Source organism: Mobula birostris, chromosome 9 (assembly GCF_030028105.1).
Source record: "Mobula birostris isolate sMobBir1 chromosome 9, sMobBir1.hap1, whole genome shotgun sequence".
Classification (NCBI taxonomy): Eukaryota; Metazoa; Chordata; class Chondrichthyes; order Myliobatiformes; family Myliobatidae; genus Mobula; species Mobula birostris.
Window position 1 is genome coordinate 121,802,612 of NC_092378.1, and position 72,089 is coordinate 121,874,700.

At 40.4% G+C, this 72,089-nt stretch overlaps 1 protein-coding gene across 1 annotated transcript; it reads right to left on the reverse strand.

Annotated features, from left to right (window-relative positions):
• Positions 1-9,009: 9,009 nt before the first annotated feature.
• Positions 9,010-32,829, reverse strand: LOC140203034 (somatostatin receptor type 5-like). Its single transcript, XM_072268732.1, has 2 exons — positions 32,481-32,829; positions 9,010-17,570 (listed from the first exon to the last, which is right to left on the reverse strand). Exons 1-2 carry the CDS (start codon positions 32,508-32,510, stop codon positions 16,407-16,409), a joined length of 1,194 nt encoding a protein of 397 aa, XP_072124833.1. The 5' UTR covers positions 32,511-32,829; the 3' UTR covers positions 9,010-16,406.
• Positions 32,830-72,089: the final 39,260 nt, after the last annotated feature.

Genomic DNA, 72,089 nt, shown 5'->3' on the forward strand with positions numbered 1-72,089 from the left:
CTTGTTATATCATGCACTTGTTATTTATTACTATTTATTTATATTTGCATTTACACAGTTGTTGTTTTTTATGTTGAGTTATCATTATTCCTGTTGTAGTCACTATCCTATAGATTTGCTGAGTATGCCCGCAGGAAAGAAATCTCAAGGTTGTATCTGGCGATGTATATTTACTCTGATAATAAGATTTACTTTGAACTTTGAACTTTTAATCCACAGTGTTCCTTCCACAGTTTGTACTTTTGCTCTCTTCACTCCGCAAAACTGAAATGCTCCATTGCTGGAAACATAACTCTAAGGCCTCGGTAGTTCCAAGTTGCTCAGGCTGTGATAACTAACTGACATTTCAGTGACCTTTTTCTACAATTATCTGCTATTTCTGGACAATTAAAGACTGCAGCAATAATTTGCATTTCAGGGTTACACAGCAGTTGTCATGGTAACATCAGAGATTAGCGAAAATAACGTGACAGGTAGAAGCCATATCTCTCAGCCATCAGCAGCCTGAAGTTGTGGGTCAATGTGGAGGATCTATGCATCTGTTAGACTATTGGATATGGAGAGCACAATTTGTATTACTTTCCAGAGGATTCTTTCATTTCCATTGGAAAGTCATCTCGCATGGAATAATTATGTGCGGAATTTCCTGTAATTTTGTTATGCTGTTTCTAAAATGAGATTGCAGTGCTGCTAAAAGGTAGGTTATTACTACTACTACTACGTCGACTCAGGCCTAGGGGGCCGACATCGGGCACGATAACGGACTCTCCACTTCTCCCCCTCCCTCATCAGTGTGTTCAGTTCATCTACATTAGCTGTGCCGCTGTCTTCTAAAGGTAGGTTACTTGAAAGACAAAAAAAGGTAGGTTACTTGAAAGACAAACAAAAGCAACTGGAGTATACAGTGCGTGAGGTAGCACTCCAACTGTAAAGGTGTAACTGATGAACATTTTATTGTGTTCTTTCCTTACCATGATAAACATAGAGGCCGGATACTAAGTTCCTTTAATAGGCAAAGAGCTTCAGAGGTTTTGTAATGGAAAGATAAAAAGCAGAGCCATTCTCAATGACATTGATAATCCACTGGAAGGCCTGTTCCATTTCTAAAGTAATAGAATTATCCCACCAGTTAGAAATGTCTGAAAACCAGGTGTTCTCAGGAATTTGAGGTTGCATTTGATTTTTTGAAAGTATTTTGGAAGTAAATTGTGTCAAAGTGAACACACTATTTGAAAATAATGTACATAGATCATAGTGAGGAGTAGAATAGAAAAAATAACTCTTCTTTTCACAGAATCTATATCATTGGAGGAAGACCCCAGACGAAGGAGCTGCTATCATCTTTAAATGGAATGGATCTAACCAGACTTGAAATTTATAAGAGACACAAAAAATGCTGGTGAACGCAGCAGACCAGGCAGCATCTATAGGAAGAGGTACAGTCGACGTTTCGGACCGGGACCCTTTGTCAGGACGAACTGAAAGAAGAGATAGTAAGAGATTTGGAAGTGGGAGGGGGAGGGGGAGATACGAAATGATAGGAGAAGACAGGAGGGGAGGGGTGGATCTAAGAGCTGGAAAGTTGATTGGCAAAAGGGATACCAGGCTGGAAAAGGTCATGGGATGGGAAGCAGGCAAGGAGTAATAGTGAGAGGGACAGTGGGAGAAAAAAGAGAGAAAAAAAAGGGGGAAAAATAATAAAAACATATTTTAAAAAATTAAATAAACAAATAAATGATGGGGTGTGAAGGGGCATTAATGGAAATTAGAGAAGTCAATATTCATGCCATTAGGTTGGAGGCTACCCAGACAGAATATAAGGTGTTGTTCCTCCAACCTGAATGTGGCTTCATTTTGACAGTAGAGGAGGCTGTGGATAGACATATCAGAATGGGAATGGGACGTGGAATTAAAATGCGTGGCCACTGGGAGATCCTGCTTTCTCTGGTGGACAGAGCGTAGATGTTCAGCAAAGCGGTCTCCCAGTGGGGTGGTAGGAGGATGGGGTGAGAGCAGATGTGTGTGAAATGGGGGAGATGCGTTTGAGAGCAGAGTTGATGGTAGAGGAAGGGAAGCCCCTTTCTTTAATAAAGGAGGACATCTCCCTCGTCCTGGAATGAAAAGCCTTATCCTGAGAGCAGATGCAGCGGAGATGGAGGAATTGTGAGAAGAGGATGTCATTTTTGCAAGAGACGGGGTGGGAAGAGGAATAGTCCAGGTAGCTGTGAGAGTCTGTAGGCTTATAGTAGATATCAGTAGATAATCTGTCTCCAGAGATAGAGACAGAAAGATCAAGAAAGGTGAGGGAGGTGTCAGAAGTGGAGCAGGTAAACTTGAGGGCAGGGTGAAAGTTGGAGGCAAAGTTAATGTAGTCAACGATCTCAGCCCGCATGCTGGAAGCAGTGCCAATGCATTCGTCTATGTAGCGAAGGAAAAGAGGGGGACAGATACCAGTTTAGGCTTGGAACATGGATTGTTCCACAAAGCCAACAAAAAGTCAGGCAACACACATCAAAGTTGCTGGTGAACGCAGTAGGCCAGCCAGCATCTCTAGGAAGAGGCACAGTCGACGTTTCAGGCCCAGACCCTTTGTCAGGACTAACTGAAGGAAGAGTTAGTAAGAAAAAGTCAGGCATAGCTGGGACCCATACGGGTGCCCATGGTTACACCTTTAGTTTGCAGGAAGTGCAAGGAACCAAAGGAGAAATTGTTAGGAGTAAGGACTAATTCTGCTAGATGGAAGACATCAACCGTCTCGACTTCACCTCACCTTGTTCCCATTCCAACCTCACTCCTTCCGAACGCTTTGCTTTCCACTCCCTCCGCACTAATCCTAACCTTACAATAAAACCCGCCGATAAGGGGGGGCTATTATAGTCTGGCGTACTGACCTCTACCTTGCCAAGGCACAGGATCAACTCATGGACACCTCCTCTTATTTACCCCTCAATCATGACCCCTATAAGGAGCACCAGGCTATTGTCTCCAACACCATCACCAACTTTATCTCTCCCATCCACTGCTACCAACCTTATAGTTCCCACTCCCTGCACTTCCCATTTCTACCTCCAACCCAAGATCCACAAAGCTGCCTGCCCAGGTAGACCCATTGTCTCAGCTTGCTCCTGCCCCACCAAACTTATTTCTGCATACCTCGACACTGTTTTATCCCCCCTTGTTCAATCCCTTCCCACTTATGCTCGTGACACTTCTCACCGTCTGAATCTTTTCAATGATTTTAAGTTCCCAGGCCCCCAACGCTTTATTTTCACCATGGATATTTAGTCCCTATACACCTCCATCCCCCACCAGGAAGGTCTCAAAGCTCTCCACTTCTTTTTGGATTCCAGACCTAATCAGTTCCCCTCTACCACCACTTTGCTCCATCTAGCGGAATTAGTCCTTACTCTTAATAATTTCTCCTTTGGCTCCTCCCACTTCCTGCAAACTATAGGTGTAGCCATGGGCACCCGTATGGGTCCCAGCTATGCCTGACTGTTTCTTACTAACTTACTAACACAGGATGCAAGGTGCTGGATAAATCAGTGACAGGCTCCAGAGGTGGAAGATGGATATAGAGGAAGGCCAGGCATCTACCTGGTCCATGCATCTGGAAATCCAAAATTTCACACCAGGTAGATTTTCTCTGAGCCTCTTCCCATCCAGCCTCCAAACCATGCTCATACAGTCAGAGAGGCATATAATACTACATCACAGAAACAAGCCCTGTAGCCTATCCAGTCTGTGCTAAACCAATTAAGCTGCGTAGTCCCATCAACCTACATCCAGACTGTAGCACTCCATAACTCTGACATCCATGTACCTATCCAAACTTCTTTTAAACTTTGAAATTGAACTCGCATATTCCACTTTGCTGGCAGCTTGTTCCACACTCTCACAATCCTGTGAGTGAAGAAGTTTCTCCTCATGTTTCCCTTAAACGCTTCACCTTTCACTTTTATCCCATGACCTTTCATTGTTCCACCCAAACTCAGTGAAAAAAAAACTGGCTTACATTTATTCTAAGTATACTCCTCAAAATTTTGTATACCTTTATCAAATCATCCCTCAATTTTCTATGTTACAAGGAATAAAGTCCTAGCTTGTTCAATCTTTCCTTATAACTGGTCCTCCTGTCCCAGCCACATCCTTGTAAATTTTCTCTGCATTATTTCAATATTATTTACATCTTTACTGTAGGTAGATGACCAAAACTGCACACAATACGCCAAATTAGGCCTCACTAACATTTCATAGAACTTTAACATAACAACCCATCTCCTGTACTTAATACTTAGATTTATGAAGGCCAATGTGTCAAGAACTTACTTTATGACCCTGCTTAACTGTGATACCACTTTCAATGGATTGTGCACCTGTGTTCCCTGATCCTTAATACCCTACCATTCACTGTGTAAGACATACTCTGGTTGGTCCTACCAAAATACAACATCTCTCACTTATCTGCATTAATTCCCATCTGCTGCTTTTCAGCCCATTTTTCTAGCTAGCCCAGATCCTGCTGCAAGCCATGATAGCCTTCCTGGCTGTCCATTACAGCCCCAGTCTTGGTGTCATCCTCAAATTTGCTGATCCAGTCAAACATATTATCACTCAGATCATTGATATAGATGACAAACAGCAATGCACCCAACACCAATCCTTGCGGCACTCCACTAGTCACAGGTCTCCAGTCTCTAGTCAGCGAGACAAACATCTACTACCACTCTCTAGCTACTCCCACAAAGCCAATTTATTACCTCATCTTTAATGCCAAGTGGCTGGGCATCCTTGACCACATCCCATAGGAGACCTTGTCAAATGTCTTGCTAAGTTCCATGTAGACAATATTCAATTCCTTGCCTTCATAAATTTTCTTTGAAAAATTAGGTAAGATTGGTTAGACACAACCTACCATGTACAAATCTGCGTTGACTACTCCTAATCAGTCCCTGCTTATCCAAATGCTTATTATCTGGTCTCTTACAGAATACCTTTCAATAATTTACCCACTATGAATGTTAGTCTCACTGGCCTATAATTTCCCAGCTTATTCCTAGAGCCTTTATTAAACAACAGACCTACGTTAGCTATCCTCCAACCCGCTGGCTCCTCACTCAAGACTAAGGACATTTTAAATATCTTTACTAGGGCCCCTGCAACTTCTACACCAGCCTCCCACAGGGTCGGAGGAAACATCTTGTCAGGCCCTGGGGATTTATTCACCCTAATTTGCCCCAAGACAGCAAACACCTTCTCCACTGTAATCTGTATGGGAACAATGACCTCACTTCTATAGACTCCAGCCTCCTGAGTGAATAGAATTGCAAAAAAATTCATTTAAGATCTTTCCCATCTCTTGACTCCATGCATAGATTACCATTCTGATCATCTAGAGGTCCAATTTTGTCCCTGCAATCCTTTTGCTCTTAATATATTTATGGAATCCCTTAGGATTCTTCTTCATCTTGTCTGCTAGGGCAATCTCATGCCTTCTTGTAGCCTTCCTGATTTCTTTCATAAGTGTTCTCCTGCATTTCTTATACTCTGTAAATACCTCATTTGATCCTACCTGCTATCCACCTCCATTTTTTTTTTAACTAGGGCATCAATATCTCTTGAAAACCAATTATCTAAACCTATTATCTTTACCTTTTATTCTGACAGGCATATTCAAGCTTTACACTCTGAAAAATTTCACTTTTGAAGGCCTCCAACTTACCGAGTACACCTTTGTCAGAAAACAGCCTGTCCCAATCCACACTTGCCAGATCCTTTTTGATACCAGCAAAGTTAGCCTTTCTCCAATGTAGAATCTCAATCTGCAGACTAGACCTATCGCTTTCCATATTTACCTTGAATCTGATAGCATATGATTACGAGATGCAAAGTGTTCTCCTACACAAATTCTGTCACCCGTCCTATCTCATTCTCTAATAGGAGATCAAATATTGCATACTCTCTCATTAGGTGGTCTATAATATAGTCCTATTAATGTGGTCATACATTTCTTATTCCTCAGTTCCACCCATAAAGCCTCACTAGATGAGTTCTCCAGTTCATTCTGACTGTGCACTGCCACAACATTTTTCTTCACTAGTAACATCACTCCTCCCCCTTTAATTCCTTCTTCTTTTGCATCTAAAATGAAGGAGCCTTGGAATACTGACCTGCCAGTCCTGGCCCTCCCGCAACCAAGTCTCACTAATGGCTACAATATCATAATTCCATGTGTTGATCCATGCTCTGATCTCATCTGTCTTTTCAACAACACTTCTCACATTGAAATATATGCAGCTCAGAACACTGGTTGCACCATGCTCAACATTTTGATTTCTGTCTCTCTGCCTTCCCACATCCCACAAGAGTAGCATTCAACTATCCTTCCTGGCATCCCTATCATTTTAACTGTGTAAATATGAAGAAGGAAACAATAAATAAAATGGGGGAAACAAATATCTACCTACAGCTTTTCGCCTTCTCTCATTCAGGCCTCTCCTCATTGAAGCCTCGAACAGCTGAAGTCTCAGTTAACCACTCTAACAGTGTCCAATCCAACAATGGCCACTCCGCTTGCCTCTGCTCTATTTTTATTTGTTTTTGCCAGTCACTTGTGATTACCGATTGGCTGCTGCTCAAAACACCAAACTGCTGAAAATTGATGCTTTATGCACTCAAGTGGTGAACCTGAGTGAGCTCCCTTTTCGCATGCCTTTTAATTGCTAATTGGCCGCCGCGCAGAACACCATACTGCTGTGAATCGATGCCTTATGTATTCAATTGGCAAACCTGAGCGAGGTACATCTTTTCACAATTATGATTGTTGACCGGCCGCTGCTCCACTACTTTAACCACATTTGCTTCAGTCTTTTATCTAAAATCACTAATCAAAAATAAACTAATTCTTTGTATTAACATTATTTGGTTTTGAGTGTTCAGGATGTTTGCTGAACCTTTTCTCTTCAGTGCTTTAGCCACGTATAACTTATCAGCCTCTGCTACATTGCTGGTTCATTGAAAGAGATGAGGAAATACAAATATTAAAATAGTTCCTGCCAGAAATCTGATTCCATGCACCTAAATGGTACCCCTATCCTTACAAATTGAGAAATAATGTCCCAAGAATTAGGAGGGAGCCTGGACTGTTTCCTGCTTATGGTGTTATTTTCCTATTAGAATTAGAAGTGGAGAATATTCAGAATATTCCCGGACTGATAATCAACATAGGTGCATCTTAAGGACGAGTGCTTAGTTCACTAATCTACTTTCTCTATGTTCGTTGCTGTGTGGCCAGGCACAGCTCAAACACCAAATGTAAATTTGTTGATGACATCACTGTAGTTGCAGAACCTTGGATAGTGACAAGAAGGCATACATGAGTGAGATAGATCAGTTGCATGAGAGGTGTCACGACAACAATCTCACATTCAAGCCAGTAAGATCAAAGAATTGATCGTGGACTTCAGGAATGAAATAAGAGAACGCACAGCATTCGACACTGAGGATTCAGAGGTGGCAAGGAGGAGCAGCTTCAACTTCCTGGGTATCAATATCTCAGCGGATTTTCATGGGCTCAACACATTGCTGCAAGCATGAAGAAGGCATGCCAGTGGCTCTCCTTCATTAGACTTTTTAGTCACCAAGGACTCTTGCGAATTTCTACAGATGTAGAGCAGAGAGCATTCTTACTAGTTGCATCACTACCTGTTACGGAAGCTCTCATGCACAAGGTCAGAGGAGGATTTTAGATACTGCCAGCTCTATCATGTGCACTAGGCCCCTCTCCATGGAGGAGATCTTCAAGAGGTGGTGTCTCAGGAAGTTGGTATCCTTAACTAAAGACCCTCACCATCTGGGCTATGCCTTTTTTAGTTACTAACAAGAACTTGAAGACCTACACTCAAGGTTTAAGGAACAACCTTTTCCCCTCTGTTATCAGATTTCTGAACGGTCCTTGAACCCATGAACATTATCTCATTATTCATCTATTGCACTATTTACTTTGTACCTCATTATAATTGTTATTTCTTATACTGTATTGCTGCTGCGAAACAATAAATTCTGTGGCATCTGTCATTGATAGTAATCCTGATTCTAATCTTGCTTAACTTGTAAGATAACAAAGTTAATGTTTAATTAATCCTGTAGTTACTTCTCTAGGAGACTATAATACACTTTCTCTAGGAGATCATAATACACTTTTTCCAGTTCTACTCCTTACATTATAGTGTCTATTTGAATGCAGGACTAATGAACGCATTCTATGGTGTTAATTATAATAATTGATTACTGCATAATAATTCTTCAAAGTCCATTATTGTGTGCTTCACCTAAGATATAAAACAACAGTTTCAACTTAACTACAATATTTGTGCATCTAATTTTCCCAGGATAGAAATGTCAAATACTGGAGGGCATGTTTTTAATACTAGAAGGAGGAAGCTTTAGGGTGATGTGAGGGGAAAGTTTCTTATTCAGAGAGTGGCGTTCAGTGGATTGCCGGGGGTAATGGTAGAAGCAAGCAGTTTGGTGCATTTTAAGTGTGTTTTGAATAGATACAAGAATGTGAAAGTAATGGAGGGATATGGATAATACCCAGGAAGAGAATATTTAGTGGAAACTGATTTCAAAATCAGCACAACATCTTGAGCCAAATGATCTGCCCAATGCTATGTTCTATGTTCTATGAACTAAATCTAGCCCAAGTTTACTGCTCCTAGCTCTTGGCTCAAGCCTGCTATCCATTCATTCTCTGCTTTCCACAACTCCTAGTGGTCAGGTTCACATTAAACTCTTGTGAGGATACTTTGAACGGAGGAAAAGCTGGAGAAGGTGTGATTTTTTTAAAAAAAACTTTTAAACGTTACCATGTGATTTTATGAAAAACCCTTGGTTGTTCTCAAGGAGAACTATTCAGGAGCACCAGCATTAGTATTTTTAAAACAAGGTGAGAAGAAAAATAATTCACATCAGCCAGGTAAGGGAAATAAATTTATTTTAATCCCTTAGAGTTTGATTCCATACATAAATAACAACAACATTACTGTTAACTCAATTTCTTCTTTTATCTTCAATCCTGAAATAACCTTTATTAATCTTCCCATGACACAGTTAACATATCATCTTAATAACAGGAAAATAGTGAAAGCGATTTCATTTGGCATTTTCTGACGACATTTAAATACTTTTCACAGTTATTATTACACATTCCAGCTTTGTTTTGGACACAGTATTGATAATAGTTTGAATGAACTTGAGTAATGTTAGATATTATGTATTATTTTTATAAGATTATACTTTGAGTGATCCACCTAGACAAATATAATTCTTTTCATGGGGATTAAATTTTAATTTAATATTTATAATAAACTATATTTTAGTGCAGTTGCAGTGTTCCTTCATGGGAAGTCAAACTGCTTTTAATTTGTATTTCTCTGCATAATTTCTTTGTCTAAAAATACAGCAACTTGAATTTAATATTTGAAAAATAATAATCATTCTTATTGAAAATATTAAATTGAGATTAAAGTGCCACATAATAGCGAGATAATCATTCAAATCTCTATTGAGTTGCTTCGATACCTCTTTATATTTTTCATTGCACCAGACCACACTTAAAGAGAATTCTGGCTATTAGAGTGTGTGATGGGATGTAGTTTGACAATTCCTATCTTTAAACAGGGCGCCTTTGACAGTATACATTTTAAATTGCTAATCTAAACTGATGTTGCAGTATTGGATTCCTGTGGTATTTCTCATGCTGTTTGGGAACATTGGGTGGACAGGAAAACAGATGGTCGCTATTTTGGTGCCTGTTTGGTGCTAACATCCTAGGTGAATTGCTATCCCAACCTAAGTAAAGCACATTTTGAACCTTACATCCCATCACTTATCACATACCCTCACAAATAGGTGCAATTCATATTCAAAGCTTTTGTCTTACATTCTTTAAAAATAAGTTTCTTCTCTTTTTGTACACCAATCTTTGCATTGGAGCCAAAGATTTAATGAGTGCATATTTCTATATATCAAAGGCAAAAATATTAAACTATTTTCATTCTATTTCATAACTGCAAGATTCTTCAGCAAAATGATTTAAAATTTCTATATACATTAATGTTTGGGGTTCAAAACTGCCGACTTGATGTAACAGCAAGGTAAATCAAATCAGCCTTCATTTTTTTTTCTTTCTGTGACATGGATCCACATTGACCTGGATTTGAGACTGGATTAACTCTGCTGACTTTCTTCACAAAAAGGCTATTTTGCTGAGAGAACAGGAGTAAAACAGGAAAGTACTGGAATCTTGAAGTATAATGGGTGTAGGGAAAATTTGCATATATGTCTGTTACTTTCAGTTTGTTATAGGAACAGCTTGGCTTTAATTTCTATGGGATTGAATTAGCATATATAAGGGAACTAACTCAAATATGTTAGTTATATTCCAAGTTGACGATTTCTCTCATTTTCACTTTCCTTATATATTAGAGTCAGGTCACTCGTCTGAGTGCTACTGGTACCATGTAACCCAGTAGTACCTGTTACATGGTCGGGTGGTCGGCGACTAAACCAGCTCCCCCACCAGGCTTGCCTGGTGAGGAAGGTGGCTAGACACCCTGCAGAACGAAAAATAAGACCTGTCAAAGGGCGGATGAACCCTCTCGTAGGGTCAATGGCCATCTAGCAAACATGTGCCATGAAGCACGGAAAGGGCATCCCTTGCAGTAAAGCTTGGTCTGGCCATTCACTGCAACAGAACTTCCCCCAGCCGTCTTGGACCCCACCATGCCGCTGGATCCGGGAGGGGATGTTGAAAGGGTGGGTCTGGACATGTGCAACCCCCTACTCACCTAAAATCCATTCATGCACACGCTGTTCCTTTCTGAGGAGTGGGTATCCAAACCCCACTTATTGACTGCAAGGAACCATCATCATCCTATGGGATGGATAGCCAGAGAGCGAGTGAGAGAGATATTATAGTAGAATAAAATTGTTATCTCTAGCAGTTAACATCCACCACAATACTGAATTTATATTTTGGAGATTGATTGCCTATTAAGCTCCCATGAATTAATCTAAATCGGCATGAAGATGAGCAGACAGATCTGTAAACATAAAAACAGAAAGGGTTAGAAATATTCAACAGGTCTAGCAGCACCGATGGAAAGAGTACACATTTTTTGCCCAAAGGCCTAAACCTGCTGGAAGGTTTTTGGTATTTTCTGTTTTATTTGCAGATTTCCAGCATCTGGAATTCCTCTGGATTTTCAGATTGTGACGATGTGACTAATCTTCCATTCAGCTGGGGTTTGATGACAAGATGATGGATGTCGTAGGATCCAGTATGTCAAGGAGTTTACTGATGTATTTCTGATGGACATTTCTATTTCTTTCCTTGGCCTGATAAAAACTGAACAGAGAGCAGTAACTCTCCGAATTAGCTTTTTACTGCTGCCATTTGGAAAGAGGCGCAAATTTGCTCATTGCCAGCAGAAATTGTAGAAAAGAGTTTACTAACTGCACTAACTGTCAGTACACAAAAATAAGAATTGTTTGGGAATCAATGGCTAATTGAATCAAATCTTAATTTTTAAAAATTTTCTTCAGCATTACTTCTTACCATTTTCGAATGCACCAGTGATGTGCAACAAATTGCTGTTTGACTTAGTTTTAAGGATCGCCCAATCAGTTAAAGAATGTTCATTTTGCTTTCCAATCAGACTAAGGAGGTTGTGCTATCTGAGGTGTACACATGTTGTGGTGGGGGCAGGGCTGGGGTTGTAGTAAGTGATAGATGCTTGGAGCTAAGCCAGTCAGACAACAGGTCATAGAACAGAATCTACAAGGACACATTCAACCAGAATTGGCAAGTTAGCCTGTTTAGTGATGATCCTCCTCTTTTTGAAGAAGATATCTGATCCACTAAACCTGGCTAACCTGTCTGAAATCTCACTCCTTCCTGAAAAAAAATCCAGCAGTGACATAGCCCGAAAGTATCATTGTTTATGGTACAATGTCTAATGATTCCTTGATCATAAAAGATCATGTTTCAATTCATTAGAATACTGTTATATAATGGTAGGCTGCAGGTCTGTATCTGAGATTTTCCAGATATAATTTCAAACGAGTCTAATGGTGCATAGAGAAAAGAAAAAGCTTGCATTTATGTGGGCCATGCATGACCTCAGAATTTCACAACTACTATACAATCAATAAAGTACTTTGGAAGTGTTGTCACAATGCCATATAGAAAACACTTCAATCAATTTGTACATATTAAGATCCCACAAGCAAGAACTTGATATTGACAAGATCCTATTTTTGATGGGCTTGTTGAGTGATTAGTAGTGGCTGAGATACTGGGGAAAAGTTCCACTGTTGTTTTGTGTCCTTTTGAGAGTAAATAGGACCTGAATGTAATATTTCATCAGAAAGGTAATATTGTTGGCTGTACAGCACTCTTTCCAGTCCTGAAATGGAGCATCCACCCGAAGTGCTCAAGTCTTAAAGCAGGTTTTAATTCAAAAGATAACAACGTCTCCAGCTGACCCTTGATTGCAACTGGTTAAGTGTTCTCAAAAAGCTGAAGGAAAGAAAGTCAAAGAAACCTGCTGATTTCTTGCACAACTTCCCAGAAGATAGTTTTAGAACTAGTTAGGTGTATGTGAGGGCACACAAATTACGCATGTGGATACAGGATATGGATGCAACAGTAAAGGGGACCTGCATTTATTATCTGTCCAAATGAAACCAGAAGTAAACATAAACTCATTTATACTGTATATAGTTTATGCCAGGGTGTCCCAAATAAGATTACAGCAGCCAAATCCCCGAACTATAAACACCCAGTTATTTAGTTGGCTACCAAAGAAAAAGAGTGGGAAATAAGGGGTAGAGATAGAGCACTCATAAAGGATTTCAGAAATGAAATAAGATCCAGAATCATTTTAAATTGGATACAGAAGCTTCTCAAAGGGCTGCTCAATCTGTCAGAGGTGGAGGGACAGGTATTAACCCATACCACCAAACTCACTCAATTTTTTGTGCTTACTAATCTTTAATAACCCTATTAATAATGATTGGATCCTATTTTCCCATACAATGTAGACATACTGTATTTAACAGGAAGAGGTTGCTCATAATGTAGGAGTAGGCCACATGGCTTTGCAAATCTGCTCTGGCATTCATGATATCATGACTAATCCAACTTTAACCTCAGCTTCATTTTCTTGCTTATGACTTATAACTCTTGCCTCCCTTCTGGACTAAGTGCCTATGCTTGATTTCAACAAATGTTTAACCTCCATAGGTCTCACATGAGGAGCAGAATTTGCTGGCCCTGATTTTTATGAGTGGATCAGCCATCCAAGTTCATTATCAACATCACTGATTCATATCATGTTATCTTCTCTGGATTTGGAGGGCTGCTCCAGACGGCTAAGATGGTGAAGCTGATGACTAAGCCGCGAGAGGATCTTGTGCAATGTGACAGAAAGGGCTCAGAGCAAGTCCCACCAACAAAATTTCTCCAGAACATTTTGGTAGACAGACAAAGCCCTGTCTTGGATCTTCAGAGTCATTAAAAAAAACATTCAAAATAAAATAATTAAAAACCTGAAAAATTATTACCTTTTTCAGTTAAAGGAATAATTCAGGCCAAAGCATTTGAAATCTGCTCCTTAATGAAAATCATTAAACCATGCCCAAATAATAAGACACAAGTTATTTACTCCTTAACCATTCTTTGTTTGCAGCCACTCAACCTTCATTGAAATGGATATGTTCAAGAGTCATTTGCATCTCCAACTTGGTACTGGATTCAGGAGCCAAATCCCAATGTAAATATTGGAGAATCCCTGTGAGCTCTACCCCATTGCTGTGGATTGCAATATGGAAGTAAGCAGCAGAGTTTTTCCAGGAAGTTCTGGACTTCTATATGGTATAGAAATGACTAAATCTATTGGCAATTAGTACTGAGAGGCACCAGTCATTCCATGTGGACTGTCTAGAAAATCTCAGCAAATTGATTAACTGTAGGAATATAGGCTTGGGAAATGATGGATGCAACATCTTGCTTTAAAACTTATTGGAATATATGCAACTACACTTGACAACCCATCTTTGGACCCCACTAGCATAATTGGAATCACAAGCAGCACATTTACCCGCAAGCCCATTGGAGGGAACTAGATACAAAAACAGTTAACATGCTCTCTTTGTCAAAGACACTTTAAATGTGATTGTCCCTTGATATTATGCTTCAAGACTAAGAAAAATCGAGCATACTTTGACAGTAAGAAATGTAAACAGACTATTTTACAGACATTTCACCAAAGGATCCACGCTAATCACAGAGGAGTATAAAAAAGGGTAACATTTAGTACAATATTGGCTAAAATGAGTGGTGGCATATTTTACACTATTGTTATGGACTATGAGATGAAAAGCAATTATTAGACTTTTAGCATAATCTTTCACAGGACTGATATTTTTGCTCAGTATGAAGTTAAAGCATGTGGTTTTTCTTCTGAAAATGGGCTGGAATAGGACTAATGAATGTTGCATTTTCTCTTCTGCAGATACATTATCATCGGTCTGCCATGCGCGCATAATGACTCTGAAGACAAGAAACTACTGGAGTATAACATATTGCACAATGTGTTCATGCTCGGTCATTTGCAATATTTCTATTCTGCTACTGGTATTCATCAATGCTTTGTGTGATCACCTCATATCTCCCACTGCACAGGAGGATACCAGTAATTTACAATTCTGTCATATGTCTCCGTTCGGTCTGTATCATGGTTTATTTATGAAGTTTTTACCCTTATTTGCTCATGCTCACTTTTAAAAATATTTTACAAAGCCTTTTGTAATGAAAAGATGCTTTTGGTGGAGGCTCACCAGAAGTCAGTTTAGACACACCTTCATCAAAATCATTCAACTTCCTTTTTTGATCTCCAGAACACCACAGGAAATTTTACAAACGAGAAATTCCAATTAAAGCTAGTTAAACTGGGACAGCCAGGGCATGTAGTGTAATTGACTCCAAATTTCCAGTGTTAAACTGTACCCTTTGCCCCATCATTTCACTCTGCTGCTTGTAGGCTGTTGAAAGTGCAACAACCAAGAGGAACACATGTTAGGATCAGACGGGAAGGGGATGTTATTTCTTTTGGATTGAATAGCAAAATTACCTTGAGAGTTCCCATTACTGACCCCCATTTTGTTCCAATTTTATTTTAACTCCTAGAAAATGGACCGAATATCGGAATTCACTCTTTGTAAAGGTGTGTGTATTCTGAGGAGAGATTTTCTGTGGTGAGATGCTTATCCAATTTTCAAAATTGGTAACCTCGAATTTAGCTGTAACACAAGATGAATGAAGGAATAAAGCTTCCTCTTTTCTATCACTGAGATACACTTTGTCTTTCCTTCATGCAAGTTCCATTAATGTAATCAGTGAGAATTTTACACTTAATTTCCTGTGCAGAGATTTCCCAAGATAAAAGTCAACATTACCAGATTGATAAAACATGAGGTACTCAAGGAATCACCCACTTACCTAGGATGGATTTGTACTCATAAATCAAGGGGAAGGCCAACATTATTCATTGCCTTTCTTTTGCCTCTGTGTTAGTGATTAATCTCGATTTAGCTGCTTGCTAAAGATATGCATTATTCAGCTTAAGTGTGGTCATTATCATAGAGTTATACATGGCAGAAACAGGCCCATCAGTCTTCTGAATCCATGCCATCTACCCACACACGTCCACACAACTTCGTTCTCCATAAATTTGCATCAACCCCTTCCAGATTCACCCCACATCTGCACATTAGGGGAAATTTCCTGTGACCAATTAACTTACCAACCTAAAGTCTTTGGAATATGAAGGGAAACCTGAGCACCCAATCGAAAACTAATAAATTACAAGGAGAACATGCAAACTGCACCTCAGATTAGGATTGAATCGATTTGCTGTGCCAGTGGTGTGAGCTTACTTTAGGATCTCGGGAACTCAGTGTAGAACTCTCACTGTAAAGGATAATGATTTCCTAAAATAAAATGCATCAATCAAATGAGAAGGCAGTTCAGCAAACAAAATAGAACAATTTACATTACATGGGAAATACAACTCTTACCATAGGTACATTTTAAATGATTTCCACAGACTCTCAAAGCTCATGCCTTCCTAAGAATAACTGCACATACATACACACATATCTTAAATAAATGTCAAAAGACCACCACCGTTTGCAATAAATGCTCGTATTTTGTGCAGAGAGGGCTCTGTATCTTTAGACCATTTCAGAGGACTCTCAGCAAGCATTTGCTTAAAAACCAAGTATTGATGAGAGCCTTGTCGGAACCCGGGAGCAGCATCATTTATGACCGGGACACCTTCTTAAAGCTGACTGGTTTGCATGCAGCCATTGGGTTCAGCCAATCTCTGTGTTGTGCATGTATCAGGAAATCGACTCTTTTCTTGTTTCTGTTCAGTTGCATCCTCAATTCCATTGGACTTGCATGAACACAGAACCTTTTGGAAACTTTTCTTGAAGTTGTCTGACAAGAACCCATAGAGTATGGGGTTGGCACAGCTATTGGCATAGGAAAGGACCACCAAGGAGGAATATATTCCCACAATGACAGGTTCCTCAGGCAAGGTGGAAATTAAGTTAATGATATTTAGGATGTAAAACGGAAGCCAGCAAATAACAAACACAACGACAATGATGATCACCATTCTAGTAACTTTTTTCTCACACTTTCTTCGCTTGGTTGATCCAACACGTACACTAGATGACTTGACTTTGATTATAATCAGAAGATAACAGAGACATATTATTAACAGTGGGCCAAAGAAGCCCAGCACTGTTGTGTATATGATAAAGGCGGCAGACCAGATGGCCTTGGGCTCTGGCCAGTTGATGTTGCAAGTATTTATTTCCTTTTGCACACCAGAGTATATGATGAGTGGGAGGACAACCACAATAGACAACACCCACACTGAGGCATTGATCATCTTTGCTATCTGGGGTCTGCGCCATTTGGTAGATCGAATGGGGTGTACCACTGCAAGGTATCGATCAATACTCAATACAGTCAAACAGAAGATGCTGGTGAATTGATTGATGCCATCGACAGTGAGAATCAGTCTGCACATAAATGATCCAAATGGCCAGTAGCTCAGGGCATTTTGGCTGGCAATAAATGGCAGTCCAAGCATAAAGAGCTCATCTGCCACAGCGAGGTTGAGGATATAAATATTGGTCACTGTCTTCATCTTGGCATAGCGTGCAATAACATAGATGACTAGAGTGTTCCCACTGAGTCCTATTATACAGACAATGAAATAAACTACAGGAAGCACAATGGTGCTCACACTGGACATAAATGGGTCTTTATTAGTCCAATTACCATATTCATTATTGAAAGATGTGACATTGACTTGCTCTGTGCTTTGCTCCCAGAGAGGGTCAGTAGATATCTTTGCAGTCTCCATTCCTTGCAATGTAGTCCTCAAGGTCTTGCTCTCAACAAGACTGTTTTCATGCCCAATGAGCCCCTAGGGGGAAAGAAAATTGAGAAGTTGTTGAAGTCATGGCATCAAAAGAAGTGGTTTCCTTTGGTGTATGATGTCCAGAAAAATGAAGCATTTTGTCAACATTAGAACTTTAGAGCTAACATCAGGACCATGTTAGGAAAACAAAAAGCCATTGAAGCTGGAGTCTATTCAAAATTTCAAAATCATTTTTGTTTAAAAAGATAAGAAACACAGAAGGCAGGTGGAGGGTTATTTTACAAATCAGATGTGATCTAATTGAATGGTGGTACACGTTTGTCAAGCCTAAAGGTCTATGTAATGATTTTCAATTTGTTAATTGTTAACCTGATGTTTGCATAATTCAATCCATACAGGATGTTAGTTCAGATTACAAGGCAGGACGGGCTAAACTCTGCAGATCTATGTCAAATCTCCCTGGTGTTCAAAACATGTAATGCTTTTGTTTTAATGGATCGATAATGTAAGAAATGAATGGTGTCCTGTGACTTAAAGTCAAAAAGATAATGGTTGCTTGAAAATGGTGCTGATTTAGAAATAATTATAAGATTTATAGCGAATGATGTATTAGAGATTGCACTTTAAAAAAAAAGACTTGCAAATACAAGATAACAGTGCAAAGAGTATGGTGCCTTGCATCTTTTCATTTTTTCAGGTAAATATTTATCTGTATCTAAACACACATTGTGTTCTTTTAATTCTCAAATCTTGTAAAGCTCTTCTGTGAAATCCTAATACTCAATTTGTTCGAGTGGACAGAAATGGATGAAGTGACCAGGCTTGTCAGCTGTGGGTTCGCTGAACTGCACTCATCACTGCTGAGTCAGAATGTTGTGGGGTCATGTTATTCCAGAGACTATATTCTTTCAGGTTGGTCCAGTCAGCTGTTGAGAGCACTGCAGTTTCAGATAAATGGTCTTTCCGTTGAGGGCATAAACGGGGCCCCTCCTGTTGATGCAAGCTGCATATTTTTAAAGGCAATCTGAACCTGTAGTCAACCTGACACCAGAGTGCATTTAATTGAAACTCTCCGAAAGAGTGGGAATCACTTCACTCAATTTTTCTATCTTGTTTGCACTGCATGGATTTAGCATGAGTGAGCAGCCAAACCCTCAGCTACATTTACAACTTCTGCTGACAATGGTTTATTTTTCAGTTGGTGGATATTACCAAGAACCCCTGAAGCTAGCAATAGAAAATTTGGCCTTCAGTTTGTTTGCTACTCGAAGCAGTTTCGAGATGGAAATACCTTTATGAATAATTCAATAAATGTAGAAAAATCTGTACAATAATAGATGAGCCTCTCTAGGACAATGGGTCACTGCTTAGCACCAAATGAACTGAGATTTAATGTCTTAGAACTACTTTAAAAAGAATTTAAACCAAAGAAGGCTGAGAACACAAACTTTGTCAATAATATTTACCTTATGACTCCTGACTCAGTCTTAACCTGGTCAAAGATCTGAGGAAATAAAAAATTGCTGCATATTCTTTCATATATCAAACACAACAGGATCATATATAACTCCAGCAACTGGAGATGATGACACAAAGACACACCACGATAAATACTTAGGATGAAGGATCAATTACATTCAGAACTGGATAAGCAGAGGTTTTTTATCCCCTCAGAATGTAAAAGGTGAAAGAAATATTATTACCATTACCAACCAGTAATGAGATCAGATATTTAACTTATTTGGCAAAAGAACTGGGGGAAATAATACTTTTTCCGCATTATATATATTGCCTGGAAGGATATTTGAAACAGACTTAATTATGCATTTGAAAATGAACTGAGTTCACCTGAAGGAAAACATTTGGAAGAGTACAGTGGAGTGGAGCTAATGGCATAGCTCATTCAAAAACCGGACACACTCCCAAGTGGCCAAAGGGTCTTCTTCTGCCCTGCGTTACTTTATTTCTAATTGTCAACATTTGGTTTCTAGAGAGTAAGGTAATAAGCATAAATATTTTTTTCACATGTCTGTCTGGTTAAATATCATACAAAGATATTCTGTTATATTTCAGAAAATATATAAGGGCATGAGAAAAGAGGTTTGTTGCATTGATTTGATGTTTGAGTGAAATTATTTATGTGGATAAACTGGAAAAGCTGGGGTTGTTCTTGTTGAAAATCAGAAGTTGTGAGGGGGTTTGACAAAATATTTAAAATCATGATGGTGTCAGACAGGGTAGATGTTCCTTTTGATGAAAGGATAAAGCAGCTGGGAACATAGCATGAAGTTAGATAGCAAAGAAACCAGAATGATATGCGGACTGTATTGTTTCGTACACAAAAATACACGGCCAGCATAACATCAGAGACAGATGTTAAGATTCAAGGGGAACAGAATAAGTTTCTGAATACAATGATTTTGTAGGGCTATTGGGAAGTGGACAGGAGTTGAACTAGCTGGATTCCTCTTAATAGAGCTTATATGAATTTAATGGGCCTAACGCCTCCATCTGTTCTGTAACCATTCTACAAAATTTATTTTTCCTAGATTTGTCCCTAAAGTGTCTCAGCTCTCTTGACTAAAAGCTGCAATTATCTGTCAGAGAATCAAAGAAAACTGCAGATTTGCCAAACTTGGCTGGAATCTTCTGTCTTTAAGCTAGGCATTATATTGGAGACCTACTCAATGAAAAAATCTTGGCGTTAATGTGATCACTTTCACAACCTCAAACTGTCTTAAAGCTTTTTATTTTAACCATTCTGGATATTTAGCCATCAATTTGCACATATTGCAATGGGAAAATGACAATTTTCCTTGCTTTTAGGAGCTCTACTTGAGAGATAAAGATTGAACTGAGAGCAAAAGACTCCACCGGTTATCTTTGAATAATAACGTGTAAAATTCCACATCTAATTCAATGGGGGAACAATAATCTATAAGCAAAAGAGATTCTGCAAACCTTAGAAATCTTGAGCAAAATGCTGGAGGAACTCAGCAAGTTAGGCAGCATCTACGGAGGGGAATGAATAATCACTATTCCAAATGTTCCAAGGCATTTTGCAGGCACACTACCAAACAAATTTGACATGAGGAAATATTTTCAGAAGATTGACATACTTGAAACGAGAGAAGAGAGAATGAGGAAGCAGAAATGCAATGGATTCCACAATTTAGAGTTTTGGCAACTAACAATTAAATGAGTACATTTGGGACTGATCTAGAAATCCAAACACAGGAAAACCGTAAGACTGGGGTAACACAAAGGTAGGAAGGCGCAAGACCGCGAAAACAATGGTGAGAAATTTATAGCTAAGGGTTTGCTTGAGTTGGAGCGAATAGGATGTAGATCAGACTGGCAATAGTGGTTGGCAAATAGGACCAAATATGAACTTAGGACACAGACAATGGAGTAATAGATTACCTCAAATTTATGAAAGCAGCCAATGCAGAGGCAGCCAATTAAGAGTGCACTGAAACTCTTAATTCAGGGAGCAACAAAGGCACAGATGAAATTTTCAGCAGGAGGATAATGTCATGAAATAAACAAAAACTATTAGGGTACAAAATAGAAGACATATGACTTAACTGGAGGTAAGCTATGATAAGCAAAGTTAAAAACAATTGGATTCAGTTTTATACAGATAAAATGGAGGGTGCTAAATTCAATAGCTGGGTAAAAAAGGTTGTGACAGAGACCAATAGCAGTTTTCTCTTTTCAATACAATATTTCTTGTCCTAAAAATTTGACAAGCAAATCATTTATGGAAGAGTGAAAGGATTAATTCAGTGGTGCTGAGACAAAATTGAATGTTATCCACATAAATGTGGAAGCTGACATTATGTTTCAGATTATATCAATGAGAAGCAGAATATAAATAAGAAATAAAGGGGGGGGAATGATAAATTAGCAGTAATACATGGAAACAAGTCAAGATATTTCAGATAGTTCTCAAGTTATAACCAATAGATAAAAATGGAATCTGTTGAGTATAGTTGGACAATAATGGAAAGGAGCTGGAAGAAGATGTTGTGGCCAACAATCTTTAAAAGACAAGACTATAATTTAAAAGACAAGACTTCTCTAACTTCCGCTAAGGCCCACCTCCCCCTCGTACCCCATCTGTTACTTATTTTTATGCACACATTCTTTCTCTCACTCTCCTTTTTCTCCCTCTGTCCCTCTGAATATACCTCTTGCCCATCCTCTGGGTCCCCCCCCCCTTGTCTTTCTTCCCGGACCTCCTGTCCCATGATCCTCTCGTATCCCCTTTTGCCTATCACCTGTCCAGCTCTTGGCTCTATCCCTCCCCCTCCTGTCTTCTCTTATCATTTTGGATCTCCCCCTCCCCCTCCAACTTTCAAATCCCTTACTCACTCTTCCTTCAGTTAGTCCCGACGAAGGGTCTTGGCCTGAAACGTCGACTGCACCCCTTCCTACAGATGCTGCCTGGCCTGCTGCGTTCACCAGCAACTTTGATGTGTGTTGCTTGAAATTTCCAGCATTTGCAGAATTCCTGTTGTTTACTATAATTCCTTGTCCATTTCCAAGTGCTCTTGAGAAGGTGATGCTGAGCTGTATTTTTGAACTTGTGCAGGTCTCCTTGTGAAAAGATCCCCACAGTACCATTGTACTGGGAATTCCAAGATTTAGATGGTACATGTTTCCAAGTTAGTGTGATGTACAACTTTCAGAGGAACTTGTAGGCTGTGCTGTTCTCATGTGCCAACTGTTCTTGTCCTTCTTGGTGGTGGAGATGAGGGTACAGGCTTGAGAAACTACAGTTTGTTTTATAGATGGCAGCCAGGCAGCAAAGAACATTCATGGTGAGGGAAGGGGATGGTGCACCAGTTAAGTTTGCCCTGAATATGTTCATACAATCATAAGATATAGAAGCAGAATTGGGCCATTCTGCCCATCGATATGCTCCACCTTTCGATCATGGTTTATTATCCTCCTCAATTGCTTTCACCTGCTTTCTCCCCATAAACTTTGATGCTTTTACTAATCAATAACCTATAATCCTTCACAGAGGCATGTGGAAAAGCTCTGGGGAGTGTGAGATGTCAGGAAGAAAGCTTTTCACCACAGGCTGACCAACTCTTACAACTATGATATTCATGCGCATACTTCAGGTGAGATTCTCATCATTGTTGACCCCCAGGATGTGGAAGGTCTGGCTTTCAACAATAATAATGGTGCAATGGTGAAAGGTAGCTGATTAGACTTGTGCTGGAGATGCTCATCATTTAGTCATAGTCACAGTCATAGTCATAGTCATAGTCATACTTTATTGATCCCGGGGGAAATTGGTTTTTGTTACAGTTGCACCATAAATAATTAAATAGTAATATGTAAATTTGCCAGGAAATAAGTCCAGGACCAGCCTATTGGCTCAGGGTGTCTGACCCTCCAAGGGAGGAGTTGTAAAGTTTGATGGCCACAGGCAGGAATGACTTCCTATGACGCTCTGTGTTGCATCTCGGTGGAATGAGTCTCTGGCTGGATGTACTCCTGTGCCCAACCAGTACATTATGTATTGGATGGGAGACATTGTCCAAGATGGCATGCAACTTGGACAGCATCCTCTTTTCAGACACCACTGTCAGAGAGTCCAGTTCCATCCCCACAACATCACTGGTCTTACGAATGAGTTTGTTGATTCTGTTGGTGTCTGCTACCCCCAGGCTGTTGTCCCAGCACACAACAGCAAACATGATTGCACTGGCCACCACAGACTCGTAGAACATCCTCAGCATTGTCCGGCAGATGTTAAAGGACCTCAGTCTCCTCAGGAAATAGAGACGGCTCTGACTCATCTTGTAGACAGCCTCAGTGTTCTTTGACCAGTTCAGTTTATTGTCAATTCATATCCCCAGGTATTTGTAATCCTCCACCATTTCCACAGTGACCCCTTGGATGGAAACAGGGGTCCCCGGTACCTTAGCTCTCCTCAGGCCTACCACCAGCTCCTTAGTCTTTTTCACATTAAGCTGCAGATAATTCTGCTCACACCATGTGACAAAGTTTCCTACCGTAGCCCTGTACTCAGCCTCATGTCCTTTGCTGATGCATCCAACTATCATTTGTCTCTGTTGTGACCTGTGTGTTATCTCTCACTTTTTGTCACGTGTTTAAATCTTGTCTTAGCATTATTGTTAGCAGTTCAGAACTGTTTCACCTGCTGAAGACAAGCTGGGAAAAAATGATGAGGAATAATTTTGACATACGTAAATGGAATGCTATTTATGATTTAGATTAACTAAAAGTATTTCCAAACTTGCAAGGACCAAAGCTTGACTGAGAAAAAATATCTATTGATTTAACAGTTTGGAGAGGTAGAGGAGAGTTGAGATGGGATAATAATTTACATGTTTGGTGTGTCTGTTTGTTGAAGATTGGGATGAAATTGGCAGATCAGAGATAAGAGTGTCCTTATAGGAAGGGATGGAACTACAGGGAATATTAGCTAATATGGGAGCCGATGGTAGGCTAGGAGACAGCTTAACATCTTAACAAGAAAACATTTGATAGTATAGTATCACAACAGTATTTCTGATAGGAGTTTGGCTCTGTGGGACTGGCTCTGACAATATAGTGGGATGTTTATCTGCAGCATTTCTAGTTTCCAGCATTATTGCAGGCTTAAGCAAGTGTTCCATTGGGACAGTATGAATGTTTGTAAACCTGCCATGTCTCAAGTTGAGAAATCTGCCTGCTGAGTTTGTGTCAGCTCAGAGATGACACCAGCACACCAGTCCTCCTTCAAATGAATGGGAAAAATCAGCTGTTGGGAAAAAGATAAGTAATGTTCTTTTGAAAATATAGTTAAAGATATTTGAGCCATATTTTAGTCTTTTAAATTAAGAAAAAATGCTCTAACATTGTTTCTACTGCTTAAAGTGATCTTAAGTGGTTTTCAACATTTACAAATGATAAGGACATCTGGAGACATCCTGACAGATAGTGAGGTGGGAGGATATGGAGGTAGGGGAGTCATTGGCTGATGGTGTGGAGGGAGGCCTCACTGACTGGAAACTGTCTAAGTTATTCTGTGAGTGCAGCTGATGCACTGTACCATGCCAGGGGTTAAAAAACAATGTGCCCAAAGACAGGCAGTGAGCTATGTCAGGGCAGCAGATCAATTGCCCCAGAGCATCCAAACAGGTGCACTGTAATAAGCAACAGTGGTTTGCAGTCAAGGCATTAAATTGAGTCCTAACTTACCTTTTAAACAATAGGACGTTAGTTGGTGTTCTGTGCAAGGTAATGAGTAACTACTGCAAATTGAAGTCCAGTAGTGTCATGGAGGGGATTAGCATACTCTATATACCTAGGCTTTGGTTGGCTTGCATGTTGCCTATGGAATTTGTAAATGCTTTTATGTTCCTTTGGAGAAATATGGTCTGCTCCAACTCAAGCAGCTCAAAACGTGGATCTCACAGCAATTTATGAAGGTAGATTTTAATCACAGTGTTGTTGCCATTTATTCGGGTTGTCAAACTGTAGTTCTGTCTGCCTTATTTACTGATTATAAACAATCTCACAGCATTCTCAGAAAAGCATAGGAAACTTTTCTTTAATGTTTTGATTAATTTTTAATCTTACAGCTAACATATTGGCCATTATTGCATTGTTGTTTGTGGGAGATTACTCTGAGTAAATTGGCTAACATACTTCCCAGAACATATCAATAGCTCAGCTTCAAACGTTCATCATTGGCTGTTAAATATTTTGGAATGTCCAAGTTTGCGAAAAATGCTAAAGAATAAGTTTTTTTTCTTCCTCCTTTACTTCAGGTAAGTAATATTAAAATACACTTGGTAACCACTTTATTAGGTACACCTGCTCTGTAATGGAAATATCTAATCAGTCAATCATTGGCTACCAGCTCAATGCATAAAGCATGCAGGATGGTCAAAAGGTTCAGTTGTGTTCAGAGCGAATTTCAGAATTGAGAAGAAACATGATCTAAGTAATTTTGAGCATGGATTGATTATTAGTGACAGACGTGATGCTTTGAGTATTTCAGAAACTGTTGATCTCCTAAGATTTCCATGCACCAATGTCTCTGGAGTTAACAGAGAGTAGCATGAAAAACAAACAAAAATAATCCAGTGAGCATCAGTTCTGAGGGAGAAAACACTTCATTAATGAGAGAAGATAGAGGAAAATGGCCAGAAAGGTTCAAGCAGACAGGCAGGCAATGGTAACTCAAATAACCATGTGTTACAACAGTGGTGTGCAGAAGAGCATCTCTGAATGCCCAACACATCAAGCCTTGAAGTGGATGGGCTACAGCAGCAGAAGACCACAGACATACTCTCAGTGGCCACTATAAGCTACGGGAAGTACCGGTAAGGTGCTTCTGGAAAGATGGTGGCACACGTGGACGCAGCGACAACTCCAGGTCCAATCAAAGATGTATTTGTTCATCTTGTACATCTTTTTTATGATCCCAAGTCACTGCTGGATCCTCAGAACATCACTTACTGCAGGACTATCCCATTAGCAAATTGCTTGATAGTGATGGGGCTTAATGTGTACTGTTGTTGTGTTGTCACCTGGATTTGTTGCATACTATTAAATCTAAATAGTGCGCAGTCCAAAAAAATGAGGTTCAAGTGATTGACTTGGACATTTTTATTGTGATTGCAAGACCCTGTTGGAGACTGGCAACAGTTCACTGGTTCATTGGAAATACCAGTGGCGAGGGAGCTGCATTGCCTCAGTTGTTGTGAGGACATGGGCCTCATGTTGCTGTCTCCAGTGAAGGAGACACCGGAGCTTGCTGTGTGCTGCTGGATTTCATACTGAGTTGGTGCCTGGTCCTTTCTGTTGATGCTGCCCTCCAGTGTTCATTTAGTGTTGCCTTGCAGTGTTTGCTTGATGCTGCTCTCCACTGTCTGCTCGGTGGAAGAACAAGCTGGACCTGGTCAATACAGGGACTTGGGCTATAGTTTTTTTCCTCTTTGCGACTGTGCGTTTCTCTGAAAATGTAACCAAATGTGCTATTTATACTATGTGCTTTGAACAGAGTGCTGTGTGCCATTGGTAATGTGTTTTGCAACTTGGCCCGGAGGAATGCTGTTTTATTTGGCTATATTCAGGTATGGCTAAATAATAATTAAACTTGAGACTTGAAACTTCAACTATATCATAGGCTTCATGAAAATCCACTCATTAATACTCATTGTCATTGCACAAGGAGCCTGTCATACCAGTCAGCTGTTGGTTCCATTGGGAAGGAAATAAAAAACATTGGATCGTGCCCATCTTTAACAGGCAGCTTGCCTTTATTAATGCTCCGCTTCAATGCTAAGCAACTGGATCAAACAAAGACAAGATAAGCAAAAGTAAATGATTTCCAATTTTCATTTTGAGCATCAGAGAAATGTTTAATATTATTATTCATAAAAATGAAATTGGGCAATATAAAGTAATTTAGGGATAAATTTGATTTTGTCAAGGGTAATGGGAAGATATACAGTCGATGTCTGACTGGATATCACAGATGTGGCACAACCATTCAAGGTTAAAATGACCCCATTACATACAAAAGGCACAGTTATGGCATGACCAGTGGAGAGTGCACACTGCTGTATCTACAAAAACATCCAATGGAGATATATAGAGGATATGAATATCAGCATTAGAGAAGTTCCCATTAATCAAACCTTCTTTTCCTTCTCTTTGATTCATTTTTTCATTTTAAAGTACTATTAGTGATGGATGTCTCTCTTTTGTAAGCTATAATTATTTTCTTATGTATAAGGGATGTTGTAAAAGTCCCGAGTCTATTTTTGCATTGGAGATAAGGATCTAAAATCCCTTAACTACTTTGATCTTTATCAAGGTGAAAGTAGCTTCAATTTGTTGCTGGGGGATTATGGGCAACATTGCCATTTTAACCAATTTGTACATAATGCATTGGCAAATTCCTTACCAGTATGCCATAACATGCCACAACGGCTTACTTTCATATGATTGTTATTAAATTAAATTTTCAAGTTGTTCTTTCACTTGCAATACGTAAATAAATTGTTAGTAAGTCATACATGGACATTTTCCTTTTCATTTGATTTTTTAGTATCTGCCAAATTTTCTTATAGTCTTTGAAGTACTTTGGAAGTGTGGTCAGTCCTTAACATTAGCAGTTAACTTGTGCATGGCATGTTCCAACACACAACAGCATGATTCATATTTTCACAATCTGAATAATATTTACCAAAAGATAAGTATTCTAAACCTACATTTTTACATCCATTTAAGGGAGCAGATGAGGCATTAGCTTAACCATGTAGCACTGGACTAAAGATCCTGCTCCAGTTTTTGTATTCAAGTCTTAGGAGAGGTGCTCAAAATAACAGTGTGCTAACTTAGGGGCAAATGTGTCAGTGTTCTAACTTAGGGGCAAATGTTGAGCAATGACAATTTTAACCAAGTCCCTCTACTTCCAGGCGGTTTGCACCCATAGCTAAATCTCACGAGCTACAGTATATTCCTGGTTCCAATGATCCTTGTTATCAGCATGACACAGTTAAAAGAAGTTTCAAATGAATCATGCCTAGTACATATTCAGGCACTGATGTTCTAGACTGTCAATTCAGTAGTGTATTCAGGCAATATTGCCTCGAAAAGTGGCATTTTTAAGGAGCAATGTTAAACAATTTGCCATTGCTAAAAGGGTTAAATTTCCAAGGCAGGTGTCATGCACAGCTTCTATTCTCATCAATATGGAAGATTAAGGGTGTTGCTTCATGATGATATTTAGGATGATTGAAGTAACCTGCAGGGCATTCTCAATGAGGGCAGAACCCAAATCAATAGCAAAACTCGTAATGAAACTATTAGAGTTAGTAGCACTTTTCACAAAGAAGGTAATAGAAATCCACAGCTCCTCTAAAAGTATGTTGACACTGAAAGTTAATTGAAAATTTCAAAATTGTATGAAGAGATATGGATGTAAGTGAGGTGAATATATTTATGATTCAACTTACCGATGAACAACAGAACAGGTGAGTGGAATACTCATCTCCCCAAGATCCCTTTGCTTTGTTGTGCATAAATCCTGGCTTACATTTCAGGAACGTATTCAATGCTGAGATACCAACTCTTAGGTGAAGTATTAAACCCTTATGCTTTTTCAGATGAATCTATAAATATTAGTTTCTTAAGGTTGTTATCATTGGGGGTGGAGGTGGGGATTTACCACCACTACTAATTAAATGCTCTCAGTGATGTGCATCTCAAATAGCCTCTAACAGACACATCTAACTCCTGACCTTCATGTGTGCCTTAGCTAGTAAGTATGGTGGAACAGTTTCTACTGACAGGAGAAGGGGCAAAGATGGGTTACTGGTACCTTTAAAGAAGTCACTTCAAGCAGATGGAGCTTGTCAGCCGTGATTGGCAGTTCATCTAGGAGAAGAAAAATACTGACCTCAAACCTCAGCTGCTTTGTATCTATGTCCGTTCATGTGGAAGGCTTCAGGGGTAAATCCTGAGGAAAAATCTGGTGCTGGAGTCCCTAAGGAAGTCCTACATTGAGTATAATGCTGACTGGCAGCTCCTGCGACACCACTGGTGCAAAACTGTATGTATCTCTGCTGTTTCTTTGGATTGATCAGCTGCATGGAGAGCTGGAACATGCGGCATGGGCAACAGCAGCTCTACAGATTGTGCTGCCCTGTCTTGGGTACTGGCCTGTGTATCACTGAGGTATCCATGGTAGAGCTCAAGCAATGGAGGTCCTCAGATACAAGTATCTCGTATTGTTATTGCAGAAAAGAACTGAGGGGTTCTCCGCACTGTCATGTGCAACTTGTACCCTGAGAGCTTCACTAAAGCGTATCAGCTGGACACTGATCACACTGCTGTTAATGGGGTCTTGCAGAGTGCCAAGAGGCAACGATCAGTTCAATCCTAACTTCTTTAGTTGCAAAAAGTAGTTTGGACGATCTCTAACAATCCCTAGAAAAGACAGGGTGAAAACGGAGGCTTCCTACCTCATTTAATTTCCTTGGTACAGCCCACAATGATTTAGTCATTCCAATCCCAACACTAATTATGTTTCTTTGTGATTGCAGTCGCAACACTAACCATCACTCACCCAGTGATCCCTATCCCAATAGTGACCCTCCCTTCCTGCTAATCCCAGACATAACACTTACCCTCATTCCCCAGTGACACCAGTCCTAACACTGACCCTCACTCCCCAGAGATCCCAGTCCAAACACTGACCCTCAGTCCCCTCCCCAGGGATCCCCAGTTCCAACACTGACCCTCATTCCCCACTGATTCCCATCCCAACACTGACCCGCACTCCCAGGGATCCCATTCCCAACTCTTACCCTCACTCCCCAGTGATTGCAGTCCCAGCACTCTCCCTCACACCCTAGTTATCTTGGACCCCACACTAACCCTCACTCCCCTGTGATCCCAGCCCCACACTAACCCTCATTCCCCTGTGATCCCAGCCCCACACTAACCCTCACTGCTCAATGATCCCGGTCCCAATTCCAATGTTCACTGTCCAGTCATCCCAGTGCCAATAATGGCCCTCAATTCCCTGTCAATCCTGTTCCCAGCACTGACCCTCACCACCCCAGTGAACGCAGTCCCAACTGACACTTATTCCCCAGTGATGCCAGTCCCAACATTTTCCCTTACCCCCTAGTTAACCCGGACCCAACACCCACCCTCACTCCCCAGTGATGCCAGTCCCAACATTCTCCCACACCCCTTCATTATCCTGGACCCAACACCACCCTCATTCCCCAGTGATGCCAGTCCCAAAATTCTCTATCACCCCCTAGTTAACCCGGACCCAACATCATCCTCGCTCCCCAGTGATGCCAGTCCCAACACTCTCCACAACCCCTTAGTTATCCTGGTCTCAATACCAACTGTCACCCTCCAGTGATGCCAGTCCCAACACTGACCCTCATTCGCTGTTGATCTCTCTCTGAACACCAACACTCACTCCCCAGTGATCCTAGTCCCAACTCTGACATTTACTCTCTAATTATCACAATCTCAACACTGATCCTCCCTTCCCTGGTGATCCTGGTCCCAACACTGACCCTCACTCCTCCTCAGTGATGCCAGTTCCAATACTGACCCGCACTCCCCGCTGCCCTCTGTCCCAACACTGACCCGTACTCCCCCTCAGTGATCCCAGTTCCAATACTGACCCGCACTCCCTGCTGCTCTCTGTCCCAACGCTGACCTGCACTCCCCGCTGCTCTCTGTCCCAACACTGACCGACACTGCCCCTCAGTGATCATAGTTCCAATACTGACTCGCACTCCCCGCTACCCTCTGTCCCAACACTGACCCGCACTCCCCGCTGTCCTCTGTCCCAACACTGACCCGCACTGCCCCTCAGTGATCCCAGTTCCAATACTGACCCGCAGTCCCTGCTGCTCTCTGTCCCAACACTGACCCGCACTCCCCGCTGCTCTCTGTCCCAATACTGACCCGCACTCTCCCTCAGTTATCCCAGTTCCAATACAGACCCGCACTCCCTGTTGCTCTCTGTCCCAATACTGACCCGCATTCCCCCTCAGTGATCCCAGTTCCAATGCTGACCCGCACTCCCCGCTGTCCTCTGTCCCAACACTGATCCGCACTGCCCCTCAGTGATCCCAGTTCCAATACTGACCCGCACTTCCCGCTACTCTCTGTCCCAACACTGAAAGATATAACAATTACAGCACGGAAATAGGCCATCTCGGCCCTTCTAGTGCCCGCTGCCGTCTGTCCCAATACTGACCCGAACTCCCCGCTGCACTCTGTCCCAACACTGACCCGCACTCCCCGCTGCTCTCTGTCCCAACACTGAAAGATATAACAATTACAGCACGGAAATAGGCCATCTCGGCCCTTCTAGTGCCCGCTGCCGTCTGTCCCAACACTGACCCGCACTCCCCGCTGCTCTCTGTCCCAACATTGACCCGCACTCCCGGCTGCCCTCTGTCCCAACACTGGAGAACACCGATTGGTGCTGATTATCTGTATACGCAACAACAAGCGTCCGCAGTTCACAGTTGTAGAAGACAATAAGCTAAACTCGCGGGTTCTGTTGTTAACCTAATGCTGCAGTAATTAACCCGTGTCTGGAGCTAACCCTTTGCGGGTAATGGAATTGCGGCCGGCACTGAAGCTATGACCAGAAGGCAAAAGCTTAATCTGTCGTAACGGAACCTTGAATGGAAATGTAACGGCTACTGTTAGTACATGCTCTGAGGCGTACAGTATCTCCGTCCAATGCACCTGATCTGGAGTAATTTCTTCTGAATGCTCTTCTAAATCTTTTCCTTATTTACCTTGTGTTTAATTCTAAAACTGTCTTTGGATTCAATTATTTAAAACGTCATTTCGATTGGAATAAACCTTTTCCCACTCCTAGTCTTTCAGAGACGAGGAAAAGTTGAAACGCGGCAGTGTAACGCACATCAAATAAACTCGTGCCTCATCACTACCAAACTTACAGACCCCCACACAGCCCAAGGCTAAGTGCGGCAGAGCCAACAACGTGAACTGGTTGGTCTGTCTCCACCACCACAATGACCGCTTTACATGAAGTACATTATTAGACTCGAACTACGGTGCGATCCAGTACAGAGGCTGGCCATTCAGCCCATTACACCAGTCCCGATCCTTTGAAGGCGTCTGGCCAGCTCATCTCATTCGTCCAGTCCTTCCCCTGTAGTCGCCGGTCCATTTTAACATGACATTGTTTTACAAGAACCTGTTGCTTTTAGCGGAATCTGTCCGCTTAGGGTGAAATACACTGACATATGCAACCTTCCTAAAATAAAAAAAAAGTTAAAATACAGGTTTGGCTGCTGCATGCTGGAAATCGCAGGAACCAGGTCAAAACACAAATCAGACAATGTGAGTTTTTAAAAAAAACACGTTTCTGTTTATCAATCTGCACTTTCTGTTTACCTGTGGCGAGATTTCCAGCATCTTCGCCATTCAACAGCGTAGGCTGAAGATCTGACCAAGTCCCAGGGAAGTGTGAAGAGAAGAGGTTTTTCAGTGAGCCCCCCGACCTTTAAACTGGCTGGAGCTGGGTGATTCGGAGCAGCTCGACTTCCACCGTGCGTTTGAGAAGGCGAGCTCTGCTGGTGACCGTGGTATTCAAGGCGAGTTTGCAGAACACACGGAATCCTGTCTAGGGCAGTAAGTGACTGGCAGATTAAGAGGAAGAGAGAGAGAAACACACACGCACACCCCCACACAAACACACATACACACGCACACTCACACAGGGCATATGTGCGGGCTGCACTGAGTGCAGTTATTACTGGAATGGGATGGGCTGTGGGGGCTGGGGGAGTCTGAGATCAGCTCTTACTCTTCTCTCTAAACAAACGGTAGATTGGTGAGAATGAGCATGAGTCATCAGAGGGCAGAAACAAAGTCTGTCTCATTGTTGATTTATTGATGAGATTCTTGCCCACATCCAGGTTAAACCGCAGGATTCGGGCAGTCAGTAACTGACTAACATCAGGACGTTTCTTTTTGAAACTAAAGTGAATCACAGTACCTGCTCTCGCTTTTCTCCGGGATGATTCTTCTCTCTCACGCTGTCCTATCTGCCTCTTGCTTGCGCTGCCCATGACTTATTTTGATCTTGTGGATTACGCTTGTTCTGTTGCTCCGAGTAACACAGGAGATAGGAAGCTTATAGCGGGGAAGGTGATTGCTGACATTCCATAACCCTCACCCTCATCCCCAACGTGTCTGTAGACTGCGGGGCATGTGTATTTAATAAAACCAGGTCGCAGGTGCCCCTTATAGCAGCTCGTGTCCTTCCCTGGGAGATGTATTCATTGCTTATTCACTCATCGAGGCCTGTCCCACAGAGTTTATAAATCAATAACAGATTTATAAACTCTTCTCGGGCTTCCAGCTGGGTACAGGTATCGATTGTACCCGACGTTTCGATGACAAACTCTGCCATCTTCATCAGGGATTGGGGATAGAGACTGCTGTTTCAAAGAAATTTCAATTACATTTACAGTTTAGTAACGTTCCTCGCCATCACCAGATACCTATAAACCAATGAACCGTGGGAGGGCAGCAACTATCATAAACTATTACTGTATTAAAATAAAGATATTTTCATTTGTATAACTAACCAAAGTGAACTGGATATATGCTAAAGAAGGCAATTTTCAACATTATTACGGACTGTAATGTTTATGATCAGTTATTAGATGAAATAAAATTCTCAAAATCATCAAGTAGCCTAACATTGCTCGATTTTAAGTGCGGATATTTTAACCCTTTGCTCGCTCAGCTCACGTGCATTTTATATTATATTTTACAACCCACGCGAATAGTTCAAAGAGGCTATCTGCATACATATAATTTTAAACGAAGGGTTTTAAATTACGTTCCTAGTTAAAATTCAGGCAACAAAGGAAACGATAAGTCACATTTATTAATAGCACGTTAAGTCCCACCATTAACCAGTTGTTCCAAGTTTCCGCGTTACAGAGAAGCTGCCTCTGCATGGGAAGGAAGGGATTGATTTTCATCCCTGGGAAGAAACTATTCCCTTCAAACACAACCAATAGCTCCCCCTGGTGGTCCGAGATCATTAACCAGAGCCGATCAAAATGAGAGCGAGAAGTTACTCGAACAAAGTTAGAGCAGAGTATTGTTTGGAAGGAGCAGATTAAGTATTGCTCACCCGAACTATCCCTGAAGAGGCGGTCTTTCTTTTAAACCACTTCTTCCCAAGTGGTAAGGTTCCCCACATATGTAGGTAGGAGTTTGAACCAGCAACTAGAAAGGAATAGATCAGAATCAAACTTATTGATCACTGACCTATGTGGCATGAAATGGATTGTTTTCAACAGCAGAACAGTGCAAAGATAAAAAAAAATGATGAATTACAAATTTAAATCAGTAATATAAACTAAAGTAATCATGAGGTAGAGTTACAACAGGAATTCTGCAGATGCTGGAAATTCAAGCAACACACATCAAAGTTGCTGGTGAACGCAACTTTGAACGTTGCTGGTGAACGTTCACCAGCAACTTTGATGAGGTAGGGTTGATGGGTATGGACCATTCAGAAAGCTGATGGCGGAGGAGAAGCTGTTCATGAACGTTGAGTCTGAATCCTCAGACTCCTGTACTTCGTCCCTAATGGTAGTAACAAAAACAGAAAATTCCTGAATGATGAGGGTCCTTAGTGATCAATGCTGCCTTTTTGAGGCACCTCCTCTTGAAGATTTTTTTAGACACGCAGTCCTCTTTTATTGTCATTTAGTAATGCATGCATTAAGAAATGATACAATATTCCTCCGGTGTGATATCACAGAAACACAGGACAGACCAAGACTGAAAAACTGACAAAATCCACATAATTATAACATATAGTTACAACAGTGCAAGCAATACTGTAACTTGATGAAGAACAGGCCATGAGCACGGTAAAAAGTTCAAAGTCTCTCGAAACTCCCACATCTCACGCGGACGAGAGAAGGAAGAAAACTCTCCCTGCCATACCCGACCGCAGTCTGACTCTGAGTCATCCGAAAACTTCGAGCTCCGACCAGCCCTCCGACACCGAGCACCAAGCACCATCTCTGCCGAATGCTTCAACCCCAACCCCGGCTGCCAGCAGCAGGCAAAGCCGAGAATTTTGGGGCCTTCCCTCCAAAGATTCTTGATCGCACAGTAGCAGCAGCAGCGAACCGGGCATCTCAGAAGTTCAGAATATCTCCTTGATGGTGAGGAGGATTGTATCTGTGACGGAGCTGGCTGAGATTATAATTCTGTGCAACTTCTCACATTGAAGCCTTCAAACTAGACCAGGGTGCAACCAGTCAGAATACTCTCCATTGTACACCTAAAGAAATCTGTAAGAGTCTCCAGTGATGTACCAAATCTCCTCAAACTCCTAACAAAGTAGAGCAGCTAGTGTGCCTTCTCCCTGATTGCATCAATGCATTGGGTCTAGGATAGTTCCTCAAAGACGCTGGTGCCTTAGGAATTTGAAGCTGCTCACCTTTTCCATCGCTGATCCCTCCATGAGGGCTGTTGCATGTTCTTCCAACCACCCTTTCCTGAAGTCCACAATTAATTCTTTGGCCTTGCTGATAACGAGTGTGAAATCGTTGTTGTGACACCAAACAGCCAATCTCACTCCTGTACGCTTCTTCTTTACCAATAGCAATTCTTCCAACAACTGTGGCATCATGGCAAATTTATAGATGGTGTTTGTGATACATCAGCAAGTCAGGATAGCAGACAGCTCAGAGGGGAAATTAAATTCGATGTTGCTTCCAGAAATCTTCTGCTCTTGGTGTTCTAGATGGTGGAGATGAAGAACCGTGAAGCTGACTTTTTGATGACCGGCAAGGGTTAGTCTTATAGATAGCATATTGTGCAACTATTGTGTGCTGCTGCTAGAGTCATTATGGTAAACTGTTGCTATAGTGCCTACAATTTCCTAGTATTCACCCAATGAAAACAGACAAAATATGCTTATATTTGTATTTGCTCTTATCAGTTTCCCAAAATCTCCTAAGTGGTTCACATAAAATACATTAGACTGAAGTGCTGAGGTACCTCCATCTCCCACAAACATATTGCTCCTCGATTATATCGTTCAAAAACAGATCAGCCTTGTAAAGTAATCTGATCACATTGAATTCTATCTCACTAACATTTCCCAAGACCGCTGCACTATATCTAAAAGTAACAGTCAATTTGTTTGAATTGCAGTACCCGATGGAGCTGCTGTTTCTCACATTTGAATGTAAAGTCATTGTCCAAAGGTCCACCTGTAACTCCGTTCTCTGACTATTGTTTTTTATTTCTAATAAATATCTGCTTCCAACTACATATTTGGTTATATGTGTAGGATGGAGATAATCCTTTTTCATATAGCATGGAAGTAGACGCATTGGCCCAACTGGTCCATGCCAAACAAGATGCCCTTCAAAGCTAGTCCCATTTTCCTGTGTATGGCCCATAGCTCCCTAAAATTATTTGATCCATGTACCTGCCCAAATGTCTATAAGAAGTTGTTATTGTACCTGCCTCAGCTGCTTCCTCTGGCATCTCATTCCACATGTGTCGTACCCTCTGTTTAAAAAATATAAAACTCTCCCCTCCCACCTGAAGTATATGGCCTCAAGTTCTTGATTTCCCAGTCTTATGTCAGAAAAAGACCTATCCACCCTATTATTACCCCTCAGGATGTTATATATCTGTATATGATCATCTCCTGGTCACTTACACTCTAAGGAAAAGAATTCCCAACCTGTCCAGCCCCTCCCTATAACTCAGGCCTTTGATCCTGCTAATATCCTTGTAAATCTTTTCTGCTCTCTTTCCAGTTTAATAACATCTTTCTTACAGCGGGATGACCAAAACTGAACACAATATCCCCAGTGTACAACTGCACCGTGAATTCCAAATTCTTTTCTCAGTGATGAAGATCACTGTGCCTGAAGCCTTTTTCACCACCCTCTCTAGCCGTGAATCAGAATCAGGTGCATTTTCACTGTCTTATATGACATGAAATTTGTTGTTTTGTGGCAGCAGTCCAATGCAAGGAATAAAATTGCTTTAAATTAAAAAATAAATAAATAATGCTAAAAAAAATAATGAGGTAGTGTTCATAGGTTCATGGACCGTTCAGAAATCTAGTGATGAAGGGGAAACATTGTTGAATATGTAACTCCATGTGTAGAGAACAATGCATCTGAGCTCCAGTTAATACTTCATTTTAAAATCCCTTTCTGGCTTCTCTCCTATCTATCCTTACAATTTCCTCATAATCTCCATGGCCTGAATTTATTTCATATCCTGCATATTAAAATAGCAGAATCTGGTTGCCAGGTGCCTCAATAACAACCTCTCACTCAACATCAGCAAAACCAAAGAGATGATTATCAATTAAAAGAGGAAGCAAACAAGGACAAATAAGCCAGCCCTCATTAGGTGAACAGAGGCAGAGAGGAACACCAAATTCTCCGGTGTTAAAATACCCGAGGATCTATCCTGGCACCAGCACCTTGTGTCATCACAAAGAAGGCACACCTCTAAAGCATCTCAACTTTCTTGTATGTTTGCAGAGATCAAAGTTCAAAGTTCAAAGCACATTTATTACCAGAGTATGTGTACCATATACAACCCTGAGATTTGTCTCCTAACAGGCAACCACTAAACAAAGCAACGCAATGGAACCCATTAAATAAGATAGTCAAACATCCAATGTGCAAAACTAAGAACAAATCGTGCAAACAATAAAAAGTCAGCAAATAACATTCAGAATTGAAATTTATGAAAGTGAGTTCACAGCATTGAAGCCAATCATCACTGCAGCTGGTCCAAGAGCCTAGTAATCGCAGGCCACTGCCTCAGTTCAGATGAGTAAACCTCACCAAGCATTGAGCTGAACGCTGGCCCATCCCTTGCCACCCTGACACACTGACCTTTTCATAGAAACATAGAAACATAGAAAATAGGTGCAGGAGTACTGTTCTGGTGCTTAAATCAGGCAAACACCAGCTTGTACCGGTGTCAGTCTAGTGAAGCCACAGTGTGATTTCTAAATGGCAAGAAAGAAAGCAAACTCTGGACAGAAATAAGTGACCATCAATATTGGCTCCAGACCCATGGAACTAAACAGCATGTGATTAGACATGGATATGGAAAACCACTACCACTTTCCTTCAACAAATAAAACAATGCCTCCCTTTTTTAAGGAACAGCATTTGAAAGAATAAATGGCTAATACAAGGGGCATAATCTGAAGATGATTGGAGGAAAATATAGTAGGTAAGTCAGAGGTAGCTTTTTTACACAGAGGTGCCTGGGATGTGCTGCCAGGGATGGTGGCAGGGACACATACATCAGGGACATTTAAGAGACTCTTAGGTAGGCACGTGGATGATTGAAGAATGGAGAGCTATGTGGGATGTAAGGATTAGCGCAGGTTAAAAGGTCATTGTGGTCTGAAGGACCTGCACTGTGCTGTAATGTTCTATGTTTTATGATCTATTAATCAACAGATTAGTTCAAGTTTTGGATTTCCTAGCATAGCTCATGGTGGATACTTAATTAATGGGAAGAGGAGGCTTTGAGAACATTTCCATCCTCATTAATGGTGGGGTCTAGCATCTGACAAAGCAAAAGACAGGGATGACTCCTTTACATTCACGTTTAGCCAGAAGTACCAGATGGATGATTCACCCTGGCTTGCTCATAGTGTCTCCACAATTACTGACCTTGTCTTCAGCCTCTTCAATTCACTGCATATGACATCAAGAAAAGGCTAAGAACACCACTCACAAAGAAGTATGGGACTAGACAATATTCCAGTTTTAGTTTGAAGACTTGTAATCCAGAACTAGGTGCACTTTTAGCCATTCATGGCTGCAACAGTGCTGTAAGCTGTTCTTATGACTCCAAAAACTAAGAGCCAAAATAGAACAGGCAGTACATGGGTATCAATGATATGGTGTATATGGTGTACATTGTGATATGGGCATCAACTTTACATGAACACAGGGCTTATGATGTGCGTCAAGTCAAAACTGCACTCCTTGGGTATTTTATTGCATTCAGTGCACTGTTCATTCAAAGTTGATGTTATGTAGACACACACTGCTTTTATTTCCACAGAGCACTTCGTACTTTTAAAGTTACTATGTTACTGACAGTAGGATCCAGTGACAAGCCATAGTTGATTATCAGTATTTGATTTGGAGTACTATACTGATTAATTATTTTGCAACGATTAATCTGTGAGTTTGTTTATTTATCAATATTATACAGGATAGAATTTTCAATAGATGGCTGACATTATGTTCACCTTCTCTGGGCATTGTTGCAAAGCATTCACGTCAGTGCAAATCAATGAAGCGAGGCGGAAGTTCGGAACTCTTAATGCCATTTATTTTTAATTGTAAATCTATGATTGACAGATCTATCTTAATGAAAGATAGGAAGAAATCCTGGGCAACAGCTATAATATAGAGTTGGGTTTCAGATCAGCCCTGACTTCATTTACATACTGGAAGAAGCTCAAGTTGCTAAATAGCCTACATAATTTCTATCTCTGAGTGTTACTAATAATTATTCTTCAGACAACATTATTCTGACATCACATGATCATTATCTCCTTGCCATTTGCAGGATTTTGCTTTGCACAAATTCTCTATAATGTTTCCTACATTGCAACAGTGAAGATAATTTAAAAGTGGTTTGTGATTGTAATTGGTCATGGAATGAGCTATATAACTGCAATATTTTTATGTTTTTCCTCATTCAAATTTGCCATACAATTTAACATATTTTACAAATGGATTTGAAGGTACATTTTTTGATTCTGTATCCAATCAAATTATACTTTAAATTGTAATAGATCTAAGATGATGCTTCTGACACTGTTCACAATTCCAGACTGATTTCATTTCCTGATACTGAACAGCTTTTGACTTTACTGCTGGGCTCACAATATATTCCTTTGTCATTTATTTTTATATTTGATAATCTTGTCAATATTTCAAAATAGTTGTGTGCACCAGATTCTGTATTTAGTTATTATCAAATTATTGTCAATGAGTGTTGGAAGTTAAGTTTTTATTTGCAGAAGATTCTGCTGATGAGTAAAACAGCTCCTCTGAAAGAGGGAGAACATGGAAATTCACATGCAACATGTGTCAAGAAGGAGATTCTGTGTGCTGAGGAGGCAGAATACTTACAGGGACACTGTTAATATAGCCTAGTAGAAGGTGTCTGGAACAGTCTCCTCTAGGAGTAAGACAATGGTAAATGTTGGAAGTACCAAGAACTTGCAAAAATATCAATGTGAAAACAGTCCTTCCAGGTGAGGCAACAGTTCACCTGTGAGTCCGTTGGCATCATCTACTGTATCTGGTGCTCCCAGTGTTGCCTCCTGTATATTGATGAGACCTGATGTAGGTTGGGAGACTGCTTCACCAAGCACCCATTCTCTGTATCCCAGAAGAAGCAGGATCTCCCAGTACCCACCTGTTTCAATCCTACTTCCCATTCCCATTCCAACATGTCAGTCCATGGCCTCCTCTACTGCCTCAATGAGGCCACACTTGGATTGGAGGAGCAACACTTTATTTTCCATCTGGGTAGCCTCCAACCTGATGGTGTGAATTTCTCGAACTTCTAGTAATTGCCCAGCTCCCCCCACCATTCCCCATTTCTGTTTCCCTCTCTCACTTTATCTCCTTACCTGCCCAACACCTCCCTCTGGTGCTCCTCCTCCTTCTCTTTCTTCCATGGCCTTCTGTCCTCTCCTATCAGATTTCCCCTTCTCCAGCTCTTCATCTCTTTCACCAATCAACTCCCCAGCTCTTTACTTCACCCCTCTCCCTCTCATGGTTTCACCTACAACTTACTATTTTGCACATTCATCCTCTCCTCCCCCCACCTTCTTACTCTGACTTCTCATCTTTTTTTACGGTCCTGATGAAATGCCTCAGCCCGAAACGTCGACTGTGTTCTCCTTCCCATAGGTGCTGCCTAGTTTGCTGAGTTCCTCCAGCATGTTGTGTGTGTTGTTTTGGATTTTCAGCACCTGCAGATTTTCTCATATTTATTGATGTGAAGAGACTGCTTTGTGTTGGAGACACACATATCTTCAGAATCAGGATCAGATTTATTATCACTGGCATACCACGTGAAATTTGTTAACTTAGCAGCAGCAGTTCAATGCAATACATAATACAGAAGAGAAAAAAATAATAGTAATAAATAAACAAGTAAATCAATTACGGTATGCATACATTGAATAGATTAAAAAAACATGCAAAAAACAGAAATACTGTATATTTTAAAAAGTGAGGTAATGGACACTGCCTTTCTGAGACACCGCTCCCTGAAGGTGTCCTGGGTACTTTGTAGGCTAGTACCCAAGATGGAGCTGACAAGAATTTACAACCCTCTGCAACTTCTTTCAGTCCTGTGCAGTAGCCCCCCAACCCCCATACCAGACAGTGATGCAGCCTGTCAGAATGCTCTCCACAATACAACTACAGAAAGTTTTGAGTGTATTTGTCAACATGCCAAATCTCTTCAAACTCCAAATGAAGTATAGCCACTGTCATGCCTTCTTTATAACTATATTGATGTGTTGCTACCAGGTTAGATCTTCAGAGACCTTGACACCAGGAACTTGAAGCTGCTCACTCTATCCACTTCTGATCCCTCTATGAGGATTGGTATGTGTTCCTTCATCTTACCCTCCCTGAAGTCCACAATCAGCTCTTTTGTCTTACTGACGTTGAGTGCCAGGTTGTTGCTGTGGTACCACTTCACTAGTTGGCATTTCTTACTCTTGTACGCCCTCTCGTCACTAGCTGAGATTCTACCAACAATGGTTGTATCGTCAGCAAATTTATAGATGTGTAATGCACTGTAAGGTTTCACTGCTGATGTAATGGTTTCTCTGTAGCAGCAATGTTTGGGTTATGACTAGAGATAACCAGGATTTGGAGGGATGTTGTTCTTTCTTGTGAGTCGGGGAGCAGAGATTTTGCAGTCTTTTGCCAGGGAGAGATGAGGAGAGAAGACGTGAATGGAGAGAGTTGGTAGACTGCCGGATGGAGTGGACTTGGAGCGAGGGTCCGAGGGTCGCTACGCTAGGAGGAGGTCGACGGGAACCCAGGGGACTGAACCATGAGCTCCAACATTGCATGTTAGACTGTTTCATGAGGATAGGCCGTTTTCTTTTTTTTGTTTCTTTACTAACCATAGAGTCAAACTAAGAATTATGAAGCTCAATTGTTTAATCACATATTGTGTACTGTTTGTTATTTCGTGGTACTGATTTGTAACAGGGGAACACATCACGCAGCATCCACCCAAACAAGATTTCTTAAGTTTGGTCAGGCCGAGGGTTGTTTTCCCCTAGATTAAGCTGCTAACTGAACCGAGAGTTAAAGATGGAACTTGAGCTATGCCTAGCCACACAGTCATGTGTATATAGAGAGTAGTGCAGTGGGCTAAGCACACACCCCTGTGCACACATTCACTCACGCAAACTGTTAAACATACAAATGTACATTCACATATCACATACTCTCAAACTTCACCACTGAATGCTAGCCTTCTCCAACTTCACAGAGAGATCAAATCCTCAAAGACAGGATAATCTGAGGGAAAAGGTGGCGCAGTCTTTTTTATAAAATATTCTTCCTTTCAGCTGAAACAATAAGGAAAGGATGGGGGCCCTTGAAAGTGCAGCATCTCTTAAGGCCTGAACAGGCACCCTTCATGTCCTGTAGAGGACCACAGTGGTAGAAACCACACTTCAAATGAAGGCAATATGGAATTTGCCAGGTATACTGACTAAATATACATACTACATACTCTTTGGTTTGATCTACAATGTTCAGTCTTTTAAGTTGATGTTGTGGAAACCCTTCCTGCTGATGAAAAGATTCAGACTACCATGGGAGCTCTTATAATTGCCTGCTCTAGTGGGAATCCAGTAATGCTTGCAAGCCTCATTGCCACAAAAGATGAAATCCTCCATTGTGCTCGGGGGGCAACACAGAGAGAGCAGGGGTTAAATGATAGCACAAGCAATTGAACTATTTCTCCTCATCTCCATTAACCCAGGTTCAATTTTGACATTTGCTGTTATCCGCATGAAGCTTTCACATTCTCCCTGTGGCTGTAGATCACCCTCAGATTCTCTGCTTTCCTGCAGCATTGCAAAGAGTTGGTGAGCTTTTGTGGTAATTTGGCCACTTTAAATTGTTCGCAGTGTGGGTGAATATAGAATCTGGGGAGGACAATAGATCATAATACAACACTGGGGAAATTAATGGATTAATTGCTTTGCTCCATGATTTGGCATAGACTCAAGAATCTGAAATGCCCTTTTCTATTTTGAGAGGAAACAGAGATATGCAGGGAGGAAGAGCAAATTAAAAGATAGTGTGCAAGGCCTGCTGGAGCATTACAATGGCTAGGAGGTTGGCTATCACTGTCATCTTGATCTCCTTGAGGAAAGCAGACTGTCCTGCAGAATGTCACATAACAGCATACTGACTGTTATTAAAAACCTCAGCATGAAAATACATTGCTTATTAACTAGATGAGCCAATCAAAATATTGGTGATGATGCTAGAAATCTGAAATGTTAATCCTGTCTTTTCAGCCACAAATGCTGACTGACTATTTTCAGAACTCGCAATTTTTTTAATGTCTAGTAGTATGCATTGCCTCTGAAGGCTGTGTAGGAATGGGATGCAATGTCCTTGCGTGACTTCCTTAGATTTTGACTAGCCTTGCGAGGCTGTACCCATTTTGTCACTGGGGCTTGAAGGAGTAGCGGAGCAGCAAAATACTAGAGAATCCTCCCTGTTAATTGTTATGCACTCTGTTAACTTTAAAATGTGTGTAAGCAGACTGCAGTCAGCTATCCTGATGACAGCAAAGTGAATTTTTAAAAAACAAAATAAACTAGAAACTTCAGAAACCATTCTCCTAGTTCTATAGGGATGGTTGCAGTATAATTGTTGTGCAAAGCTTTGAACTCCACACACTTGGTATGGATGGAATCATGGATTACACAGTTTCTCAGTGTATAACCAACAGGTCAGGCATGCTTACAGTGATTGGGACCAAATAAGAATGTCCAATTTTGGAATGATTTCATTTGGAAATAATCTTTGATGTAATTTTCTCCAAGTCAGATCAATTTTAGACTATGTAGCATACAAAAAAAAGCAGTGTGTTCCAATTCCTAGTTTGGAATTTATTGGGTAGAGGGCAGTGGAGTGTAATTTCAGCCCTGTTTCTGGTAGCCCATTTCTCTCTAAATAGCAACCTGTAATAAATATTTCTCTCACTAATAGCCATTAGAAGCTGACTTTTCCTTTTCTTCTGATTCATTACATTGTATCTTGAAATCACTGAACTGCTGAATAATATGATTTAATATTAATTCATTGTTTACAGCATTTCTATCAGTTTTCTGCTGTCCAAATCAAGATTCATCATCAGTGCCAAAGCCATAGTTTAATTACATTGTACTCAACTCTCACCAATCAAATAATTAGGAAGTGAGTGCAGATTGATTTAATTACCTTGATCGAAGCAGTCAGCTTCTTACTAGCCTCTGGTTTGTTGACAGCTGATTGACTTGATGAACATGTTATTGCTTGCATAGGTTGGCAGTTTACAATGGTAACTAGTTCTATGTTAAGACTGGCTGTGTACATTCCATCAATAGCAAGAAGAAATAATATTGTGCTGTCATGCTGCAGCTGATGAATGTGCTGAGAGGAATGGAGTTTGGGCATTCCTTGCTTGGTTGATACTGTCATTTTGAGAGTCAGGCCAACTTTGTTAAAACACTTGTGGAGTGGGATTTTAAGAGCTTAGATGAATTGCTGAAAGAAATAGCAAGAAAAGATATTGTTTGGCCTTGCATGCCCTTGCCAGCTGCTCTTTGAAAGAGTTAACCAATTAGTCTCTTTATCCCTTTCTTTTCTTTGAAGTCACCTAATCAGAAATGAATGGGATCACTGCCATGCAGGAATTATTGGCACAGCTACATTAAATCAGTTTCTGACCCAGCGTCCAAATCTCTACAGATCCTACTCAACTTGCTGAGAGTTTCAAACCTTCTGTTTTATTTTTGATTTCTGCCATTTGACTCTTATTCACAGTCACTGCAACTTATTACATTGATACCTGTTGGTTTAAAAAATACACTGGACTATTCTGAAGACCTTGTAGTGAATCAATAACTTGGTTTACACAGCGTCTTGTTTTCTTTGCCCTTTTGCAGAGCTGTGAAACTGCATCTAGGCATAATGTAAATATGGAAATCAATGTACTATTTAATTGAAGGGAATATTTTTAGTGGTACCCAATAAAAGGCATAAGAATGACACGATTACTTTGCATCTGTCTACATGGAGGAAGACACTAAATTAACTAACAAATATATTAAAGAATTGAAGATTTAAAGTGAAAAGAAATTGAAGAAAATTACCTGCCAAAAATAGTACTAGTGTAGTTGGTGAACTTGAAAGCCAATAAATCTTGAAATATGATGATCTGCATCCCATAGTTTTGAAAGGATTCAAGTTCAAATTTATTGTTATCTGAGGTGGCAGGGACTTCATTAGTCTCATAGCCAGGAGGAAGAAGGTGTTATCTAATCTGGGAGTCCTAGACCTGATGCTACAGACTCTGGAATTGCTATTGTGGATTGGAGGGTAGAAAATGTGACCCAATTACATTAGAAAGGAGGGAAAGAAAAAAAAACAGAACTACTAACAAATTAACCTAATGCCAGTACTAAGGAACTGGAATTTAATAAAGGATGTATTAACAGAACATAATGGTAAGATGATTGGACAGACTTAAAATGGTTTTGGAATACAAAAATCAGGTTAGTGTAATTTGCTAGAGTTATTTGAGAATGGCACTAATATAAAAGAGAACAGGGAACTAGCAGATATGGAGACTTCGGATTTTAGAAAATATAGAAAACATACAGCACAATACAGGCCCTTCAGCCCACAAAGCTGTGCCGAACATGTCCCTACCTTAGAACTACCTAGGCTTTACCCATAGCCCTCTATTTTTCTAAGCTCCATATAGCCATCCAGGAGTCTCTTAAAAGACCCTACCATTTCCACCTCCACCACCGTCGCTGGCAGCCCATTCCATGCACTCACCACTCTCTGTGTAAAAAACTTACCTCTGACATCTCCTCTGTACCTACTTCCAAGCACCTTAAAACTATGCCCTCTTGTGCTAGCCATTTCAGCCCTGTGGAAAAGCCTCTGACTATCCACACGATCAATGCCTCTCATTATCTTGTACACCTCTATCAAGTCACCTCTCATCCTCCGTCACTTCAAGGAGAAAAGGCTAAGTTCACTCAACCTATTCTCATAAGGCATGCTCCCCAATCTAGGCAATATCCTTGTAAATCTCCTTTGTACCCTTTCTATGGTTTCCACATCCTTCCTATAGTGAGGCGACCAGAATTGAGCACAGTACTCCAAGTGGGGTCTGACCAAGGTCCTATATAGCTGCAACATTACCTCTCGGCTCTTAAACTCAGTCCCACGATTGATGAAGGCCAATGCACCATATGCCTTCTTAACCACAGAGTCAACCTGTGTAGCAGCTTTGAGTGTCCTATGGACTCGGACCCCAAGATCCCTCTGATCCTCCACACTACCAAGAGTCTTACCATTAATGCTATATTCTGCCATCATATTTGTCCTACCAAAATGAACCACCTCACACTTATCTGAGTTGAACTGCCATTTCTCAGCCCAGTTTTGCATCCTATTAATGTCCCGTTGTAACCTCTGACAGCCTTCCACACTATCCACAACACCTCCAACCTTTGTGTCATCAGCAAATTTACTAATCCATCCCTCCACTTCCTCATCCAGGTCATTTATAAAAATCACAGAGAGTAGGGGTCCCAGAACAGATCCCTGAGGCACACCACTGGTCACTGGCCTCCATGCAGAATATGACCCATCTACAACCACTGTTTGCCTTCTGTGGGCAAGCCAGTTCTGGATCCACAAAGCAATATCCCCTTGGATCCCATGCCTCCTTACTTTCTCAATAAGCTTTGCATGGGGTACCTTATCAAATGCCTTGCTAAAATCCATGCACACCTCATCTATGGCTCCACCTTCATCAATGTGCTTAGTCACATCCTCAAAAAATTAAATCAGGCTCGTAAGGCACAACCATGCTGACTATTCCTAATAATATTTTCAAATAGCTTTTGAGAAGATTCTACACAGGAAGCTGACCTGTGAAATTAGAGCATCAAAACCAGGAGTAATATACTAACAAAACTCAGATTTAATTATTAGTTAGTGGACAAAGCAAAGTGTGAGAAAGAACTGATCTTTCTCACGTTTGCAGACTGTGAGTGGTGAAGTGCACAGGCATCAATGCTTTGGCCACAGTATTCACAATTATGTGGCTTAGGGGAACAAGGGTAACATCTCCATTTTGCTAGAGATAAGATTCTGTGTTTGGAGAAGAATATAAAAGGCTTTGAAAAATTACATGCAAGCTGAGACAATGAGTGACAGAGTGGCAGATGGAATATAAAATGAAAACTAAGAGGTCACCCACTTTGGAGAACATAACAGAAAATCAGAATATTTCTTAAATGATATGAGATTGGGTAGTGCTGATATTCGTAGAGATTAAATATTCTTCTACACCAAAAGTCAACTTGTAGGTGAAACAAGTGATTTTAAAAAGCAGATGGTATGTTATTCTTTAATGCAGGGAGATATGAAAACATAAATAAGACAGCGATTGTGATGGACCTTGATGAGACTAAACTTAGAATATTGTACACATTTATTGTCTCCTTACCTGACTTACCTACTGCCCATTACGCCACTGGCATTTGGGGCAGCAATGAAGGTCCTCCATCTCTGGCAGTGTTCAGGGCTTCCATCATCTGTCAGCAACTTCCCAGTTTTCACTACTGTCTGTCATGCAAGTCCCAGGTAGAGACTCAGGAATACTGTCACACTCAGGTGAAGAAGGGATCTTCATTGCTGTTTCTGTAACAATTTTGTTTTACTAGTCAGGGTTGTTAGCCCTGAGCTGAACCCCTGAATCCAGAGGACCGGAGGACCGGTGGACCACTATTAGTCTGGCCTCTACCCTTTTACTTGTTTGGTGTGGGTGACTCTACCAAGAGAGTTCTCTGGGTCAATAAAGCAGATGAGCCTACAAACCACGACAAGGATGCAGTCCTCTTGGAGGCTCCTTACCTAAGAAAATACATCATTTGCAGTAGAGGGAGTGCAGCAGATTGGTTCAGAGGGCAGCAGTCTGTAATATGAGAAGACTCCCGGGAAATGGAGTCAACAACCAAGGGTCATGGTCTCAGGTAAAGGAGCTGGCTGTCTGGACTGAGGTAATGAGAAACTTATTCACTCAGAAAGTAGTGAGGTTTTGTAATTCTCCATCCCAGAGGCATGTTCAGGACAATACACTAACAGCCATGAGGATCAAACGATACAATCTTTCAATATAAGAATCAGGATTAGGTTTAATATCACTGACATATTGTGAAATTGGTCGTTTTGTGGCCGCAGTACAGTGTAATATACAAAAAAACTATACATTACATAAAGATATACTCAAATTTAAATTAAATAAATAGTGCAAAAAGATAACAAAAATAGTGAGGTAATATTCATGGGTTTGGCTCATTGTCCATTGAGAAATCTGTGGAGGGGAAGAAGCTGTCCTAAAATGTCTAGTACCATCAGCTGAGCACTCAACAAATACCTAATTAGTTGTACAAGGCTTTGGGGAGTACAGAATCATTGCTTGTGCTGAATTAAAGAAAATACTTTTCCTTTCATAATATATTTTAAAGCCACGTTTTTCTTTACCAACATAGTTGTCACATTTTTGAGGTATCACCTTTTGAATTTGTTCTTGATGCTGGGGAGGCTGGTACCCATTATAGAACTGGCTGAGCTTGCAGCCCTCTGTAGCTTTTTCCATTGTTCACTATCCAATGGAGTGCTCGGGTAACATGAACACAATATAAAGCTCAGCAAGAAAGTGTGGATTCATACAGAAAGACATACTTCACCCTTTCCTTTCCATAGATGCTGCCTGACCTGCTGAGTTCCTCCAATTTGTATGCAATACTTTACCCTAAGCTGGATGGAAACAAATGCAATTGATCAACAGAAAAGGTGGAAGCAACTGTGAAGGCAAGAAAACTCTCGAACAAGTTTATTCCCAGGAATGGTACAATACCAGATCTAGCACCAATACTAAGTCCAGAAAAATGGTATTGAAGAAAAATGAAGAATAGAGGTGGGGCAATGAACAGCAATAAGGTAAATAACATGTACACAGGTGCAGAGGAATCAGAATGAACTGAATAAATAAGACACAAATATTTTAACACTTCTCTATGCCTCACAATGCTTCACAATATTTGTGGCAATACATACCTTTAGAACAGGTCTAACATATGTGTTGCAAACTATTGCAAAGCTCAAAGTTGCAATCCAGAGACCTAGCCACAGTGTTTAAGTTGACATTCTGTTCAGTGCTGAGGATCTGCTACATTTTCAGGGAGACTACTTTCTGATGAGATGTTGAACCGTGGCTCCAACTACCCATCTCCAAGAAGAGCAGAGGAGATTTCACCACTCTTCCAGAAAATCTTTGTCCTTCAATTATTTCAGGATACAATTTGTTGCTATTTATTGGATCTTGCTGAGCACATTTTTATATCACTTGACTGCACTCAACAAATACTTAATTAGCTGTAAAATGCTTTGGGGAGTACAGAATCATTGCTTGTGCTGAATTAAAGCAAATACTTTTCCTTTCATAATATATTTTAAAGCCACGTTTTTCTTTACCAAAACCCTTACGTCTTTTGGTAAATGTTTTTAATCATCAGCAATCTTGTACTTAGGTGCTAAAAAGCTCTTTGCACAATCAAATCCATAATTGCAACTGTTATTTTTTTCTTTCTCGGAGGAAGCTGGGTTTGAAATTAAAGTTGGAAATTTCCATACTTAGAAAATACATGCAATATCTTGCTAAACTACAAAACACTGCCATATTGCTCTGCAGATTATGTGCAGTTGAATTACTATTCCACAGAAAACTCAAAACACAATTTAGCTTATTCAGCCAAATCTTGAGATGAAAGTGGAAGAGAAACAGTTGAGATAAAAAATGAAATTGAATCAAACCATGGAGAGGTGTATTTTAAATAATGTGACAGCATTCATGTGTTTACAGAACACCAAACAATTCTGATAGTTGGAAATGGGAAATTGGAATGATAGTTGAAGGATGGGATACAAAAACATATATTATGAAATTGGGTGAAAGAATTAAAAGTGTATAACAAATCCCAGCAATCAAATTCTGTTGTGCTTGAGGCCCAAAGTTTTGTGCGCAATTAATCAAGCAGCACAGACAAAATGCTGGAGGAATTCAGCAGGCCAGGGAGATCTCTGCAAAAGAATAAATAGTTGACATTTTGCGACTGAGACCCTGAAACGTCAACTGTTTACTCTTTTCCATAGATGCTGCCTGACCTGTTGAGTTCCTCCAGCATTTTGTGTGTGCTGCTTGGATTTCCAGCATCTGCACATTTTCTCTTGTTTGTAATTAATTAATCAGGATAGTTTAAGATTAAGTTTTTGGTAGATGGTAAAGAGCAGACTGGTTGGAAAGATCTGTCCAAGTGGCAGAGCATTATTGAAAGAGGATGAAGGGAACAGTATGAGGAATGAAACAACATCAGGATAGCACTGGAGATTAGGCATCATCAGGAAATAGAGCAGCATTGCAAGATGGAGCAGAATTGGCGGATGGGATATCCAGGAATGGGAGAGGTGGCCAATCAATTAGGTTGCTGCAGGCATGTGATCTATCCGGATCAGGAGTTCTCAACCTTTTTTATGCCATGGACCCTATCATAAGCTGAAGGGTCTGTGGACTGTAGGTTGGGAATCCCTGATCTAGATGGATCTCTGAGCAAGACTTGTGTTTGCATTGAAATCTTGTAAGGAGATCATCCAAACATAGAAGTAATGACCTAATGCCATAGGGATTGAGGGGAGAATTATTAAAGGATGACCTGGCTGCAAGATATCATGGGCATTGCCTCTGTGGTACAGCACTATGGAAGTTCATATCCTGAATTCTCCTGTTTAGATCTGCTTCTTTACTTGTGGCTTATGCTGTTCACAAGTCTCTAAAACATTTTTTTGCATGTAATATCAAATGGTACATTGTATGTTGATCAATACCACTATACATGCTTGGTTAAAGCTGTGTTGCAAAGGAGACAGCCTGGAGCAAAGTGAAATGATTAAGGGAGGAAATACAACCATTTAGGTCACTGAGAGTTGATAACATGGTCACTAATGGTGGGGCAATAAGATTCAGAATGGCCATTAGGCCTGAGTTGCAAGAAGGCAGTTATTAGTGGGTTCTAGGGCAGGTGTAGTTCTGAGAGTTGGGAAGGAGGAAGGTTATTGGAGTGAGTGGATTGCCTGGATCTTTCAAATGGACCAGGAACCAATGTGGCAATATCTGAAAGACTGATGAATAGACACTGCATATTATGATCTGGACAAATGAGTGAAGCAGGGTTCTAAGAAGCTGTACTTACTTCAGAGACAGCTTAGGGCTGCACATCGGAAACTCACTCAGATTTTCCCATCTCCTTTTCCAATTCTGTTAGAAGTGACCATTCCCCGATTCTGTTAGAAGTGACGCTAGTCATGCAAAAAAAAATCTGGATGCAAACTGTCCTCAATATGCATTCTTCTTTAAAACCAGCTCACAAATCATAAAAAAGTTGATACATCTATGAGCAAATTTAATTACATTGCTCAAAGAATTCAAAATTACTGGCAGAATGGTTAAGAGCAAAATAAAGTTAAAGATCAGGCAGCTCTTCTGTATGTTCAATTTCTACTTTTAATATAATATAATGAAGTTCAATTGAAGGCCTACTTGAATATGAATCTGCTGTCGATTCAAGACTTACTGAAGGACCAAAGCAAATGCTGGTTGCTGCATTAACTCTGTTAGCCAGCTTCGGTCTTTCTGGACAACTAGCTTTGAGTATTTGTTCCAACAAATTTTGCAATAGCAATATTCATAACAAATTTGCCTGCTGTATTCCTACATTCTCAGTGTGTTCCGATGTGTCAGTCCTGGTGCCAAGATGAAGACACCCTCAAGGTGGAGGAACAATACCTTATATTCCATTTGGGTACCCTATAACCTGAATACATGAATATTGATTTCTCTTTATGGTGGACAAATTTCCCCTCCCCTTTTCTCTATTCCATACTATGTCTTTTACTTCTTCTCACCTGCCCCTTCCCCTGGGTCCCCTCCTCCTTCCCTTTTTTCCTATGGTCCACCCTCTTCTCCTATCAGATTATTTCCTCTCCAGCCCTCGACCTTTTCCACCCACCTGGCTTCACCTATCACCTTCCAGCTAGCCTCTTTCCCCTCCCCCATCTTTTTATTCTGGCATCTTCCCCCTTCCTTCTTGGTCCTAAAGAAGGGTCTTGGCCCAAAACATCGACAATTTACTTATTTCCATAGATGCTGCCTGAACTGCTGAGTTTCTCCAGCATTTTGTGTGTGTTGGTTAAGAAGAAATGCAAAATGAGTTGAAGTAATTCAATCCTTGTCAGTTCCCTTAGTCTTATGGTTTTGGATATAATTGTATTTTCACTAATGTGATTATTCATAGCCAATTAGCAAAATGCTCTGGGAATAATGGATAGAAAGAAATTTGGCAGAGATTGGTCAAGAATAGAACTGTATTCCCATCAAATATTAGTCAATCAGTAAAGTTGTTATGGTGCTCTAATAAGATCAGAAAACATCTTTAGGTCCTTTAGTGTTTCGTCAGGTTTGACCACATTCTGTATTTGTTTCTTAATAGAGTAATGCAAATATTTTATGTGGCTGCACTTTCCTTGTACCATGTGATACATCCGGGCTGAGTCCATTGCCAGAAAAATATTTCTTCGGTATTTCCATAGGATCAAAGCTGATGGCGTCATGGAAACTACCAACAAAAACATTCTGCAAATGAAGCATGGAAGACAGTTGGATCTATCCTGTTGGATAAACTGAGCTCTCCTTTGTTTCGTATATCTTTTTTTCCTCATCAAATCCCATCAGGAGTTCTTAATATTAACTATTCAAGTAAAGGTGGTAATGTGGTCATTGCTTCCTTCTTTGATAGTCCATGCATCATCCAAACAGATTTAGATCACATGACTAGGTCATGTTTTGCACATCTTAGTTGAGGACTTAATTCCCACTGTAGAGTTGCCGCACAAAATCTAGGCTAGCACTCTAGTGCAGACATTAAATGCTGCTGCATAGTTGGAAGTAGTTGCTTAAACATTTATCTTTTAGTAAATAGAGCTAAATTCATCTTCCAGTGTTGTGGCTTTGCAAAATGGCACCACTGTTGATAAATTTTAAGGCAGCCATCTTTCATACGATACATTAAACCAAAAGCCACTCTAGTCTCCCTAGAAGATGTAAAAGAAACAAGGTATTTTTCTGCAAAAGATGAAGGAGATTTCCTGGTGTACTAACCACCATTTGCCTCGTTACTAACTTACTTTGTTCAACACTGGTTTTGTTGAGTGTTGGCGAGTCATCGTTGGCTCATGGTGACCCTATACTTTACCCTATGGATAATGTAGTTGTCCATAGAGTTTTCATAGTAATATATGAAAGTAGATTGCCAGGCCTTCCTTCCATGCAGATACTGCTCAGGTAGGGACCTGGCCGGATTCGAACTCAGGAACATCCACTTCAAAGTCCAGTGCTGATGCCACTACACTGCTGACTGGCCTTTTTTCAGCATTACACCACTTAAAATGAACTTCATTATGTGTGAAGCCCTTCAGCATATTCTCAGCTCATTTTGGCATCACCATCTGATGTAAGTCACAATATAAGATCCTGTCCTGAGTATTGACCATCCTTTTGTTTCCACAAATGCTGCTTGACCCTTTGAGTTCATACAGCCGTTTTTGTTTTGGTACAGGCAAGCAAGTTTTTTTTTCAGATAATGACCTTATCAAACTATTATAATAACAACATATTGTGTGTGTGTTTTTTTTCCTGGAGGCTAAATCCTGCCCATTACCTGTAATATCTTGACAAATGCATGAAGGTATAACATATACACATCAAATGATGTGCTGGTTTATTTGCAACGCAGAACAGTTAACCTCAATACATATCAAATCTTCATGCTCCTGCTCCATATTAAGTGTTAATATCACTATCATTGTTAAAATCAATCCACCACATAACTCTTCTATCCAATAGGATGGGAATATGTTGAGTCCAACACAAAAATGCTTACACATATGCTATATTCCAAAGGAAAATATTTTCAAAATTCATTTTTCTGTTTCATCCGTGCTGTGTAGACTTGTATCTTCTTCTCAACCAAGGTCTAAATATCCCTTGGAAACCACACTCTCTAAACCTTTTAGCCCTTACTTTTATTCTAACACACGAACATTGTACTATCAAAACTTTAGTTTTGAAAATCTCACACTAACAACTTACCACTTTGCCAGAAAATAACCTGCCCCAATCCACTCCTGCCTGATTCTTTCTGATGTCATCAAAATTGGCCTTTCTCCAATTTAGAATCTCAACCTGGTGACTAGTCTTACCGTTCTCCATCATTATCATGAAACTAATGGAATTATGATCGGTAGATGCAAACTGTTCTCCTGATGAAGGATTTCAGATTGAGATGTCGACTGTTTACTCTTTTCCATAGATGCTTCCTGGCCTGCTGAGTTCCTCCAGCATTTTGTGTGCATCCCTTTCTTCTTCATCATTTCCACCTATATTGCCTCAATAGACGAGTCCTCCAATGTACCCTCTGAGCACTGCCATGATATTTTCCCTGCTGCAATATGACTTACATAGCTGTAGATGCCTTGTTTGGTATAGCCCAACTGTACTTCTTGACATAAATCAATGATGAAGTGAACTTGGCCTTTTTTCCTTAGAGCAATGGAGAATGAGAGGTGACCTGATAGAGGTTTACAAGGTAATGAAAGGCATTGATCGTGTGGACAGTCAGAGGTTTTTTCCAAGGCCTGAAATGGGTAGCACGAGAGGGCATATTTTTAAGATGCTTGGAAGTAGGTACAGAGGAGATGTCAGGGGTAAGTTTTTTATGCAGAGAGTGGTGACTGCATGGAATTGGCTGCTGGCGGCAGTGGTGGAGGTGGAAATGATAGGGTCTTTTAAGAGACTCCTGGATGGATACATGGAGCTTAGAAAAATAGAGGGCTATGGGTAAGCTAGGCAGTTCTAAGGTAAGGACATGTAGGATGTGTTCGGCACATCTTTGTGGGCCGAAGGGCCTGTATTGTGCTGTAGGTTTTCTATGTTTCTATAATAAATCTGAATTTGCTTCCAAATAATTTTCCTCTCAATCTTTACTTCTTTCCCTTTTCACCTTAAACCAAAGTAGTCTTGTTTTAGACTCCCCTTCCTTACAGCCATCTACCCCCTCATGATTTTCCAAACCTCTATAAGGTTACGGCTTAGCTTTCTTTGCTCCAGGAAAAACAGTCCCACTCTTTTGATTCTCTCCTTCTAATTCAAGTGCCCAAGTCTCAGAAACATCCTTGTGAATGTTTTTTTTGTACTCTCTCTGGCTTAATCACATTCTTCCTCTAGCATCGTGATAGTTTATTATATTGGGATAGTTGTATGAAGAGCCAAGGGCATTGCAAAGTCATTGATCTGACTTGTTTCTCTTTCACAGACACTTCCTGATCTGAGTATCTTTTAGAATTCTCTATTCTTATTTCAGGTTTCCAGTATCTGTAGGCTTTTTGCTCTTTGTTTTTCAATAATTCATCAGATTCTGCTTAGATTGTGTTTAAAAGCCTTGTACGTGGATTGCAGAAGTAAAGAATAACTGAATCAGTCTGATGAACATATTACAAGTCACGTTGAAAGCAGCATCAATATTTTCCATTCATTAGATTCATCTTGGCAAAGCCATGATGGATATGATCAATAACAGCTTTCTAAGCTGGTCCTTCAGAGAAACGTTAGACCCTTAAACTTTCAGCCAAAATATACCCATTTATTTGCGTCCATGTTAACACTTCAAGGGGCTGAATAGGTTCCTAACATTAACAGACAGTGGAAGTTACAAATGCCTACAGCGAAAAAAAAACAGAAGGGCAATACTGGAAATAGAAGGCTTCACAAACTAGTCTCATATAGATGTTCACCTCCATTATTCTGGAAGTAATCTAAAAGTGGTAAGCATGGATTAAAATTAAATAAATTAATTAAAATCTCTGCCACCTCAATACAGGCTGCCCTACACCTATCTTTGTATCATTTGAAAATCTTTGAAGTGATAAAGCTAAGAAATTGTCATTAATTTAGGGCAGGCTGTGTTGAGGTGGCAGGGATTTTACAGAAGGATTTTAACAGATTAGGAGAATGAGCAAAGAAGTGGCAGACGGGATACAGTGTAGGAAAGTGTATGGTCATGTACTTTGGTAGAAGGAATAAAGGCATAGACTATTTTCTAAATGAGGAGCAAATTCAGAAATCAAAGGTACAGAGGGAGTTGGGAGACCGAGCCTAGGATTCCCTTAATGTTAACTTGCAGGTTGAGTAAGGAAAGTATGTGCAATGTTAGCATCTATTTTAAGAGGATTAGCACATTAAAGCAAGGAAGCAAATCTGAGGCCTTATAAGGCATTGAAGTATTGTGAGTGGTTCTGGGCCCCTTATCTAAGAAAGGACGTGCTGCCATTAGAGAAGATCCAGAGGCTATTCATGAGAATAATCCCTGGAATGAAAGGGTTAATGTATGAGGAGCGTATGATGGCTCTGTGCCTGTACTCACCGGAATTGATCAAATATCGTTAAAGGCCTAGATAGAGTTGACACGGAGAGGAAGATTCCAATAGTGGGGCAGTCTAGGACCAGCCTCAGAATAGAAGCATGTCCCTTTAGAACAGAGATGAGGAGGAATTTCTTTCAGCAGAGGGTGGTGAACCTGAGGAGCTGATTGCCACAGATGGCTGTGGAGGCCAAGTCATTGGTTACACTTAAAGCAGAGGCTAGTATGTTCTTGATTATTAAGGCCATCAGATGTTATGGAGAGAAGGCAGAAATATAGGGTCAAGAGGGATTATAAATCAGGCATTATTAAATGTTGAAGCAGACTTAATGGGCCAAATAGCCTAATTCTGCTCCCTTGTTTTATGGTCTAATCCGGGGCCCAGTTGTTGGTTTCTTATCTCACATCAAGTGTCGTTTACATAAAGTCTTAAGTTATCATAATTTACAGACATAAATGGGCTCCACAGTAGCATAGTGGTTATTGCGATGCTATTTTAGCTTCGGCCGCCAGAGGTCAGAGTTCAATCTCAGCATCCGCTGTAAGGAGTGTATGTGTGCTCCCCATGAAATGTGTGTGTTTTCTCTGAGTGCTCCGATTTCCTCCCACAGTCCAAAGGCGTTCCGGTTAGTAAGTTAATTAGTCATTGTAAATGATCCTGTGGTTAGGTTAGGATTAATCGGGGATTGTTGGGGTTAGCTGGGCGGCGCATCTCGAAGGGGCAGAAGGGTCTTTCCCACACTGTATCTCAAAATAAACAAACAAATAAATAAATACATAAATAAAAAATAATCACGATGATGTGCATAGTACAAATAGATACGATAAAATTTCACTGTAGAGTCCTTGCCATGGTACTGAAGGAATTATGGCTATTTGCTCATGGAAATTAAATGAGATAATAAAAGGATATGCTGATGTTTATCAGATTAAGCAAATATGTTTAGTGGCACCAGTGTTAGTAATGCAGGGTTTACAAAACTCTTCAGTATTGGAACTTACAGGATTTTCCACTGACTGTCCTCTAATTCAGCACTGGGTATTTCACAAGTTAAAACTGTATTCTTCACTGAGGTGTTTGATATTTACAGAAGGAAAAGAATCACTTTGAGGGAAGCATAAATATTGGGACAGGTTCAAAGGGCTGAACGGTGCAATTCTGTGTTGTACTTCCTGTTTTCCTGTACTGTGCATCTAAGTGGAAATATACAAGTTACCAAATTACGATTTGCTTTGAATTAGTGGGCTAGGAATCTCATTATACTTTCATGAGATGGTTGTTTAGGTGTCAGCAGTACATGTGAGATAGGGAAGCACAATCTACTTCCACAGCAGAATAATCAATATTCTAAAATAGCTCCAGTACAGTATTTCATAAATTGCAGTGGGAACAATTCCATCACTCTGTAAATCTCTATGATTCAGTAACTGGTACAAAAGGTTAATACTGCATTAGGCAGAAACATGCAGATGAGATTAGAAAATAAGAAGCCTCATTTTAAGTGAATGCTTTATTTGAATTTTTACTGATAATGTGAGATGGAATTTGGAATTGGCAGCTCTCAGTGCAGAAATCAGAACTCATTTGTCTCTGAAAATGTCCTGCTATTTGATACTGTGCAGGAACATGTTGCAGTCTCCTCAGACTTTGCATAAAGGAGTTAATTCTAACATTTTTCTAGGGTAATTTTTGACTATGTTATACCTATGCCTTTTCTTTGAATTCAACTATCAAACTCCTTCGTAATTCTAAATATAACTATCAGATCTCTTCCCACTATTCACTTCTTGGCGAAGAAATCTTTCAGATAACTCCATTTCATCACAGTTGTGGTACCCTCTCAGCTGTGTTATTGCTTTCCAACCCGTATGCACTTTTTTACACTATACTGGTACATCACTCCTTGACAATTATATTAATGTACAGTGCTACCTGTTTTGAATATGTTGTACGTGGAAACAAATGAAATCAGGAGACTTAACAGTGTCTGGGTGTGGATAAGATCTTGTGAGAAATGGGGTTAGAGAGTGTGAAGTAAAAAAAAAAACTGTATTAAACAACAAACACGAGAAAGTCCACAGATGCTGGAAATAATCCTAAACAATACACACAAAATGCTAGAGGAATTCAGCAGGTCAGGCAGCATCTATGGAAAAGAACAAAAATTCAACATTCTTGTTGAGACACTTCATCAGGACTTTCACAAAGGGGGAACAGTGAGAGAGGGTTTCACTGAACTCCCATCGAAGAGAAGATTTAAACTACTTCAGGGAAGGCATATCTCGAAGAGCCTTTGCAATGTCATAGTAAATCACAAACAGGAGAAAATCTGCAGATGCTGGAAATCCAAACCAAATCATAAAATGCTGGAAGAACTGCTGATGAAAGGCCTCAGTCCGAAATGTTTACTGCTCTTTTCCATAGATGTTGCCTGGCCTGCTGAGTTCCTCCAGCATTTGCAGTGTGTCGTATTAAACAATTTCTTTCACTGCGTCAGACCACTCAAGATTATGCTATAGTGAAGAATCTTTTTACAGTGAAGAAAAAAATCAACTCTTGAAGAGAGGCTGCTGTTACAGTGTGCAGAATACAGAAACCAATTTCCACACAGTACAGTCTAAACATTACTATTTTGTTTATGGAAGATAACTTGTTACCTTGATGTTGATTAAATAGTAAATATCTACCTGATAAATTGGCATGGTCCCTCCTGCATCTGCAAAACGATATTAAAATAACTTTTAAATCCTACCAAGGGGGTAAGTAGCACTCCCTCAGTACTGCGTCAGGATGTTATCTAAATGCTGAAACTGTGAGGAAAGATTTGAAGCCGCAAACTTCTGACCCAAACCTGATGGAAAATTTTTGCAATTGGCTTCAGTTTCGGTGTTGCTATTGGCAGATGTTGGAGAGGTGGGTAGTGGGGTAGGCACAAATGGGCTATTTCTATGTTATATGAAGGATTTTAATACATTAAGGTGCAATTTAAAATTTGTAGTTGAGTTTAACTTTGTAATATTTGGTTCAAGTTTGTATCTCACTAGATGCCAGTGGGAGATGTACCCTGAGTCACCTATGCTTAGTGACAACAGAGAGATGGAGGATCATGGCAGAAGCATCAGCATAATGGTTGGAAAGAGAACCACCAGGTCATGGATGTGAGGTTCCATTTCCAGATTTGCTCTAGATCCAAATTAATTTTGTTTTAAGTAAGCTGAATCTTGCTCCTCCTACCCTGCAGAGGTTTATCATGTTTACCTTGTCAAGAAGTAGAATGATAATGACCAGGAACTTCCAGTCTGTGGTAAATCACCATCCTCAGTGCTGATTTACATACCGAGCCTGCACCCAGTTTGCATGTTGCAGCCCGCCAAAGACATTCCAATCCTTAGCAATGAAGTCATAGGCAACAAAGGAATGTGGTGTAAATCTGGCATCACTGAAAGAAGCCAGGAACAAGATGCACCATTAAAGAACTGGAGAAGGTATGACCACCACCTAAAACCCATGCTCCTTGATTTGGTTCACTGTGACACTTATCAAAAGTTGGGAATATCTTTGACTTTTAGTAACATTAAAATACATTCTAAAACATATCAATATTAATAAAGCAATTTGTCATTATTAGCATCATTAAATTAAGCAAAATCTATAATGCTTAAATATGTAAACACAATAAAAATGGAAATTACATACCTATAATTTTCCCTGGAGTCAGTCATTTCCATTTAAGTGAATGTAAAGAACCTTCTTACCCTTGGCTTGTTGTACAGATACCTCAGCTTGAATGCTGTGGAATTGCTTCCATGGCTGAGAGCCATGTGGAAAAAGTAGTTGATAACTGTTATGTTTTGAGCTCAACAAGCTAATTGAAAGAAAAACACAGGAGCTGGGACACTTGCCTACTTAGTTTTTCTTTTGCCTTTTTTTGTGAGGTGCTCACATATGACGTGGTGGCGTAAAGACTTATGCCATTCAGTACTTATACAAAACGTAATAAATTATATAAGAAGCAAAGAATGCTTAATCAAATAATATATTTACAATAATGCTCAAATGATTAGTGGGAAACTGCTGGGAAGTTAGAGATGGAAGTAAGCTAGCCAATAATATTGAAGAGGATACCAAAGTTTTTCAGAATCATAGTAGAGGTGAGAGTGGATATCAGACTGCTGGAAAATGATGCTGGAGAGGTAGTAATGAGGGGGGGGATGCAATGAAATGGTGGGTAAGTTGAATGTATTTTGCATCAGTCTTGACTAGCAGTATTGTGGAAGTTCCAGCTGTCAGGGGTCATGAAGTGTATAAAATTACCATTACTAAGGTACAAAGGGACCTGGGAGTATTTGTGAAGGATTCCCAAAAAGTAATTTTCAGTGTGAGTCTGTGGTGAGGAAGGCAAATGCAATGTTAACTCTCATTTCAAGACGACTAGAATATAAAAAAAGCAATGATATAATGTTGACGCTGTATAAAGCACTGGCCTCAATTATAGTATTGCAAACAGTTTTGGGTTCCTTATCTTAGAAAGGTCATTCTGAAACTGCAGAGGGTTCAAAGGAGGTTTACTAAAATGAATAGATGTATTCATCCAATGGCTCTAGACCCATATTCACTAGAATTCAGAGGAATGAGGGGTGACATAATTGAAACCTAGCAAATGGTGAAAGACCTCAATAGAGTGGATGTAGAAAGGATATTTCCCATGGTGAGAGAGTCTAAGACCAGAGAACACAGCCTCAGAATAGAGTGGCGTCCTTTTAGAACGGAGATGAGGAGGAATTTCTTTAGCCAGAGAGTGGTAAATCTGTGGAATTTGTTGCCACAGGTAGCTGTGAAGACCAGGTCTTTATGACTATATAAGGCAGATTCTTGACTGGTCAGAGCATGAAGGGATATGGAGAGAAGTCAAGAGATTAGGGCTGAGTTGAATAAATGGATCAGCCATGATGAAATAGTGGATAATTAGCAACACTCACAATACGCTGGAGGGACTCAGCAGGTCGGGCAGCATCCGTGGAAACGATCAGTCGAGATAATTAGCCACTTTGCCAGGCAGTGTAGCTGACATTTCTACATAATCATTCCATGAATATAACTTCTTTCGTGTCCAACGAAAGATCATTGTGGTCAAATTTTCTTTCATCACAGATACAGCCTGACCTGGTCACTCTCTTGCCACTTTTATATCAGATTTCTTACATCTCCTCAGCTTTGATATTCATGCATTATATACTGAAGAAAGTGGCATCCATTACTATGGACCGTCACCACCTAGGACATGCCTTCTCGTTATCACCATCAGTGAGGAGTTACAGGAGCCTGAAGACCCACATTCAAAGATTCATAAACAGCTTCTTTCCCTTCACCATAATATTTCTGAACAGGCTTCAACCAATGAACGCTACCTCATTATTCCTTTCTTATTGGATTATTTATTTAGTTTTGTAACTTACGGTAATTTTATGAATTTGCACTTTAGTTCAATCATTCGAGTTGAGTATGATGTTCTCCTGAGGAGTTTTCTATTGGTGGGTATTCAGCTGGCTGTAGAGGCTGATCTGGGACTCCATCGGATGTTCGGGTGGATTCTCTGAATGGAGTATGCCTATTGGTATCTTTGATCAATGTTGGGAGGCTGATGCACGGACAGCTACTACATGTTCCTTGACAGATTGAGGTCAGGATCCAGTGGCATGGAATGGAAGACATCTGGGGTCCCTTCAATGCTACAGCCTTCCTCCTTGTGATACGTCATCTTCTTCTACCAGCTTGACCGTTGATGTCTTGGTTGGATTGCTCTTTGTCTGCAATCTTCCCCTAGACCCTTCTGCCAGGGGTGATCCCACCAGGAGCTAAGATGGCAAATTTCCTGATGGCATTGTTCTCGAGATCTCAGGAAATCACAAGTCTTTCCGCCATCACAAGGTGACGAGCTTGGAGAAGGGTTGTTCTGGTGCCACACAACAACAAATTCCACATTATCTAAATCAGAGCAAATACAGCTAATTCTGATTCTGCTTCTTACTGAGGTGCATGCAAGGTGATTGCGGATTTTGAAAAACATAAAAAACAGGTCTCTGAAAAAGCTGGAGGAACTCAGCAGGCCAGGTCAATGGAAAAGTGTAAACAGTCGATGTTTCGGGCCAAGACCATTCACACTTCTTTGGAAAGGGGGTGGGGGACAAAGGTCATGAGCATAGAGCTCAGAATACTCAGCAGTTCTACATAAAACTCAATATCTTAAAATGTTTTGCTTTGGTGTGTACAGTCACTTGACATATTAAATTGCACATTTCATGAGAGATTACTTATGGCAAGAGCTTGTTCCTCCTTGGGTATCCAATTATGATTGGAGATAAAGTCAAGTGGTTGCAAAGTTGGTTGAGTTGTGATTACTGAAAACAGATGTTAAAGGGTGCTACAGGATAAAAATCAGTGCAAAATTAGGTTGGAGAAATTGCTGGTGAAGTTCAATCCAGTCAAGTCTGAGGTGTTGCATTTTGAGAGATCAAATGGAAGAGGAAAGTAAATGACAGGATCCCAAGAAGCATCAATATACAGAGGCCCTTGAGGTGGAAGACTATACTTTTCTGAAAGTGGCAACATAATTGGATACAGTGGTAAAGAAGACATAGGGCATGCTTGCCTTTAATGGTTGGGCCATTGAGTGTCAAAGTTGGGAAGTAATTTTGCAGTTGTACAGAACTTTTGTTAGGCTACATTTGGACTACTCTACAGTTCTGGTAATCATACCACAGGTAGGACATGGATGCCTTGAAGACAGTGAATAAAAGGTTCACTGAAGTATATTAGTTGTAAGGAGAGTTTGGATAAACTTGGATTGGTTTCTTTGGAACATTGGAAGCAAAATGGCAAACTAGCAAATGTTTATAAAATGATGTGAGGCATAGAGTTAGAGTTTCTTTTTCCCAGAGTGGAAATGGGAAATACAAGTGGAGAAAGATTTTCTGTGTGAGAGGGAAAGGTGAAAGGAGATTCATAAGGCAAAGTTTTTTTTTAAAACACAGAGATTAGTGGGTGCCCAGATGGCTCTCCCAGGGAAGGAGATCAAAGAATCTTTTAAGTATCTAGACAGATTATATGGTCAGGCAGGGAATAGAAGGATGTGGACCATATGCAGGCAAATAGGAAGAGTTTAGATTGGCATTACGGTCAGTGCAGATAGGATGTGGTTTGTTCCTACAGTATGTTCTATCTTCTATGATCCTTGTATGAATTGATTGTTAATTCCTGATAGAAAAAGAGATAAAGAGGAAAGAAAAAGAGAAGCAAAAGAACAATCGACAGGGTGAGTATATTTTTAAAAAAATGATTTATATACTAAAAATCTTTAGCAGGAATTCACAAGATGAAGGAGTGACATCTCTGTGCATACTTTTGTCAACGTTTGTATGGTTGTTGGAAGGTTTTATTGTAGGCTTGTTGTTGAGCCAACTAGGGAAAAGACTGTTCTAGATTGGGTGTTGTGTAATGAACCGGATTTATTTAGGGAGCTTAAGGTAAAAGAATCCTTAGAAGATAGTGATCATAATGTGATAGAATTCACCCTTCAATCTGAGAAGGAGAAGCTAGAGCAGATGTACCAGCATTATAGTAGAGTAAAGGGAATTACAGAGGCATGAGAGAGGAACTGGAAAAAGTTGATTGGAAGGGGACACTAGCAGTGATGATGGCAGAGCAGCAATGACTAGGTTTTCTGGAGCAATTAAGGCAAAGGATAGATACATCCCAAAGAAGCAGTATTGTAAATGGAAGATGATATATCCGTGGATGACAAGGACAAGGGAAGTTAAAGACACAATAAAAACAAAAGAGAGAACTTATAATGTAGCCAAAAAAGTGAGAAATTAGAGGATAGGGACATTCTTAAAAACCAACAGAGGGCAACTAAAAAAACCACAAGGAGAAAAAAGATGAAATATGAAGGTAAGCTAGCCAATAATACAAAAATGGATACAAAAAGATTTTTCATATATGTAAAGTGTAAAATAGAGACAATTGGATATCAGCCTGCTGGAAAATGATGCTGAAGGGGTAGTAATGGGGACCAAAGAATTCACAGATGAACTCAACATGTACATTGTGTCAGTCTTCACTGTGGAAGGCATGAACAGAATGCCAGAAATCTGAGTATAATGGGGCAGACATGAATGTAGTTTCTATTACTAAGGAGAAGGTCCTTGGGAAGCTGAAAGGACTAAAGATAGATAAGTCTTCTGGACCAGATGGACTCAAATCCAGGGTTCTGAAAGTGTAGCTGAAGAGATTGCCTGAAGACATTAGTAGTGATCTTTCAAGAATTACTCGATTCCATAATTGTTTTGCAGGACTGGAAAATTGTAAGTGTCACTCCACTCTAAGAAGGAGGGAGGCAGAGGAGAGGAAATTATAGGTCATTTAATTTGACTTTAGTGATGGGAAGATGGGTGAAGTCTATCACTAAAGATGAGGTTTCAGGGTACTTGGAGGCATATGATAAAATAGGCCAAAGTCAGCATGGTTTCCTTAAGGAAAGACCTTGCTTGAGAAATCTATTGGAATTCTTTAAGGAAATAACAGGCAGGATAGCCAAAGGAGAGTCAGTGGATGTTGTGTACTTGAATTCGCAGGAGTTTGACAAGGTGCCACATATGAGGCTGCTTATCAGGATAAGAGTCCATGGTATTACAAGAAAAATACAAGCATGAATAGAAGATTGGCTGACTGGTAGGAGACAAAGAGTGGGAATAAAGGTGGTCTTTTTTGGTTGGCTACCAGTGAATAGTGGTGTTTTGCAGTGGTAGGTGCTGGGACCACTTGTTTTCACATTATATGTCAATGATTTGGATGATGGAGTTGTTGGATATGTGGCTAGATTTTCGGATGATATGACGATAGATGGAGGGGCAAGTAGTGTTGAGAAAGCAGAGAATCTGCAATAGGTTTAGACAAATTAGGAAATATACAAAGCAGTGACAGATGGAATATAGTTTATGGAAGTAGAAGGAATAAAGGTGTAGACTATTTTCTAAAAAAGGAGACAATTCAAAAGTCAGAGGTGCAAAGAGACTTGGGAGTCCTCGTGTAGGATTCCCTATAGTTTAACTTGCAGGTTGAGTCAGTGGTAAGGAAGGCAAATGCAATATTAGCATTTATTTCAGGACAACTAGAAATTAAAAGCAAGCATGTAATGCTAAGGTTCTATGAGGCACTTGGAGTATTGAGAGGAATTTTGGGACTCCTCTTTAAGAAAAGACGCGCTGGCATTGTTGACAGTCCATTGGAGGCTCGCAAGAATGACTCAGAGAATGAAAGGGTTAATTTACAAGTCCTGATGAAGGGTTTTTGCCTGAAACATTGACAGTTTACTCTTTTCCATAGATGCTGCCTGGCCTGCTGAGTTCTTCCAGCATTTAGTTTGTGTTGCTTAGATACCTTGACAGCAAAGTTGCAAACATCAGGATGCTCTTTATCAATTACATCTCATCATTTAACACCATCATCCCCTTAAAACTAATCAGTAAAATCCAAGACCTGGTCCTCAATACCCCCTTGTGCAATTGAATCCTGGATTTCCTCACTCGTAGACCCCAGTCAGTTGGGATTGGCAAAAACACCTCCTCCACAATCTCCATCAGCACAGGAGCACTGCGGGGCTGTGTACTTAGCCCCTGCTCTACTCGCTTTACATCTATGACTGTGTGGCTAAGTACAGCTCCAACAACTTATACATTTGCTGATGACACCTCTGTTATGGGTTGTATCAAAGGGAGTGATGAATCAGCATACAGGAGGGAGACTGAAAAATTGGCCGAGTGGTGAAATAACAGTAGCTTCTTAGTCAATATCAGGAAGACCAAGTAACTGATTGTAGACTTCAGGAGAGGAAAACCAGAGGTCCATGAGCCTGTAATCATCAGGTGATCAGAGGTGGACAGGGTCAGTAACATGAAATTTCTGCGTGTCACTATCTCAGAGGTTCTGTCCTGGATTCATCATATAAATATTATTGCAAAGCAAGCACGTCAGCAGTTCTACTTGTGGAGTTTTGCATATCATTGAAAACCTTGACAAACCTCTATAGATGCGTGGTGGAAAGTGTGCTGACTGGCTGCATTACAGCCTGGTACGGGAAGCCTAATGCCTTTGAGCGGAAAATCCTATAAAAGTTAATGGCTTTGGTGCAGTACATCATGAGTAAAACTCTCCCAACCAGTGAGCATATCTACATGAAATGTTGCTGTAGAAAAGCAGCATCTGTCATCAAAGATCCTCACCAACTAGACCATGCTCTTTTCTCGCTGCTGCCATCAGGTAGAAGGTACAGGTGCCTCAGGACTTGCACCACCAGGTTCAAGAACAGTTACTACCCCTCAACCATTAGGCTCTTGAACAAAAGAGGTTAACTACACTCATTTAAGGACTCTGTTAAGTTGTTATTTCATGCTTATTATTTATTGCTAATTATTTATATCTATATTTGCATAGTTTGGTTACAGTTAACAGTTCCTGATGTTTACAGTTACTGCTTAATAGATTTGCTAAGTTTGCCAACAGAAAAAGAATCTCAGGGTTGTATGATGTGACATGTATGTACTCTGGTAATAAATTTTACTTTGAGTTCCTCTAGCATTTTATGTGTGTTGCTTAGATTTTCAGCATCTGAAGATTTTCTCATCTTTGGGTTCATGTATGATGAGTGTTTGATGGCTCTGGGTCTGTACTCTGTGGAGTTTAGAAGAATGAAGGGGGATCTCATTGAAACCTATCGAATATTGAAAGGCTTGGATGAAATGGATGTGGAGAAGATGTTTTCCTATATTGGGGAGTGTAGCACCAGAGGGCACAGCCTCAATAGAGGGGCATCCATTTAGAACATAGATGAGGAGAATTCTCTTTAGCCATATGGTAGTGAAACTATGGAATTCATTGCCGTTGGTGGCTGTGGAGGCCACATCATTGGGTATATTAGAAGCAGAGGTCGATATGTTCTTGATTAGTCAGTGCATCAAAGGTTATGGGGAGAAGTGCAGGGGAATGAGGTTGAGAAGTATAAAATATTTCATCTATGATGGAACAGCAGAGCAAACTCAATGGTCCAAATGGCCTAATTCTGATCCCATGTTGTATGGTCTAAAATGCTTTTTCTCTCTCTCCTTTTTCTCCCTCTGTCCCTCTCACTATACTCCTTGCCCATCCTCTGGGTTTCCCCCCCTCCCCCTTTCTTTCTCCCTAGGCCTTCTGCCCCATGATCCTCTCAGGTCCCTTTTGCCAATCAACTGTCCAGCTCTTGGCTCCATCCCTCCCCCTCCTGTCTTCCCCTATCATTTTGGATCTCCCCTTCCCCCGTCCACTTTCAAATCTCTTACTAGCTCTTCTTTCAGTTAGTCCTGACAAAGGGTTTCGACCCGAAACGTCGACTGTACCTCTTCCTAGAGATGCTGCCTGGCCTGCTGCGTTCACCAGCAACTTTGATGTGTGTTGCTTGAAATTCTAGCACCTGCAGATTTCCTCATGTTTATGCTCTGTCAATGTCTTAAGTGTTAAGTTAATAAAGCTAAACTTTTTAAGTATTTCAATGTAATAAAGGCTCTCAGAGCTTTCTCTAGACCAGAGGTTCCCAACCTTTATGCCACAGACCCCTACCATTATCCGAGGGGTCCATGAACAAATTTACAAAAGATAAAGTAACGCATCTCGCACAGAGAATTCTAAAGCTGTCCTGCATGATGGCACCCACCATAAAACACATTTGATGCTCACTACCTGATTCTCTCTGTGTGTCCTGAGGTGGCAGTGGCTTGCAGGAAGGTAACCTATACCAGAGTGATTAGAGGAATTTCTCATGATGGAGCAGGAAGTATTGTGTGCACAGAAGCAAGGAACTGAAAGGTTATATAGGCCATACCTCATCTTTATTCACATTTTCTTTCATGGAAATATCACATCAGAAGAAAATAGTATTGTGTTATGCTTTATTAATTAGGAAGACTCATGTCCCTAAACATGTCATCTTCCTGAGAAGGGCATTTAAAAATTGAGAACAACTGTAGCTGCAGCAACTTAGTACAGGCTAAATTGCTAAATTATTTGAACTGAGGGAATTGGTTTGGTATAATAAATTAAAAATGAGTGACAGAGGTGGGAGACCTGTTTGGGAAGGTTGTAAATCTTTGGAACTCTCTGCCAGGGGGTTGTGGATATTCAATCAATAGATATTTGTAAGTTTTAGATTGATAGACTTTGGACATAAAAGGAATCAAGCATTGTGAGAGCAGTTGAGAAAGTAAAGGAGGAATGGAATCTCAGTAAATGTATCTGGTCTCAAAATAGTATAAGGTCATAAGATATAGGAACAGAATTAGGTCCTTTGGCCCATCAAGTCTGTTTCACCATTTCATCACGACTGGTCCATTTCCCTTCTCAACCCCAATTTCCTGCCTTCTCCCTGTATCCCTTCATGCCCTGACTAATCAAGAATCTAGCAACCTCTGCCTTAAATATACCTAAAGACTTGGCCTCCACAACCTACTGTGGCAGTGAATTCCACAGATTCACCACTCTCTGGCTAAAGAAATTCCACCATATCACCACATCCCTATTCTGAGGCTGTGTCCTGTGATCTTAGACTCTTCCACCATAAGGAACATCCTCTCTACATCCACTCTATCTAGGCCTTTCAACATTCAATAGATTACAATGAGGTCACCCCTCATTCTTCTGAATTCCAGTGAGTACAGGTCCAGAGCCATCAAGTACTCCTCATATGACAAGCCCTTCAATCCTGGAATCATTTTCGTAAACCTCCTTTGTACCCTGTCCAATTTCAGCACATCCTTTCTTAGATAAGAGGCCCAAAAATGATCACAATGTCCAAGTGAGCCCTCATCAGCGCTTTATAAAGCCTCAACATTACATACACCCTTGCTTTTATATTCTAATCCTGTTGAAATGAATGCAAACATCACATTTGCCTTCCTCACTACAAACTCAACCTGCAAATTAACCTTAAGGGAATTCTGCACAAGGACTCCCAAATCCCTTTGCACCTCAAGGTTTTGTATTTCCTCTCCATTTAGAAAATAGTTAACCCTTTCATTTCTTCTACCAAAGCGCATGATCATACACTTTCCGACACTATATTCCATCTATCACTTTGCCCATTTTTAATATCTGTCTAAATCCTCCTGTAGCCTCTCTACTTCCTTAAAACTACCTGCCCTTTCCATTATCCAAGTCATTAACATAGAACATAAAAAGAAACAGTCCCAACACATACCCCTGTGGAAAACCACCAGCCACTGGCAGCCAAGTGACTAGTGACTTGGCTGCCAAAGCCCCTTTTACTCCCACTCTGCTTTTTGCCAATCAACTAATGCTCTATCCATGCTAGTACCTTCCCTGTAATACGATGGGCTTGTAGCTTGTTAAGCAGCCTTATGTGTGGCACCTTGTTAAATGCCTTCTGAAAATCCAAGTACACAATATCAACCAATTCTCCTTTATCTATCCTGCTTGTTATTTCTTCAAAGAATTCCAACAAATTTGTCAGGCAAGATTTCCCTCTTGAGAAAACCATGCTGTCTATGGCTTATTTTATCATGTGCCTCCAAGTACCCCAAAACTACATCCTTAACAATGGACTCCAACATCTTCCCAACCACTGAGGTCAGACTAACTGGCCTATAGTTTTCTTCCTTCTGCCTTTCTCCCTTCTTGAAGAATAGAGTGACATTTGCAATTTTCCAGTCTTCCAGACCCATTCCAGAATCTAATGATTCTTGAACGATCATTACTAATGCCTCCATAATCTCCTCAGCCACTTCTTTCAGAACCCTGGGGTGTACGTCATCTAGTCCAGGTGACTTACCTACCTTCAGACCTTTCGCTATCCCCAAGAACCTTCTCCCTAGTAATAGCAACTTCACACACTTCTGTTCCCTGACACTCTTGAACTTCCAGAACTTCCAACATACTGCTATTGTCTTCCACAGCGAAGTATAACCTAAACCCAACTTTTATGTTCTTGTATTCTCATACCCATAATCAGTTATAAAATAGGACACAAAGCACCAATGCAGGTGGCATATTGCTACTAATCTTTTGTGGTATAAAGCAGACTTTGGACCCTGTTCCTAAAGATGGGTTAAATCTGACCTGAAAATGTAATGCTAAATTTAGACTGATATTGTCAGTAGGCAAACCAGCTGAGATATGTCTTGAGGAGGCATTAGCAGATGAAGCAATGCTAATTGACTATTGATTTTTCCACCACACTAATAGATAAATTATTCTGAGAATGGTCAATCACTAATTAATTGATGCTGTGAGTCCAAACATGATGCCAGGAATATTTGGAGGAAACCACGTAAGTAATTTGCAGGCACATTAAAATTCTGGGCATAACCCTCTTATTCTTACAGCCCATACTTTGTATTTGTGTCTTTGTCCAAACATTTTCATTATGACTTTCCTTCAGTTTTGATGAAGAGCAGAACACATATTCTATCATTTAGGTGGAGGAAGCGTAATTTTAGACTCTTAAGATAATAAAGTAAATTTCACTAATGGATATTTCATTATCAATAGCCGAACAAGATGATTCACTCAGCAATTCTCCTCTGTAATGTAATTCAGGACACACTCAAACATTGTTGTGATCAGATGTTGTTCAGACTTTTGAAGATCAACTTCCCATTATTTGTGATACTGACTTAATTCTATTCCAGCACCTAATCTAATAAAAGGAGGCAACTTTTGATAATGTAGAACGTCTTGCCTTATACTGTCTCTTTCATGATCTCAAGATATTTCTAACAATTATGTTCTTGATGAAGATGATAAAACATTAAATCACAGCACGGGCCCTTTGGGTCACGATGTTGTGCTAGTATTTTAACCTATTCTAAGATCACTCTAACCCTATCCTCCTACATCATCCTCTATGTGTCTATTATTCATTTGGCTACTTAAGAATTTCTTAACCCAGGCAACCTGTTCGTATTCTATACCTTCACAGTATGGTCCAGGTTAATTTTGACCCGGCCCAAGAACCCCTCATAGCAAG

Coding starts and splice junctions, on each gene's coding strand:
- LOC140203034 (XM_072268732.1), bottom strand. CDS start 32,510: ATGGCGAAGATGCTGGAAATCTCGCCACAG. Junction 17,571..32,480: donor TGCTGGAAATCTCGCCACAG/GTAAACAGAAAG, acceptor CTTTCCCCCTAG/GGGCTCATTGGGCATGAAAA.